The sequence below is a fragment of the Cupressus sempervirens genome, chromosome 5 (genome assembly GCF_028749045.1).
Source record: "Cupressus sempervirens isolate cs-2001-9-10 chromosome 5, ASM2874904v1, whole genome shotgun sequence".
NCBI classification, from domain to species: domain Eukaryota; kingdom Viridiplantae; phylum Streptophyta; class Pinopsida; order Cupressales; family Cupressaceae; genus Cupressus; species Cupressus sempervirens.
Genome location: NC_143122.1, coordinates 170,285,682 through 170,357,770, shown reverse-complemented (window position 1 = coordinate 170,357,770; position 72,089 = coordinate 170,285,682). Strand labels below are relative to the sequence as shown.

The window sequence follows — 72,089 nt, the reverse complement described above, 5'->3', positions numbered from 1 at the left end:
AATTCATTGAGTAACTTGAAGACAATTTTGAGTCAGTCATGACTAGGTATTTTGAGGATTTTAAGAAATCCATGAAATAAAGATTGAGGATTCTTGTATCATTAGTGGAACAACATTACAATGATGTGTGTTTCCTAGTTGATGTAGATTATACATATGTGCAAGCAACAATACCAAGGGTCAGATGGTTAAAAAACTTGTCATATAGATCAATGTGGATGACGCCTCAATAGAGATCACAACTTTATTAGTAGAGGAAATTGACAAGGATACTACATCCTTTAGAAACAATGATGAGGAAAAATCTAGAATAATAAAAAATTTACAGACTGCCCCTATTATAAGAAAGAAGAATAAAATAGTGAAGAAACTAAAAGATAATTTTTTGAAGGTGATGAGGCGGCAACTAAAGAAGAGTAGCAAGATGTACAGGACACACGGGTGCCAAGTGCTAGTCCCCAACATGATGACCAAGATAGTCAACAAGACTCAATGAGCATCAAAGATGTTCCAATTAAAAGATCACATAATGTCAATCCTTTAACTGAAGATGATTTGAATAAAATACTGCAAGACTCTACCAATGCAACACTTTTATGTAATAATCAATTATTGGTGAGAGTGGATGAGATTCAAAAGGTATAAGTTGCAATTACAGGGAAGAAGCAACAAGATACATCAAATGTGCCCCCACCAACTACACAGATAAATAAAAAGGAATCACAAGATCTATAAAGAGATCAAAGTTTGAATCTTGAACAATAATTTGATATAAAAAAGACACCATCTGATGCCAATTGTTGTCATATAGATGAAAGAGACAAAAGCACAACCTATAGGTATTTATCTACCCAACCTAAATAGTTTAGGTTTACCAACCCAAATAGTGATTGTTGATATGGATGGAAAAAAAGCACATAAGGGCCAAGAAGAAATTCTTGTATCTATTCCACCATCACAGGGTGAAGTTCAGAAGGAAGGAGATATGAGTGAAGAGTTGAAGCTGATATTAAACCTAGAGAGCAACTTGCAATACAGACTCTGATTACATTTCTAGTTTCTACATCTCCTCTCAACAATCACACTCTTAAAAAGATGAGTAAATATGCCACACCATTACATATATCAAGGCCAAGTTCAAGCACACCAAAGAGTGCTAAAGTTACATCATTTGAGGATGTAAGCTTAGATGAGGTCATTGAACTACCAACGTTTGATTTGAACACAATCACAATTGAAGAAATGAACATTCTTCAAGATGCTCTACAAAGGAATAAGAGATAATAAATCTTAAGGAGGGAGCATAAGCAAAAGAAAGTTTTGCATGAAGTCAAATACATATTTATTGATCCTTTCAGTCTCCTAGAAATGAATGAAGATAAGTCCATTATAGAGAAACTTGTCACTATTGTGGACAAGATAAAGGATGAAGACCTAGATTCTTATGTCAGATTATTAGAATGGTCAGAAAGAAAGTTTCATATAAAGATTTTAGAGAAGATATCTAGTGTTATTGTACTAAGACAAGTTGACCTTGCAACCAAAATAGAAAGTGTAAAGAAGGTGTTAGAGAAATTTTTCTCTCTCTACACAAAGCTATGCAATGTTGATCTATTCACTAAGGAAAATCAATAGGCTATTGACTAACTGCAAGGAGATTTGCAACTCATAGGTAGTACATTGAAACTATCTCCTGGTAATAGTCAGATACACTTTTAGAGGTTACTGATGACTCTGAGTAGGCTTGCCGAGTTGCAAGTAAAAGATGCCAATATCATATCTACTTTGATCAATATCTAGTCCATGTTAACACCTCACATGGAAGTGTTACACAAGGAACTAGACTTTGTAGATACTTTGATGAAGACATATTGTCAACTTTCTCCTCATGAAGGCTTAGTCGACCTAGCTACTAATCTTGAAATACAAATTCATTTATTAGATGCAACATGTGATAACTGGGATGCATCATTGAAGATTATAATGGAGTTTCACCAACCATTCTTGGACAAACACACTATAAGTGTATAACCCAAATGACATAAGTGTCAGAAAGGGAGGATATGAAGTTTTTTGGATGAAAATTTGAAGGAAATTTATCAAGGAAGAATATTTACTCAACAAGAGTAATGAATGAAGAAATAGAAATGAAGTATTTATTGAGAAGGAGTAATAAGGTATGGAAGGTGGACAACAATTTTTGCAAATTTTGAAAATTTGAAGTTTTGTATTGAAGCCGAGCAAAGAAGAAACATTATCTGACTTATGCATTAGATGAGAATGTATATGCCATGACAAAATGTTTTTTCCACTCATGTGAAAGGGGGAGATTTTTAATTTCATATTTTTTTTGACAAAGTAGTGACAAAACACTTAGTCATTATTTAGCAAAGAACAATGCAATTTGAGTGTAGAGTGCATGCCAAGTGGTCAGAGTGAGCTGAGCAATTAGTGCGAGCCGAGTGATCAAAGCATGGTGAGCATAATTTTTCATATAGTACATGCCATGTAATATGATAGTTAGTGCCAAGCACTAGTAGATGTCGAGCAATTAGTGCATGATGAGCTATTTAGGAGTCGATTATTAGTATTAAGAACATAGTGAAGGCCGAGCATTAGAACCTTTGGATGGCAAGTGACCAATTTATGTCATAGATGTTTTTAATGGCACAAAATTATGTGTAAACCATTTTTGGATGAAGATTATCATAATTTCAATTATAAGAGATAAGTGTGGAGTCATATTATGCATCCCTATGCAATACATGCAACCAATCAGATTGAGGGAGGAAGTAGGCGGCAATAAGGATCAACCACAACCATTGATTCTTACCTAATCCATCCCCACCAATGTTTATTTAAGAAAGGAAACCCTAAAAGGTTTAAGGAATACATGAGGAGATGAATGCTAAGAGTTTAAAGGGCATTCATAGTGGTTTAGATGGCTATGATAGAGTATACATTATAGAATCATTTTGAGAAGAATTGAGTAAAGAAGAAAAAGGACATAGGAGACGTATTTGATCAGGAGGATCAAGGTTTAAATAGTAAGGAGGAGATCTCACATCAAGTAGCAAGGTGCTAACCAAAGGCTCATGGTGTTGAATCATTCTAACAGGTTATACAGAGAAAATCTCTTAACCGAGAAGTCTTAATAGGCTATTGTAAATCTCATAACTGAGTTCTTACTTTATTGTAATTTTAAATACTCTAACAAGGTGAGACCTAATAGTCTTTGTAAGCCTTTAGCAGACTTGAGAACATCCATAGTAAAAATATTAAGTGTGAACCCATTATCAATTAAGGTTCTATGAATGAGTTTACCATTGACAAGAACAACTAGCATAAGAGCATCATAGAAATCTTGAATATCTTTAAAAGGTAAATAATCATGAGTAAATACAATTTGAGGTGGAATAGGTGTACTATCCATGCATTGTAAAAAGGAATTTATGTTATCTTGATTAGGAGATTGAAGTGGAAGAATGGCTAAATATTTTTTCAAGGCTTCATGATATGTAGGAGATGTGTAAAGAAGTTCCCAAAGAGAAATCTTGGTGGGGGCATTACATAATTGATCTACCAAATCATATTCCATTCCAATATTTTGAGAAATATGGGGTGGAGGAGGAAGAAATGGTCGAGAATGTGGGAGAGAAGTATTAGGTTGAGTATTATTCCTTGTACGATAGCTATGAGACAATGCATGATAATCCAAAGAATCACTAGATTCCCCTTTAATAGTTATGGAAGGACAACCTTTAAGGGTGGTGAATGATTTATTTGATGAAGGGTAAAATTTAAGTGTTAGAATAGGTTGAGAAACATTGACTTGGTTAAAATATTGTTTCTCCATATAATGATTACTAGAAGGGATAACATTACAAAACTTACCATTATCCTATTTTCCAAAGGAATCTTTAGAATAAGGATTTGTTAGCATGAATGCTAATGATATTCTTATGAGGGAGTACTCTAGAGTTGTTGAGAGATAGTTAGCATGACTATGTGTTGCATTCATGACTATGTTTGTCATTGATGTCAACATATTGTAAAGAATAGTAGAGTAGCAGATAGAGAAAGAGGTTGTATGGATTGAGTATTGATGATAAGGTCAAGTACAGTTGAGGATATGTTCTATAGTGTTTCCTAATGACATGTACAAGAGCACATGTAGGAAGTCAAAGATATGTGAGGATTATTTGTGATTTAAAGAAGCCAATGTGCAAATAGAGTACCCGAGAAGTGGTTTTTGGTGTTTGGATTGTATCTCCTAATAGGGATAGAATCATGATGAGAAAAGTTAGATAATGATAGTAGACATCCTGATGATGATGTCAGTGAGTGCATGAAGTTTGAAGTTGCATGTGTGAGAAGTTATAAAGACTATGAGATGACAATAATATGTAATTCTAAAAAGTTGTAATGAATTGTATTATCTTAATGAGGTCCTACTGTAATTAATTGGGAAAGCCTCAAGGCCGAATCAATGAAATATTTTGAGGACATGGTGTAAAGGAAAGTTATTTTCATTGTGATGAAGGGTGTAATGTATGAGCTATAAGCAAATTATATTAGACATACAAAGTTGGTAAGTGTGAGTAAGCAATAAAAGGGACCATTGTGATGTGAAGTTGGAGATCTAGTATTGAGATTTGAGAAGTTTTTGGTGTGGTATTGGTATAGTAAGAGGATAGAGCAAGAGTTTGATTTATTTATATAAATTTTATTTCTATTATTATAAAAGGAATAATACAAAGGTTGGTTGGATAGTGACTTTGGTGGTCATTCCCCCAAAGCTATTTGGATAGTGTGTCCATCTACCTTCTACAACTCCTGACAATATTGGCACAACTTCTAATAGGGTTAGAATCTCCTAATAGGGATTCAAAGTCTCCTTACAAGGACTAATATGTACTAAATGTATTTCATTGGATCCTAATAAAGTCCATCCTCTTATAAGTAACTTATATATTAGTAATGATTTTGTGGATACCTTCCCCACTAGGGTTTTCCCTCTTATCAAGGGTGTCCCTAGTTAACATATTTGGTGTTATTGTATATGTGTATCTTCTTATGGTTATTGATTATATTGATCACATGTTTAAGATTTAATAAGGTTGATAAAAGTTGTATTGATCTAATAACAGATTCACCCCCCCAGTTATCTTAGTGGAATTTACATTCTAACAATTGGTATTAGAGCATCAAGTCTTTGAAGAACTAAATAAGGAGATCAATGGCAGATCATTTCAAAAAAGAAAGTCCTAAGTTTGATGGAGTGAACTATAATATATGGAAAGAGGAAGATGAGAAGCGATATGAAGGTATACTTTTTTTTGTTTATTGGACATGTAAGGAATTTGGTCATTTTTCATCCAAATTTCCTAAAGGAGTAAAGAAGAAAAGAAAGCCAGGTCAATAATGCCTAAGGATTGTTCTTTTGATAATGAGATTTTTTTTTTCAAGATTAGTATATTTATTGAATGATAGTGATAATAAAGATGAGCTTGGATTGGTTTAAAAAGGGGAGGTAACAGAAGAGATAGCTCTAGTAACTATTGTTGATGATTACAATTCTAATGAAGATACTAATCATAAGTCTAACCAAGAAAATGTTGAGGATCTGAACATAGAGAAGGAGTAGGAATTGAGTCAGTAACACCAACATCAAATAAGAATTTGACAAGGAATCACCTTGTTGATCATATTATTGGAAGCAAAGATAGAGGATTTGTGACAAGAAATATAGTACATAAAGAATTAAGTTTAATTTCTCAAGTTGAATCGGAGAGTGTAGATGGCATATGCAAGGATGATCATTGGATTCAATCAAAGAAGGAAGAACTATATCATATTGTGAAGAATGAAACATGGGAATCGGTCCCTAGACCTAAAGATATGAATGTTATAGGAACTAAGTGGATTTTCATAAACAAGATGAATGGACAAGGTGAGGTTGTGAGAAATAAATCAAGATTGGTATGTAAAGGATATTTATAGCAAGAAGGTATGGACTATGTAGACACATTTGCACTTGTTTCCATAATTGAAGCAGTAAGGATGTTCTTGGCTTATGCAGACAACAAGAAGTTCAAAGTGTATCAAATGGATGTGAAGTCAACATTTCTAAATGGAGAACTTGAAGAAGAAGTCTACATTGAGTAGCTTGAAGGATTTCCTTTGATAAAAGAATGAGATATGATATGTAAACTGAAGAAAGCATTGTATGGACTAAAGTAAGCACCTAGGACTTGGTATGCGAGGTTGGATAAGTATTTGGAAAAATTGGGATTTGCTAGAGATACTATAGATAGTAACTTACATTTGAAAGAAATTGAGAATGGTTTGTTTATTATTGTGATATATGTGGATGACATGATATTTGGAGGTAATGATGAAGAAAGTGAAAATTTGATGATGGAATGAAGAATGAATTTGAGATGAGCATGATTGGTGAGATGAAATATTTTTTAGGTTTATAGATTATGTAGAGTAATAAAGGTATTTTCCTATCACAAACTAAGTATCTAAAAGACTTGTTGATGAGATTTGGCTTGAAAAGTCTAAGTTTATTGATACACCTATGATAATTGGTCACAAGTTATCTAGCAAAGATTCTACCTATAGTTGAACAAAAGAAGTACAAATCCATGATTGGAGGTTTGTAATATTTGACTCACACAAGACTAGATATAGAAAATGTAGTAGTATAGTAACAAGATTTCAAGTAGACCCTAAGGAATCACACTATGTAGCAATAAAAAGAATATTAAGATATTTGAAGGGTACACCTAATTTTGGGTTGTGATATGATAGGTCAAATGACTTTACTTTGTGTATATAGTGATGTGGACTAGGCATGTAGTATGGATGATAGAAAGAGTAAAAGTGTTGGAGAATTTTTCCTTGGAGGAAGATTTGTTTCTTGGAAAAGTAAGAAAAAAAATTGTATTTTGTAGAGTACAATAGAAGCAGAGTATGTAGTAGCAATAGACAATCACAATAAGATAATGTGGCTGAAACAGATATCCTAGATTTTTCAAAACCTATTATCATACATCATAATAACACAAGTACAATGAGTATGTCTAAAAATCTCATGTTACATTCTAAGACAAAAAATAAATCTATTATCATGTTATGAGAGAGAAAGTTACAGAGAAAGAGATCGGATTAGAGTATGTTAATACAAAGGATCAAATTATATATTTCTATGAAGCCTTTGCCTAAGGATGCATTTCAGTATATTTGAGGTATGCTTGGGGTTATGCCACTACCTAATTCAGAGTAGATGATGTAGAGATTGCATCAGTCCGGTAGTACAAAGCACTATTATTTATCTAGATTGAATGTTGATGCTACTTCTATGGGGGAGTATTTTTGATTTAGTAAAGTCATGAAGGACTCTTGATAGCTAGTATTAAATAGTGTCTTTGGACACTTGTGTTGGTTGAAGAATTTAAGTATCTAATTAAAATAATGTTATCTTTGACATTGATGTCAATGGGGGAGAAGTAGCACATAAAAAATGTCTCCTATGAATGGGGACAATTAATGGGGGAGAAGTGAATGCATATGAGAAAATCTCCTATGAATGAGGGAGAATTATATTGATGTTAATGGGAAAAAAATATCAGCAAGAAAATTGTATTAATGGGGGAGCATTATTTATTCCTGAGTGTTTTAGATTTGATTAATGAAGACAATTTGAAAAGATGAGAGCAACAACAACAGAGTTGAATTTGGTATTCTTAGAACTTAGATGTTTTTCATCTATGTTGCCATCAATGCCAAAGGGGGAGATTGTTAGCATGAGTTCTGATGATATTCCTATGGGGGGGTTACTCTAGCATTATTGAGATACAATTAGCATGACTATGTGTGTCATTGATGTCAACATACTGTGAAGAATAAAATAGTAGAAGATAGAGAATGAGGTCGTATGAATTGAGTATGATGATAAGGTCAACTGCAGTTGAGAATATGTTCTACAGTGTGTCCTAATGACATGGACAAGAGCTCATGTAGGAAGTTGAAGATATGTGAGAATTATTTTTGATTTACTAAAGACAGTGTGCAGATAGAGTACCTGAGAAGTAATCTTTGGTATTCGGATTATATCTCCTAACAAGAATAATATTGTGATGAGAAAAGTTAGACAATGATAGTAGATAGCCTGATGATGTGTTCACATGTGCAAAGTATGAGGTTGCACATGTGAGAAGTTGTGAAGATTATGAGTCAACAATACTTTGTAATCGTAAAAAGTTGTAATGAATTGTATTATCTTAATGAGATCCTATTGTAATTAATTGGGAAAGCCTCAAGGCTGACTCAATGAATTATTTTGAGGACATACTATAAAGGAAATTGATTTTCCTTGTGATGAAGGTGTAATGTATGATTTGTAAGAGAATTCTATTGGATATACAAAGTTGGTAAATGCGAGTAAGTGATCAATGGGATCATTGTGATACAAAGTTACAGATCTGGTATTGAGATCTAAGAAGTATTTCGTGTGGTATTGGCATAGTAAGATGACATAGAAAGAGTTATAGTTGCTAAGATTAGTTTCATTTCTATTATTCTAAAAGGAATAATACAAAGACTAGTTAGACACTAAGTTCGATGATCTTGCCCCTAAATCTATTTGGATAGTGGGTCCATCTTCCTTCTACAACCCCTAATAGGGTTGGTATAACTCCTAATAGGGTTGGAATCTCCTAACAATGATTCAAAGTCTCCTAATATGGAATGATATGTATGAAATGCATTTCAATGGCTCCTAATAGAGTCCATCCTCTTACAAGGAACTTATATATTAGTACATGATTTTGTGGGTACCATCCCCACTTGGGTTTTCCTTCTGATCAAGGGTCTCCCTAGGTAACATATCTGATGTTATTGTGTATGTGTATCTTCTTATGGTTGTTTATTATATTGATTACATGTTTAAGTTTTATAAAAGTTGTATTGTGTAACGCCCCACCAAGGGATCCAAAAGAATTAACCTAGAGTTTCACTAAGTTTGCTAAACAATTTTTTTTTTTTAAAGTAAGAAAGTATAACATACACATCAAACACATAGTAGCGGAAGCAATAACATGTAATCATCAACAAACATACATCACAAGTTACACCTAAAGGATCCCAAGACGTTGAGTCACATTTAAATTTAATTAATTCTAAGTCTAACAACTACCACATACATATGAAAGAATAATCAGAAAGTCCAATGTCCATAATATACATTTGCTCTGAATGCCTCTTGGCAAATTAATTCGGAATGCTCGATCATCCACTGTACATGTCACAGGGTATGAAAGGCTTAAAAGAATATACATATGTAAAGATAAAGATACATCATCCTCAAATCCATGATACGAAGTACAGTAAAATAAATAGAACTAATAACATACCTGATACATCCATACATCCATAATGATAAAACATCTATCATAAAATCTAACCATCCATCATAATAATCCAAGAACATAGTGAAGGTAAATGCCAACCAAGAAAGCTCCAGCCACAGTGACCACGGACGGATCTCAATGGTAAGAGTAAAAAGCACTACCACCCGACCGTGTGGAACCTAAATGGTCCACTCCCACCGCGCTGAGGAGATAGTCTCAAGTCCCAAACAAGGTATCAAACACAAAACACAAGTACTCTCTAAGTCTAGGAAATCCTAAAAGCATACTAACTCAAAGGTTCCAACATAGAAAGACATCTAGACCCAGAGGCACCACAAAGACACGTAGGAAACCTGCTATGCAAGCAGGAAAGTGTCATCACAAAAGTCACATAGAAGTTACCCGAGCAATCCCTTAGGAATTCCGGGTCCCTAGTGATTCCTGCGGCCACTAGTATCCTCTCGTACTGACGAGGCATACTGCAGAATGCAAGGTCGTAACCAAGCGTTCTCTCTACCCCATCCTAGCCTGTACTAGCACTCATGGCATGGGAGAGAACATACAATTATCTTATTAGGTTCATTTAAGTCAGTATTTAGGTGAGATGTTTTCACTTGTTAACACAACTTACAATGGGTTACTCCAGGCAGCCTCTTAGGGCCCCGATCCCCATTGCAAGCCACTTCCCGAAACTACACATAGATAACCTACCCTAGGCTCATGAAGTCACAAATCAAAGAATCATAATAAAATCACCTCAGTCCTATACAAGCAATTGAAAAACATCATAAAAGATAATCCACAAAATTTACATCAGTTCTTCATGAGCAACAGGTAAGCATCAAATAATAATCATATGATCACAACAGTTCTCTATCAGCAACTGAAGGCATCAATGATAAATCACAAAAATCCAATGGTTCTCCAATGAGCAACCAGAAAGTATCCCAATAATAAATCACAATACTGATCAAAGACTCCAAAATGGTCAAGTCAACACATGACATCATCAAGAACATAACAAACACTTCAGTCCTCTCAAGCGACCGAAAAGCAATCCAAGTATAACTGATCGATGACTCAAAAATGGTTATCAAATATAACTGATCGATGACTCAAAAATGGTTAAGTCAGGTATCTCATATACATACACTTCAGCTTCACACCAGGAAACTGGAAGCAATAACAAACAATAAATACAATCATGTCATAGAGCACTCCATCACATTACCATGGTCGAGTTAAGAAAGATCGAGACCAAATCATCATAACATCACATTCACAACCCCGAGCCTCTGGTAACAACCTAAACTGGTCAACGTTTAATTAACCCCAAACCCAAAACACAGATAACATATCAGTCTTACTGTTTGATTTGATTTTTAAAACACAAAGTTATGTTAAATGTAGGGTTTCAGTTTTCATTTCAGAATATGATTGAAGTAAAAGATTTTCAATTTACCCTTCCAATTAACCCGTTCATCTCTTTAAAAAAATTACCCTCCCATAATAATTTAAATCAATTAGTAAAAATAATCAGGTGATAATTGTATATATATTTATCCATTGATTTAAGGTAAAATAATTTCGTCAATAATAATCAATGAAATTATCCATAATTTCATTAATTAAAAATTAACTAATTTCATTTAAATTAAAAAAATAATAATAAAACATATATTATTAAATAATAAAGAAGTAATAATAATTATCAATAATACTACATCTTATTAATATTCTTAATAAGTATTAATTAAATTTCATAATGACCAAATTAATACTTAACTAAAACTTATTATAAAATTGTTAATAATTAATATAAAAATAATTAATAAAACTTTATAATATTAAAATTAACCTATAACATATAACATAGTATTTATAATAATAAAATTTTAAACACACACAATTGTTTTAATAGGCCGCCGGCTTAATAGCTCAGTCGTGTGGCCCACTGGCTCCGCACCCCTATCGCAGGATACTGCGATTACGCAGTACAGGCACGCGTAAGGCTGCCGATAAAAGATAAGTGGGGGGGTGAAGGAAACCCCACCCACATATATAATATTTTATATATATATATATTTTTTTTTATATTATATATATTTTTTAAAACAACCCCATCCCCCACTTTATAATTTAATATATGTTACTTAATTTTTTATTTTTTTTTGTTTTATAAATTTTATTAGATTGCTTCAACCACCCTCCCATATGTAAACTAATTTTTTTTTTTAAAAAAATTGATATTCATTAAATTAAATTTATTAAATCTTATCAATTATAAAATTTAAATAAATAGATCCTCAATTAAATATAATAATTTATATATATACATATTTAAAAAAAAAAAAAAAAACTTAAATCAATTCCGCTCGCAAGCCTAGAAATATATATATATTTTATGTATTTTAAAATTTAATTTATTTAAATTGTGATAAAACAGTACTCCCCATATATATATAATAACAATTGTAAATATATTCTGATAGAGAAAGTAATTCCAACCCTACGAATTTCCTTTTAATTTCAGATTCCACCCAATTGACTACAATAATACTTTAATCTAGAAACGAGGGTTTCCCCATTTTTCTTTTCTAATCCTTATGTATAGAGTAGTTAATTGACAAGCATCTAAAAATTCACAATATTTGAAATGCTTAAACTTCCATCACAAAGAATTCGGATTTACAATCCACAGACACGAAGAAGACAGGATTATCAAATTGCATAATTCAACCCGTGATCAAACACAAGATCCTACCTCAACCTGATGCTATTATGCAATCTCTAAAAACTGTAAGAGGACTCGCTTCTCTTCAATAACTTTCTTCTGAAAATCTTTCCTAGAATTCTCCTTCTGAAATTTGCTTCCAAAAACTCTCTCCAAAATTCCTGTCTCCCCAAATTCCCGGTCCAAATTCGTGACCCCCAAAAATGAAGCCCCCAAAGTGTGATAAAGAGTTTTCTCCTCAAATCGGGGCACTAATTGTGCGTTCACCCGAGAAGACTCTTTGCTCAACTGAGTTAACTCAAAATTATCTTTTTATTAATCTTTGCTTTATCTTTTTTTAATGCATATTAAATGAATCATTAAATAACTTTATTTAATATTCCACTTGACTTCTATTTTTAATCTTTATTACTTTTAATCCCATGCGCACTTTATGAGATTAAAATAATATTATAATTTCCTCTTATTTTATCTTTTTAATTAATTTCTTTATTTTCAACACATGCTCGCATCATGCAATCTTACAACTTTTAATAATTAATATATTTTCACTTTTTACTTTATTTTAGAACTTAATTGATAAAATATTTAATTAACTTAAATAACAATAATATTTAGCATTTATTTAAAAATGAACTCTAAATATATTATTATTAAATTAAATAAATATTAGAATGTTCTAAATTATCCTTAAACTTTTATCTCCAAATTTAATTCTTTTTATTTAATTAATTTCTCAATTAATTAAATATAATCAATTATTAAAATATCATAATAATTTTCTATTAAATTAAATCATTAATTAATCCTTTTAATTAAACTTAATTAATAGAAAATACATCAAGGACTCATAAAGCAACATACGAAAACCCATCATAGAAAAATACATACTAAATCAAACAAAATGGTTATAATCACGAAATAACATCATTTGATGCATTCAGAGGGTACTTAACTCAGATACTTGCCCTAATTATCAATTAGGACAATTGGCTAAAGGGTTTAGGAATTGGACTTAAGAGTTTATCTCCCCTCTCTTACCATTGAGATAATGCGATAGGGTACGCTCATCCTGGCAATTCAGGGAAGTCGATACTCGGTACCTGCAACCTGCATAAAATCCATGCATGTACAGACACAATATTCTAAGCTAAACAGACAATGGCAGGAAGTGGTGCATCGTGTAGATCCCGACTAGCAGGTGACTACGACTCCCTTCCTTAACCACATCAGAAACACCATACGTAAAGAAAACAAACACGCACACCATACACATGCAGTATGGGGTAAGTATCCATAAGAAAGCACATGTGAGAATAAACCATCTAACTAATCATCATCGATAATTGAAAACATTGAATAATCATCATACATGCATGAAATATAGAGTACCAAGTCATCTCATCATATAATAAATTGAGTGTAAAACAACATCTGATAATCTGAAAGTAATGCTACTAAACATCAAGTATAAAACTGGCCTAAAAGAGTTTGGCAATTAAAACAAAATGTGAACTAGGGGTAGGCACTACATATTGATATGATAACTTATTCACCCCGCCCCCCTTAGTTATCTTGGTGGACTTTACTTTCTAACAGGATTGTGAATATCCAAAAATACCTTTTCTCTACTAGGGTCATCAAATGAAGGAAAGGTCATGATAATATAAGTATTCATAATGTCCTATTATTTCTCTAAAATGTCCCTAAGAAGAGGATATGTGTTAGGAGAAGAAGAAACATTAAGCTTCTTATGTTGAAAGTAATAGTTATCAATCACCATGTTATCATTTTTGCAGGGAAGAGTATAGTCAACATTATCATCTAGAGGTTCTTCTCAAATAGTAACATTATCAATGATATGAACATATCTATAAATAAAACACACCATAGAATTGGAATCCTTATGAGTTAAAGTGAAATCCTTAAAGGGGGAAGGGTTGAAAGAAGATATAAGGAAACCCTCAACAACTGCATCCCCATAGTCAAAGCATATATTTGGAGAATGGCCAATGTTAATCCACCACTCATCTCCATAAATAGAAATATCATATGGTAAATCTGATTTGATAGAAGGGTGGTGTTTTATGTCAAAGATAAGCTAATAATATTTGGATAATGCTTTAAATAATTAGTGTAACATGAGAACATGATAAGTGCATATAAAGTAGATCCAATTAATCATTCTATCATTAAAATGTATGCAGGATCCAATGAAAATTTGGAAAATAAATCATGAAAAGTCCATACTGGACATTGGAAAATCCATAAGGAAATAGATCTAGTTAAATACTACTAATACAAATAATACTAGATCTAGATGTACAAACAAGAAATCAAACTCCACAAAGAAGAGATTACCAAAACAAGGTAGCCAAAATCTAAACTCCAAGATGAAATAAAGAGGGGTAATATTTTGGGTTCACCAAAATTATTTCAACCCCTAATGCTAGGAAGGATCTAACACCAAAGTAAAAAACAAGAGATGTGTTGGGTTCACCAAAATGCTTAAATGAAACTGATGCAAGATAAGAGAGAAAAATCTAACTTTAAGGAAAAAGTATGAGATTCCGGGTGCACCAAAATGTTTTGGGGAAATGGATTCAAAGAATTTAACAAAGTCAATTAGATGAGATGAATACATTAACTAACCACTTTCACTCTAATTTATTCAATACTAGAGAAAGAGGGGATTTCAAACATAACTTTCAATATAATTCAAGTTAGATTAGAAAAACCCAAGGAGATAAAGGGATGCTAATGCTAAACTCAAATTACATTAAAGAACTACACAAGAAATTCCTCTTTCAGGCAATGAAAATTTGATTAAAGATGTATAAGTGTAAAAAGGAAATTGAACTAATTGATTAATGAGAAGTGTAAGATAGGTCTAGGTGTTATGTGTAAGCAATATGTTGGAAATGGAAAGGAGTAACTTAGAGGGGAGGGGTGAATCAGTTACTACAAAAACAAATCTAAGTTACTTTTAAGATGTCAATATAATGTAACACCAAATCCTACTATAATTTGATTAATGTTGAATATTCTGTTGTTATTCGATTAACACTAAATATATTACTATCACTTAATTAGTATAAAGATAAATAAGATGTTAATGTGATTAGCCTTTATTAACTTAGTTGTAGAAAAATAAAAGACAAAAAAAACACAAGAGAAACCAAGATTTAATGTGGAAACCCAATTTGGGAAAACCACCAATTACAACTAGTTACTATTTTTCACTCTTCTAAAGTGAGCCCTATTAGGAGCCAACCCTGTTAAAGTTTACAAAACACATTGTTACGTGTGAACCTATTAGAGGATTTAATTCACCCTGTTAGGAATGGCCTTGTTAGAGGTCTTTAGACACTTCAATTTAGAAATGCCACCTTGTTAGAGGATTTGTTGAATAACTGTTAGGCTAACTCTATTAGGATATTTGATTCATTGCTACAATTATTAGAGAGTAAAAATGACTTGACCTGATTGCTAATGTAATTGACTTTTCTGATTTAGATCTTATTTTTGGCTTGATTACTTGATCCTCCTTGATTAGAATGTTCTTTGTAGCTCAATCAACTCAGATGTTCTGCGCTTTATAGAGATCCTTCAAATTTGCTTGCTTGATTCTTCTTCTTCAATTCCACATTTCAATCCTCAACTTGACCTTTCATATGTAATATTCATCTTGTCAAGTCATCTTGAATACTCTTTTAATCAAACAATTTTCATCCCTTAAGTGGTCTTGTATTAACCAATAAATTTATCAAACTTAATATGTTGATAGTTGGCTGATACAAAATTGAGTACTTAGTCAACACAGAGGATCCCTTTGTTAATAGAACCGACTCAATTAGAAAAAGAGTTCCACTATTAACTAACCCAACTCAGTCAATACCGACTTCACTTCATTAATTGACTGAGCTTGGTCAATACTACCTCTGAACTTGGTTATAACTAAATGCTCTACATATATAGGAAACTACCTTTGATGTCCGAGTGAGCTCAGCTATCACTGACTTCTCAGTAAAGGCTTGACATTTTGTGTAACATAAAAGACAATATACAATTGAGTAATTATTTTCAACAATCTCCCTCTTTGGCATTGATGGCAACACAACATGTCATAATATAAAAATTTTTTAGAGAAAACATAAGTAAGTATAATATCCTTAGTTTCATTCTAATTCTTATCCATGAGAACTCCCTCTATCAGTGAGAACTCCATCTAACATCAATCTCTCCCTCTAGAATGATTTTCTCTAACTAAAATCTCTCACTTTGACTTATTGATCTCTTAGAAAATGACACTTCATTGTAGTGTGCTTTGTCTTAGTATGCATCACTAGATTCTTGGATATGTTAATTGCACTGGTGTTATCATAGAAGATAACTATTGGATCCTTGATTTCTTCCTTCATACCTAACAATAGTTGTTTGAACTAAATGATGTTGGAACAATTAACTACTGCTGCAATATATTCTACTTCTGATGTAGACTGAGAAATGAAATTTTATTTCTTGCTTGTCCAAGATATTAGCCTCTTTCCAAGAAAGAATGCTCTACCAGTAGCTCTTTTCCTATCATCAATACTTCCTACCCAAACAACATCAGTAAAGGCTTTCAATTCAAAGTTGCCTCCTTTCTTATACCACAAACCATAATCTTCAATACCTTTTAGATACATCATAATTATTTTTATTGCCATCATTAGATTAGTAGAAAATCTTCTCACCATACCAATTGCTAATACAATATTAGATCTTGTGTGTACTACATACTAAAGTTTTCCAATCATTGATCTATATGTAGTCTGATCTACCTCTTTGGAATCATCATTTTTGAAAAGCTTATGTCTAGTAGACATAGGCATTCCAACTGGTCTAGAAACCTCCATTCCAAATTTCTTCAATATCTCCTTGATGTACTTTTATTGAGTAATGTAGATACCATCTTTCTTCTATTGAATTTGCAAGCCAACAAAGAATTTAATATCTCCAAACATTGAAATTTCAAATTCTTTACTCATTTCATCCAAAAAATATTTGCATAAGTCATCATGTCCAGTGATTAATGTATCATCTACAAAGATTTCTGCTAGCACTATCTTCATTTTTTGGTCCTTCCTAGATATATAAACTATTGTTCTCATTTTTCCTTTGAAAACCAATTCTTACCAGATGAATATGCAATCTTTCATGCTAGGCTCTGGAGGCTTGTTTGAGACCATCAAATCTTTGTGTAATTTTCAAACCATATCCCTTTTGTTAGGATCTATGAAACCTTCAGGTTGCTTAATGTAGACTTCTTCTAGGATTCCATTTAAGAAAGATGACTTTACATCCATTTGATATACTTTGAATCCTTTATGTGCAACATAATAAAGTACTATTCTAACACCTTCTAGTCTTGCAATAGGAGAAAAAGTTTCTCCATAATCAATACCTTCTTCTTGAGCATAAACTTTACATACTAACCTTGCCTTGTTTCTTGAAACTTCACCATTTTCATTCAACTTATTTCTGAATACCCATTTTGTGCCAATTACATTTTTGTCCTTGGGTCTAGGAACAAGAGTCCAAGTTTTGTTCCTTTCAATTTGATCAATCTCTTCATTCATTACCTCAATCCAACTTTCATTTTCTAATGCATCTTTAATAGTTCTAGGTTCAAACTCAGTAAGAAAATATGTACCTTTTAGTTTGCTATTGTCATTGTGCTTTTTGATTGATCTCCAATGATTTTCTCATGTGCATGATGCCTCTTGACATATCTAGTAAGTACAGGTACCTTCCCTTTGGATTTCAAACTCATTTCACTCTGTTCACCATGCTCAAGATGATCTTTTGAATCATGCTTGGGTCCTACTATCTATAACTTGGGTCTTTTAGACTATGACTCAGTTTGCACTGGCTAAAACTCAGGTCCTTCTAACTGAGACTCAGGTCCTTCAAATTGTGACTCAAGTTGTACTAGCTACAACTCAAGTTGAACTAGAGATTTAGGGGACTCGAGTGGTGAAGACTATTGATTTCCAATTGCATTTACTTGAATTTTAGTTAAAGTATTAGATTCAAAATAGACAAGGTTTTTGTAGTTTTTAGGTTCTTTCCTTCTTTTTTCTTCACTCTTTTATGCAAACTCATCAATTTTTACATGTGCACTTTCTATGACCTTGTGAGTAGTAAGATTCATACATTTATATTCTTTTCTTTAGTTGGAGTATCCTAAGAATATGCCTTCATCACTTTTCACATCACATTTTACTTTCCTTTTTTCTTTCAAGATATAAAATTTTCTTCCAAATAATATGAAATAATAGACATTAGGTTTATAGCCATACCATAATTCATAAGGTGTTTCATTTGTATCCTTCTTCAACTAAACTTAGTTTAAGGTATGAACTGTTGTACTAATTGCTTTCTTCCAATATTTGATTGCAACATTTTTCTCTATCATCAGTGTTCTTCCATGATCCATAGTAGATCTATTTCTTATTTCTACCATGCCATTCTACTGAGGTGTACCAGGTACAACTACATGTCTTTTGATTCCTCTTACATTGCAAAATTCATTGAATTCATTTTAGACGAATTCTCCTCCTCTATCTGACCTTAGATATTATAGTTTCTTTCCTATTTCTTTCTCCACTCTTCAGATTTGTCTTTTAGGTACACCACTGTCATCATCCTAGAATAATCACCAACAAATAAAGTGAAATATTTATCTCCATAGTAGCTTTCTATGCCAATAGGTCCACAATGATCTATATGAATCAGCTCTAGAACTTCTTCAAAATGATAATTCTTTCTTTTGAAACTTGTCTTTCCCATCTTCCCAATTTGACATCTTTTGCACATCCTCGTATCAAGTTTCTTTAAACTAGGAATGCCTCTCATTTTTTTATTCTTGCTTATGTTGAATAGGTTATCAAAATTCACATGACACAATCTTTTATGGCATAATCAACTTCCCTCTACTTGATCTAGGAAACATGAACTTTCAGTTAGATCTAGATAGAATATATTACCTTTTGTTTGATTGCTAGTCCCAACTATATTTCCTTTCCCATCCAGTAGCTTGGCCTTTCCATTCATGAATTCTACCTTGAATCCAATGTTCTTCAACTATTCCATACTAAGTAGATTGTGTTTCAGTCCTTCAAACTAGTAAGCATTGTCACATTCGAGTTCATCAGTCAATGTAATGCAACCTTTTCCTTTTACATTACAAGGTTCATCATTTCCAAATCTGATATTCCCACCATTATAGTGTTCCAAGTGCTCAAATTTTGATTTATCACTAGTCATGTGGTGAGAACAACCACTATCAATAATCCATCTGTCATTCTTGCTAATATGAGAAATGATGGTCATCTTATCATTTTCATCATTTGATTCATCTTTAATAGCAATGTAAACCATTTCATCTTCATCATTACTATCAGAGTCTTTAGCCATGTAACCAAATTTCTTACCTTTATTTTTGTAACCTTTGTAGCTCTTGAAATCTTTCTTGCCTTTTTACTTGTCATGCTCCTTTTCTTCTTTGCCTTATTTGTTTGGACACCTTGCAGCAATGTGACTAACTTCTTCACAAGAAAAATAGATTAGAGGTATTTTACCGTTGTACTTTCCTTTTCCTTTAGGGAATCTTCTTGCAAGTAGGGCTTTAATGACTTCAAGGTTATCATCAAAATTATCTTCATCTTCACTGTCAAAATTTTTGCCCTTAGATTTTGCACCTTTCTTCTTGAGTGATAGTTTAGCTTAAAATGCAAACCCAATGCTACCAGAGTTTGGAACATAGTTATCAAAGTTATCTAACTCAAAGTCTGTCAACCTTCCCACTAGTGCATCCAAAGTTATATCATTTTTTGAATAGTTGAAACTCTAATTGCATAAACAAGAAGAAGAGTTCTGAGTACCTTACTGACCACTATTAGATAATCTATTTTCCCTCCTTGCCAACACTATCTTCTTTTATGGTCCTTCCTTGATGTATAGATTGTTGTTGTCATATGTCATTTAAAAACCAATTCTTACCAGATGACTATGCAATCTTTCATACCATGCTCTAGGGGCTTGTTTGAGACCATATAAAGATTTGTGTAATCTAAAAACCATATCCCTTTTGTTAGAATCTATGAAACCTTCAAGTTGCTCAATGTAAACTTCCTCTAGGATTCCATTCAAGAAAGTTGACTTTACATTCATTTGATATACTTTGAATCCTTTATGTGCAGCATACGCAAGTAGTATTCTAACACCTTTTAGTCTTGCAACAAGAGAAAAAGTTTCTCCATAATCAATACCTTCTTCTTGAGCATAACCTTTTCATACTAACCTTGCCTTGTTTCTTGAAACTTCACCATGTTTATCCAACTTATTTGTAAATACCCATTTTGTGCCAATTACATTTTTGTCCTTGGGTCTAGGAACAACAGTCCAAGTTTTGTTCCTTTCAATTTGATCAATCTCTTCATTCATTGCCTCAATCCAACTTTCATTGTCTAATGCATCTTTAGCAGTTCCAAGTTCAAACTCAATAAGAAAACATGTACTTTTTAGTTTGCTCCTTGCCATTGTTCCTTTTGACTAATCTCCAATGATTTTCTTGTTAGAAATACCCATGGAAAAGTAAGTTACATAACTTAACATATAAACTGAAATAAGTCAACATGCATCACATCCATAGTCTAAAGTAAATAACTCATAGTTCACAATAAATTTGGTTACCTAGAAACCCTCCAATGAGAAGGTAAAATTGAGGTGGGGATGACACCCACAAATCTTCACTACTACAATTGTAAAGTGTGGCAAATAATGGCTACAACATGTTTGATCATAAGCTATGATCTACCCTGTAAAAAAAATGATGACAATCTAGCTCTGATACCACTTGTTACGATTAACTATGGATATAAGTAATAGTTGCATGCAAATATAACCAATATCAAAAAATAATAGATCGTACAGAAGAGAACCCAAGACACCAAGATTTAACGTGGTTCACCCAATCCTTGAGCTACATCCACCAACAACAAGTTTAATATTATTACTATCTAGTGATTACAATCCATGATACCTTACAACTCAATACTGCCACAAGAAGCTACAATATCACCATACATATGAAATCCATACCACTTACAAAATTAGGGCTAGAATAATAATCTAATAGAAAAATAGCAGCCAACACTCCTTGACCCCATCTTGGGGGTGTTGCTCCCAAACCCCCATAGAAATAATATGGGGAGAAGCCATGCCGAATAAACCTCTGATTCTGATTGGGATCTATATCACAACACTTCACAACCAGTCTATAAAAATTCTCCCAAATCTTCTCAATGATATCAACAAATTTTGCTAGAATTTCAAATAGGCTCAGAGCATAGATAGTTAAACTCTGAAGGTAAGTCTTAAGAAAGATAACTTTATCAACATGACTAAGAAGGTTTCCTTTTCAACCAACAATTTTAACATTAAATTTTTCCACTAGAGAAATCCTTAACTCCTAAAGGAAGACCAAAAAAAGTGTCCAGGAAGGAAGCAATAACACAATCCAAAATATTAGCATTTTTGGTTGTCTATGTTCCAAAGTGTTAATAAAGAAAATATAACTTTTCTCCTAGCCGACCAACTATCTTGAGGCAACAAAATAGAGATTTAGCCTCCCTTTAAAACTTTTGGCCTCCCTCATAGACAGAATCCCCATAAGAATAGTATCATCTACAAATTGTTCATGAGTACAAGATAATGGATTTGAGGAAGGAGAAGATTTGTGGATAATCCCATGCCTAGATAAAGCATAAATATGCCTCCCCAAACATTTTTCCATAATAGTAAACAATATTGGAGAAATAGGATCTCCATACCTGGGGCCTCTAGAGGGATTAAATAAATTTGATGCAGCCCCATTAACTAAGACAACCAAAGAAGAAGTAGTAACCAACTAAGAAATAAGTTGAATGCACCAGCCTCCAAAACCAAAAGACTTCAGAACTTTGAAAAGGAAGCACCAATCCACATGATCATAAGCCTTAGAAAAATCAACATTCATCACAAAACCTTGATTAAAGGATGACACCAACAAATGGATATTCTCATGAGCCACTATAATAGAATCCAAAATCTATCTCCCAAGAACAAATCTATTATGTTGAGGAGAGATTAGAATAGGAAGTAAATTCATAAGTCTTAGAGTAAGCACTTTAGAGATAATCTAATAAATATAATTATTAAGAGTATCAAAGCTAGCTTTCTTAGGAATTAGGAAAAGAAAATGGGAATTAATTTCCTTTAAAATATTTATATCCCCATATTATTCCTTGACAACATCATAGACATCCTTCCCAACCACCTTCCATAAAGACTGAAAGAAAAACATAGGAAAACCATTAGGGCCTAGTGCCTTGTCTCCTTCAAAAGAAAAAAAAGCTCTTCTAATCTCATCCTTTGAAGGAATTACCATACGATCAACATTTTTCTCTTTAGAAATAAAAAAAGGAATTGATTCCAATATGATATCTTGACTATCTAGAGATATGTTAGAATCAATAGATAAAAGATAAGAAAGCCAACATTTCTTTTGTAATTGTTGGTGTAAATAATTATTCACTATTTACACTTACTTAAGTTTACTTAGGTTAATGCATTATTTTATTATTTTATTTTGTGAGACACTTAGGAGTTTGTGTACTCTTGTGAGTTGTCATGTTGACAGCACAGGAGTTCACACCTCTTTTATGCACATGGTGTCTACAACATAGGAGTTAGCACACTAATTAAGCACATGGTGCCTACAACCTTTTCATTCTTATCCAATCATCTAGAATGATAGATAAGGCATATGCTTAGTTGTCATGATGCTTATCTTATCTCCTAGTTCTTTCTAGAGACATTCTACGTGCTTCTTGAGAGACCTTTATATACAAGCACTCCTAGTGTGTTTGAACATCACATACTAAATAGAGCAATGTATTAGGACATACTCTAATTAATTGATCATATCCATTTTTGGTCTATAGTTGTGCTTGTGTTTGAGTTCTTAGTTCCTGAGTGAATTTTTCCCTAAGGAAAATTCTTACATGGCATCGGAGCTATACCAAATTCTTACATGGTATCTGAGCTTGGAGATTTTCTCATCACATAGCTGTTTTGAGACCATTGTTGCTTTAGTGCCTCGGCCCAAATCTAGAGTACTACAGAAATTGGGAGTGTCTAGAGCCAGATCTGACCTTGTCATTACGTTTGAAACATTGATTTGGTGACAATAAGCTATAAAGTTGCCTACCCTAGGCCAAAGTTGATTGTGAGGCAAATTTTTTTGCAAACTAGCACTCGAAGGACTGATTTGTAGCATTGGTATGATCATTTCAGATCTATACATTTAATTTTTAGATCTACTTTTTTTTCATCTGCACCTTTGCTATTTTTTTGGATCTACATTATTTTCCAAACAAATTTTTGCCATAGGGCCATAGGAGACATTTTTTGTAGGTGAAGATTGCAGCTTGTTGGTGCAAATCAAATATTTGCATCACATTCAGAAGGTCCAAAAACCCCTAGATCAGATTTTGTTTCATCCAAATTGGACATCTGAGGAAAAATCTAAAGCCATTTGTTTTTTGGAGGCAAGGCAGCGATTCAAAAAAAAAAATAGTAGCAATGGTTTTCAAACAACGATATCTCACTCATATGGACTCCTTTTTGCAAGCAAGTTTTTTTGTTTTGGGATAGAATTTTGTGATCTACACATTGGTGTAGGTGGTTTGAGATCTTTGTTTCTGATTTTTTTTGCAACTTCCAAATCTTGACTTTTGCCACTTAAAATGCTTAGTACGGGCTCATCTAGACTCCAAATCAGGTTCCATTTTTTTAAAAAGTGCATAATTTTTTTTGTCTATTTTTTAGATCTACAATCAGATTGTACGTTCTATGGACAAAATTACTATTTTCAGAAATAGGCCCTAAATTGACAAGTGGCTATCAAGTGCCTAAATCATACATTGGGGGGGGGGGGGGGGGGGGGGGGTTCTTTCATTCATTATTCTTGATTTTTGGAGGTTACATTGATTGGTCCATCACGGAAGAGGTAGATTTGATTTATTTGCACCCAGACAACTATTAGGAATGGAGTCAACTTGTTGTCAGATATCTTAGTCAGCACAATGCACTACCCTATGTGCCAGATTTTGAGTATAATTTTGACCAGAGTCAAATCATTTAGCGTACTCTCTTTCTCGTTATGGTTGATGATATTATGGATATAATGTTCGACATTAAGTCATCTGATCCATATGTTACTTGGATGTATCTTTGGGAGCACTATAAAGATCCAACCATTCCTCCATTCCCTGAAGATCTTCTACCTCCAATTGTAGCTGACTCCTCTTTAGATGAGATCACACCTCCAACTCTTGTTGCTCCTGCTGATTCTATTACAACCACCAATGCTTCGGATTCAATGCAGAAGGACCCTTTATGTCTTCCTACTCTACCTTCATGCGACAACTTCCTTCCTGCCCTTGCAGGCCTGTTCGTGGAGTCTCACATTGAAGATGTGGGAGACATTATTGATGGCATTCATCTTCTTTTTGAGTCAAATTCTTCATTCATTGCCGTAGTGATAGATTCATGTACTTCAGCACAACAGGGTACACATGGTCTTCCAGGTGATGACTTCTTGATTGACATTTCAAGTTTGTTTGTGGAGTCACACACAGTAGATTTAGAAGACTTCTTTGATGATTTATCACTTGTCTTTGTTGAGGATGATCCTTTTGCAGTTGTTGCGAGGGCCCACTCTGACCCTCATGTCCATTCTCTACATGATCAATCCTTCCAAGTTGGCATGATTGTGGATCCTTATTTACAACATCTGCAGGAGGTCTCTTTGTCATTTGAGAAGATTGTTGGTTCCTTGAAATAGGTTCTACATCACTCCTTGTTCAATTTGCACTTCTTCTTAGCAGTTTTGGAGGAAGCCATCATCAACATCAACATAGGAACACTTGAATAGGTTTCAAAAACACCTTTCATCATAGAGATTCTTTCTCCATACAGTGAACACATCTTCTTTATACCCTTGCATTTGTTTCTTCCAAAGGGGAGGAACATCATTCAAAGGTCATGGATTAGCTTCTACATCGGAGCATTTCTCACTAATCAACATACTACTTTTAGGAGGGGGGACTACCTCGTCTCCTTCTTATCTTTTTTGGGGGGGACTTTTTCTTCTTAGGGGGGTTTGTCCTTCTCCATTTTTTTCTTGTATATACTGGATGTATGTCATAATGGGGGGGTCTTGATTGCTCCGTCCATCCATGCATCTCTTTTCATCTCTCTTTTTGGGGGAGGGTTTTTCCCATGAGGTTTTCCCTCTTTCCCCACTTTATGAGAGATTTGCATATCATTATGTACATGGGTACCTAACATGGCCTTGTAGCTGGGACCCATCCTGCATTTCATCCTAGTTTTCGTAAGCTTAATGGCATTCCCCTAAGTTGCACTTAAAGGTGGGGGGGAGGGGGATGTGTTGGTGTAAATAATTATTCACTATTTACACTTACTTAAGTTTACTTAGGTTAATGCATTATTTTATTATTTGTTTTTGTGAGACACTTAGGAGTTTGTGTACTCTTTTGAGTTGTCATGTTGACAACAGAGGAGTTCACACCTCTTTTATGCACATGGTGTCTACAACACAGGAGTTAGCACACTAATTAAACACATGGTGTCTACAACCTTGTCATTCTTATCCACTCATCTAGAATGATGGATAAGGCATGTGCTTAGTTGTCATGATGCTTATCTTATCTCTTAGTTCTTTCTAGAGACATTCTAGGTGCTTCCTGAGAGGTCTTTATATACAAGCACACCTAGTGTGTTTGAACATAACATACTAAACAGAGCAATGTATTAGGACATACTCTAATTAATTGATCATATCCATTTTTGGTCTACAGTTGTGCTTGTGTTTGAGTTCTTAGTTCCTGGGTGAATTTTGCCCTAAGGCAAATTCTTACATGGTATCAGAGCTATACCTAATTCTTAGAGTAATTTTGTCCTTATTCTTTATCTCCTGGCCTGAAGTAACTTTGAGGGAAGATATATGATTAGCTACTCTATGTTTCAAAGTAGTCAAATGAAAGAACTTGGATTTTCTATCACCTTCATTAAGCCAAATAGCCCTAGATCTTTGCCTCCAAAAGGTCTCTTATTTAGTATAATATCATGATATTAACCAAATTGAGGTTTTCTGATTCTAACAAAGAAATAAGATAATGTTCTTGTTGAACCCTATCTTGGACATATTTAAGATACCACTTAAAAGAAGATTTACATTGAAAGATATCACTAAAAGAGACCTTATTCCATACATTAACTAAATCTTTCGCAAACCTGAGTTTCTTTGCTAGATTGAAAAAGGCGATACCCTCCACTTTTATATTCCACCAACACCTAAACTCATCTTGGAAGTTTGGAAGATGAAGCCACATCTTCTCAAATCTTGAAGGAAAATTTCTCCTTCCAAACAAGGCATCAACAACAAAGACTAAAGGAAAATTATCAAAAGCAATCTTGGGAATGTAGGATAGTGGACAAGAAATTTTTTTAAACCAATCATGAGATACCGTAACTTTGTCAAAATGGGCTTGGATACATTCTACACCCACCCTCTTATTACTCCAAGTGAAATTAAGACCTTGGAGGTCCATGCCAATCAATGCTTGTTAGTTAATATAGTCCATAATATCAAGATGCCCTTCCATTGAATAAGGATTTTCTATCATTTTTTCGGACTCATACAAAGGAACATTTAAATCCCCCATAAGAAGCTAGCTCATATCCATCATGGTACTTCTCAAATCTAGTAGCTTATTCCAAAATATTTTCCTAACATTCTTAGTATTAAGGGCATATATATTTGCCAAAATCCAGGAGAAAACATATTTAATATGGTAAAGTTTGACTATAATAATATTCTTGTTTGAACTAATGATTTGGCCTTTTAGATAGATATGATTCTAGAGAACTAGAACCCTCGAGGCACCTTCTGAGCTACTAGTAGCAACACCACAATTTTTAAAAGGTTTTATCTTCTCCGCTTTCATCTCATCCATCTTAGTTTCTTGTATTAACCATAATATCAAGTTTATGATCCCGAACTAAATCGCTGACCACATTAACTTTATGGAGAGTATCTAGTTCCCTAATAGTCCAAGAGATTAGTCTCATTTCTTCTTTGGAGTCTATTCTAGAATAGTATCTTGTTTACCTTCAACTATGTTCTACATAATCTCTTGTTCTCTCCTCACTTTAACAGATTTTCTTCCTTTCTTGTTTGGAGATCCAACATCTTCTTTCATTCATCTTGTAGAAAATCCTAATACAAAAGATTAAGAGTTTCCCCCTTCCTTTTCCATCTTTCTCCTATTGAGAATTATCTAGTTTTTGCCCTCTATTTCCCCATGACTCCCTCTTTTAGAGTCTTTTTCACCTTTCTTTGAGCTAGACTAGGTATTCTTCTTGGGAAACGTAGACATAACCATTTCAATATCCTTTTCCTCCAACAAGGAGAATTATTCACCCAAAACCACACAATTTTGATTATCTTCAAAATACTCATCATCAGGGTTTTTTCTATCTTCCACTATATTCTCCACCCTACACTTATGACTACCTTCGGAAGAATCAAGTTTCATTCCTTTGATTTCTCCTTCCTCTAAGCTATAATTTTAATCCATTTTAGGAGATAAACTAGGGGAAGACACCTCTTCAGGCCCATCTAAGCCCCCCTCACCACCTTGATCATTAGCATCATGCAAGTCCATGCCCTCCAAGCAATCCAGGTTATCCGTACTCTCCTTTTCCACCACACCACTAGGGGTTGGAGGAGCGATAGGCTCAACATTGTCATTTTTATGCTCTTTAACCAATATAGCCTTGTCCTAGGCAGGGTGCTTTTTATCCTGAGCCGGGACATCCTTATTTGTAGCTTTAATAATTGGAACTTTTAGAGCCAAAGTCTCATCGGAGGAAGCCAACATATGATATGTACATTGATTCTTTTTGTGCATAGCCTTAGCCTTCTAGACCCTTCTTTGATCTCTCCCATATCAGTTTTCTTTGGAATCTCCTTCACAGACAGTTTTGGTTTCTTTGGACACTTCTTTTCCTAACGAGCCACCTTTTTACAACAAAAGCATGCTGAAGGGAGATCCTCAAACTCAACTACTCAGTCTAGGAACCAAGGTTTGATACAATACCAATTTTCTATGGTAAATTCTTTAACTGGTGGACCTTGACACATATCCTGACATACGCTAACCTTGACGTAGCCGCTGCCATAGAATTAATAGAAAATAGTTCCCCAAATGACTAAGCTAGTCCCTTAAGCTAGTCTCACCCAAACTGGAGTGGTAACAAAAAAGGAGTTTGATGGATCTATTTTGGGCTCGCACCTTTTCATAGTTAGTGTACTTTTCCAAATAACCATTGACCTTGACATAAAACTAGATCCATATCTTCCTTGCAAGTGAACACAAAAGCTAAAAAACCTTTTGACATGGTTGCCACATCCACTTGTCCACAAAGAGACCAATTTCTTTTGATCATAGATATAATATTCTCAATATTGGGCTTGATCCCCAAAAACTTTCCAAACAAAGTCAGATCAAATGAGGAAATCGAGTGATCCACAATGGGATCTGAGAAAAAGTTGAAATTCCCCTTTATCCTAGCAAGTCTTGGAGGTGATAGGAGGGAACAAAGACTTACTTGTAGGTTTCTTTCCAAAGAGAGATGGCATTAGAGATCGGCCTTAGGTCCCACCTTAACCCCAACACGAAAATCACATGGATGCAATACATCTCAACTTTCTCATTTTTCTTCAACTTCATGTGATGGACCAACACCAACATCCACTTTCTCTTGACCTTTTTCTGGTGGGTCCCTGTTGCCTTGTGCAAACTCAGGCGATTCAATAGAGGAATCACCAGTCTTTTTTGCACCAACATCCTATAACACCCCTTGGTTGCAGTTTAAATCTCCATGACCATTGCTCACACCCAAAGTGTCGCCCAAAACTTCCATTTGAACTTTTGTGAGGGGAAAACTTGACATCATTAAGAATTGTACTTCTAGTGTTTTGCTCATTTTGACATTGAATTGATCATATGGATATGAGTTGTCAACCTCTTCACCATATTTGCATCATTAGCGCTATTTCCTCTTTGATTCACATCCACATCTTCCATGTTCTCCACTAAAATAAGTTATTTATCTTGTCTTCCTTTGTATTTTTACGTTCGTCGCTAAAACATAGTTATGTTTCTCATTTCCCTTCATACTATTTGCTAAATCCTCATTACGATTCCCTTTGCTCTAACTGTAGCTATTTTTAGGCACATTGCAACCTCAAAACGACTAGGGTTGAAAACCAACACTGCTTTACGCTGGGGTTTCACTTTTCTACATTTGCTTATGTTCAAGCCTTGATGTTTGGTAATATTATATTAGAGGACAAATATTTGAATCATGTACCAATTCTTTAATATTTGGAGTTTGAATTATAGGTTTATGAATGATCGATCATTTTGGAGTTGGTGTTAAGGAGTAACAAGTATCTACTTTATCACAATTATTTAAAACACAAGTATAACCTTAAATATATGGATGCGTAAGTGCATAAATAATCAATCTCTTTTTACTATTAGTCAAGGATTAATGAGTATCTACCAAAACTATTAAGGAGACAACCCCAACCTCATATCAAATTACAAGTAATAAATAATTTATTTCTTTTAATCCAATTTAAAAGATTGAAACATATCTATTTGACAAAATTATCCACAACACAATCATGACCTTATTCTCTTCTAATATTAGAGAACTTTTTATCATTAAAAACTTATCAACAAAACTATAATTTATTTTTTAATTTTTTAACCAAACCTTTCTAGAATGGTGAGGGACATTATATGTACATGGTAAGCATGCATACATACATAACATAGTTGATACTAACCCATATGAGGTGCTGACCACTTAAAAAGGTTACCTTTTAACTATTCCCCAAAGCTGCATCCTTACATAACCGGGCCCTCCGAGGATACGCGCACTTTGAAGCCCATCTTATTTGAAAAACGTGTCAGCCAATCAATTGTATTATAATGAAAATTGTAGTCTAATCTATGCAGATATTTTATCACGATTGAATATGCTAGATTCGCAGATCACATGCCTTCAATCTCTTTTTTATACATTGTACCAAAGTATCACAAAATATCAACTATGAGATTCTTTGTATCTTTCTTCGATAATTAGAAAAAGGACCACACAACGATTAGAGATGTCTGTTTTGAAATTTACGTAACAATTACTTTCAACCAAAATCTAAATTTTCTTGAGGTTCAATCCTATAATTATAGCCATTTTAATATTTTCTTATTTTGGAAAAATATAAGGACTAGAGTAGGATTACAAGCAATATTAATAAATGAGAGATGTCATATTTTAATGGGAAAATGTATTATTAATTATTAATTAATTGAAAGAATCTTGAAGAACAAATGCTATATAATTGGATTCAATATACTCTTACAAATATTATTAATGAGATAATAGAGTGTGGTTTTGAAAGAATATGTAATAAGTAATATAACACTTTTAACTATGTTTTTGAGTGAGGATAAAGAATTTGTAATAATTATTAAAGTATTAAATATGAATAGATAAATATTAAGCAAGATGTGAATGTGTAAGTAAATTTCATGAAGACGTGACTATGTAAGAATGATATCATACGGTAATAATATCTAAGTTTAATGATTGTAGTGGTGAAGTAATCATCCATAGTCTTTATAAAATCTGCAACACCAAATAAACTCCACACAAGAAGAGAAACGTCAATCAAATATGCCATCCCACCAACTCAAAGAATACAACATGATACAAGAGAGGGATTGTTATTAAAGGCAAGGTGAAATGAAGGATTAGACAAGATGGTGGAAAGTATCTTAATCCTATGCAATGAGAGAACAAAGGTATTGACTTATTTATCTAAAAGTAGTTGCCATGTGATAAGATAAGATTATGTAACAATCAATCTTCTAGGACACTTAGGACCTAAATAAACTTCAGTCATGTGATTAAGTCCCAATCTAGAAACTAGCAAAAAACACTAAGTACAAGAGCTTACTAGGTCCAAAAACTTATTCACATTGACACCCCCCTTAAGCACAACATACAAAGTAACAAAAAATGTAAAATTGTACAAGATGGATCCCAAAAATAACACATGATGAGGCACCCACATACGAATGCAATCTACTTTCTCATAAACAAAGAATGTAGGAGAAAATTCAAAAGAGAGAAAATTATGAAATGCTAAAATGAAGAGTGGATTAGAACTCATATAGACACTCCGAGGACGAGCTTCTTCACTCATAACATCAATCATAGATGAAGATAGTGAGGCAATGCCAGAGGTTTGGTGAAGATATCTACAACTTTCTACTTTGTAGGCAAATAGTCCAAAGTGATAATGTACCACACTGGATGAATTGCCCATTGGAGTGCATGTAGATCTCAAATTGCTTGGTATGTTGATGCTCCATTGTGTTGCATGTAACGTGAATGGTATTCCTATTGTCGCACCAAAGAATAGTGGCCTGATTAGAAGAAAAACCAAACTTAGTCATCAACTATTGAAGCCAAAGAGACTCTTGGCTATCTAAATTTGCCCCTCAGTACTCAACTTTAGATGATGATAATGCAATACCAATTTACATGTTGCAAGACCAGAAAATCAAGCTATATCGAAAGTGTAAGAGGCACCCTGGAAATGCCCAAAAAACTGAACCAACTGCTGAAAGTGATTTTAATGTCTTTACATAGATTTCAATCACATAACATGAACAAGAAGGAATTTACACAAATTGAAGATTGAACCGTTGTTGAAATAATATTGGTTCTCAAAATGATAAAATTAAATACATAGCAATGGATTCCAAAGGCCAAACACCAAGGGAATGACGTCTAGAGTGTCACAAGAGAGGATGAATGTCCTCTAATGCCAAGAACAAACTGTACATCCAAGTTCCTATCAAATGCAATTCACCATCATCCGATGCTAAACAATGAAGCTCCCACCTCTATTTATACTTTCCCTACACCCTTCTAGAAGGAAATCAAATATTAATCTATTGCAAGTACTAGAAGCTTCCCCCTTCCAATAATTAGCACTCTCTAGAAACTCCTCCCTTGCAATACAATAATTAATTTTGCTTCTAGAAAATTAAATTACTAGAGGCTTCCCCCTTTTCAATAATTAATACACACTCTAGGAGCTTCTCCCTTGTAATACAATTTATTAATTAAATTAATTAAATATAAAGTCACCTTTTAATTTTTAATTTATTTAATGACTTTATAGGAAATTAATTTAATTTTCTCTTATGCTCTACTTAGCCTTGGAGAATATGAAGGCTAAGAACTCCACTTAGTTGCTAAAAAGATGGGGACATTACAATCTACCCTCCTTGAAATTGCTTGTCCTCAAGCAATCCAACAACACAATGAACTCCAACCTCCACCCGAATCCAATTGAAGTAGTATGTGACATCCGTATGGACATTAAACCAACTGCAAACCAACATCATTAGGACCAACCACATGTCCTATAGCCTAGCTTCCAAAACTTGTGCTGATGATGTAGAAATCAGAATGTCACCAAAAGGAAACTCCATAGAAGATCTATGAAATCTCTTCTTCCCTATATCCACCCACATAATATATATTGGAAGTTAGAATTCTGATCATCACCAACATGCATTGAAAAAGATGTAGCTACAGGTGAACCATATGCACTCATGCTAACTGTATCAACAATACATGTAGTCACATCGAAACATATGGACATAGGAATAACACTAACTACTGCAATAGAAAACTAAATTGAATTTGTAGTTGATGAAAACTCATAATCAACATGTGTGCCATCATTAGAACATATATCAACCACTGCATGCATACTTCTAAACTCCTCATTGGATGGTTCAACTGACACATAAGTGGCTGCTGATATGACAATATCCTCACATTCTCCTAATCCCACTATTGCTGCATTGCCATCCCCTGACAAAGCTTCATATGTGGACTCCTGACCCTACACACATGACTCAACACCAAATTGTGAATCAATAATACTAGAGTGTAAACCCACATCTATTGACTTTGTTGCAGCACCCACATCACCAACATCATAGTCGGGTGGTTCTATAAGTGTCTCGATCCCACTTGAGGAATCAACTACCTCCTGCATTGGAGCAACCGCATGAGATCTCACATACAAATCTTCAATATTGATGCCCATCTATCTAGCCATAAGCTGCAACATCATATCCATTCACCTATTCTGCTCCTATTGCATCATATCCATTTGCCTATTCTGCTCTTGTTGCATACATTGCCCCTCCTATAATGTACCCAGTAACCTGAACATTATATTTTTCTGATTTGGACCGATATACATTTTGTGAAACACTTTTCCCTCTATCTAGCTATCCCAAATTCCCTGTAAGACCTCCACAGGATGGCAAGATTTATAGCTCTGATACCACTATAATGGGCACCCTGGAAATGCCCAAAAAGCTGAACCAACTGCTAAAAGTGATTTCAATGTCTTTGCATAGATTTCAATCACATAACATGAACAAGAAGGAATTTATACAAATCGAAGATTGAACTGTTGCTGAAATAATATTTTGAACCATTGCTGAAATAATATTAGTTCTCAAAATGATAAAATCAAATACATAGCAATGGATTCCAAAGGCCAAACTCCAAGGGAATGATGTCTAGAATGCCACAAGAGAGGATGAACGTCCTCTAATGCGAAGAACAAATTGTACATCCAAGTTCCTATTAAATGCAATTCACCATCATCCGATGCTAAATAATGAAGCTTCCATCTCTATTTATACTTTCCCTACACCCTTCTAGAAGGAAATCAAATATTAACTAATTGCAAGTACTAGAAGCTTCCCCCTTCCAATAATTAATGCACTCTCTAGAAACTCCTCCCTTGCAATACAATAATTAATTGTGCTTCTAGAAAATTAAATTAGTAGAGGCTTCCCCCTTTCCAATAATTAATACACACTCTAGAAGCTTCTCCCTTGTAATACAATAATTAATTAAATTAATTAAATATAAAGTCACCTTTTAATTTTTAATTTATTTAATGACTTTATAGGAAATTAATTTAATTTCCTATTATGCTCCACTTAGCCTTGGAGAACGTGAAGGCTAAGAACTCCACTTAGTTGGTAAAAAGATGGGGACATTACAAAAAGCAAATAACAAATTTAGAAGTAGACTTTTGATCATTGACATTACGAGCCCAAGAGTTTTAAGGCAATGAATTTTGATTGAGCATCAACTTTAAAAAACTATGGGCTTGTATTTGTTGAGATAATTTAGAGTTGAAATATCTATAATTCCATTAAGTATCATGATAGATTTTAAGTTGTATGATATGTAAAAGAATAGAATTGATTTAGTATAACAAAGATGTCAACTCATTAACATAAACCATTCCTAATTTTTAAAGGAATTGCACAACTAATTAATAAACATTTTGATGGTACACAAAATAATGAAAAAAATTCTCCTTGATTTCATAGTTTAAGTTAAAATAATATAATTAAATTCCTTTCTCAAAAGGTTTATATATTAAATCTTTTGTATAATAGAAGAGGCATATTGTTCATTTAAACAAGACAGTCCATAGGTGGTGGTGCAATACTAACATGATTTAAAGATCCTTCCCAAGCTTTCTAAATGTTACTAAAGAAGGTATCAAAAAATCTCACAACTATAATAAAAACTCTAAAAAATAAGAGCTCCAGAAGAGCTTCAGTCTCTCCCTAGATGTAGTATTGTAAAGAAGTTTGATTAAGATGGCTGACAACATAGACATGCCAAAGTTTTTTTTGTGAAAACCATGTATCTAGAAGATATTGGTTGAGATAATTTGAAAACAATTTATTGCCCTCCATCTATGGCAAGATATATGAAACAATGATCCACTAATGTAATTATTTTATGGCCTAAATGTCCCTGCATAAAAGCATGTAACAAACAAATATTAGTTGCACTGATTTTGATAGCATTACTACCCTCTGTACATAACAACACGGTCCAACTAGAAATTAGTTATGATGGCATAGATTGGCCTTCATAGATGGAAGCTCACAACAAATAGAGAATGGCTTCAGTGATTTTGAAGGAAATAATTTAATTTTGATAATTTACCTTTCTAAATTGAGATTAGCTATAGATATTTTGATAGTATAATATGAATAGAGATGGTATGCCAAATAGAAGTTAAGCATTTATTAATTGAAAGCTATTATGCAGAGAATTTTATTTTACTAGGTACTCAAAATCAAGTCAATTGCAACATATTGAGCTTGGTAACAAATTGACAAAAAGGTGAAATCAATTACTCCATCGTGAATTCATTGATACAAATATGATCCTTTCTTAGTTTTCTATATCAAAAAATTGATATTTTTTTAGCATAAACACTTGGAAAATATTGTATGCTCAATTTTGCAATCTAATTAAGGACTGTGTATTCATGATCAATGATATATAGATCCAGTTAAATACATCTATTCAAAATTCAATCTATAGTTGCTATTGTTAAGAAATTCAAAATCCAGTAGAACCAGTCAAAACTCTAGCAGTCAAAGGTAGTAAAAAATGCATGTAAAACTCTACTATATCTAGCTATTTGAAACACTTGTGTAATTTGTATTTAAAGCTACAAGAACAGAGTACTGTTCCCTAAAATAGTGGATTCAATATAAAGCATAAAAGGCAGTGAAAGACCTCTTGTGAGAGGCATAATGTAATGAGACCTACAATATCAACGAAGCTACAAAATTAATCAATGCACCATATGTTTCTCTTAGAAATTTTTGCATTTTAGCAGATAGTTTTGTGCAATTCACATTTTGAAAAAAGAATTTAAGATTCAAGTCTTGGAATTGAGAAGGGTTAAACTCTTTCTGAGAGTCAGATCAAAAATACTTGCAAGTGAAGACACAAATTGAGATTTGATGCCAAGTTTTCTAGTAATTAGGCATAGATGAAATCATAGACACAAAATTTCCATTTAATGAATAATGTCATGTGCCTAGAGGTTTTGTACAGATCGACGTGTTGTCAATATTGCTAATGAGAAAAATGAGCACACAACTTCTTCTAAAATACCAAGAAACCCTATCAAGATAGAATTTTGTTTAAATGAAATGAACCAAAAAAAAACTCCCTACAACTAGTGATTCAATCTATACATCATAAATGAAAAGTAGAAGTAAAGTTATTAGGGGTTCTGAGCTACTAGATTCTTGACCTACAAAGAAGACAAGCAAATAGAATATATGCCAAACAAGTACATATTGCATCTATTGTGAATTCTATTGTGAATTTAAACCTAGAATTATTTTACCATGCCCAATCCATCGCCTGGTAGTAAATAGAAAATAGTAATATGTGTCATCTAGAGTTTCAAAGCTCTTATAACTAGAAATCTGAGATTATTAAACAAAATATTGACAATAAATTTTTAAATGCTTGTGGAAAAGTAACGCACCTGTTGTATCTGAGATTGAGTTTTCTACAATAATAGTTGATCATATTAATGGTGGTTCCACAACATGAGAAAAAGTGGGTAGAACCCTAATATCTAGTCATTTAGCACGACAAGCCACTCATTGCAACCCCTAGTTCATTTGCATAGGGTTTTCATGTGTGGCCACCTATCAACTTTAATCTTGCCCTTGCCTTTGAGAACTTATATAGTACAAGATGCTTGCTATCATATTCAACACAATAAAGGCTACCCCTGTGACAAACACTTTCTTTCAGAAGAAAATAAATCAACACCAAAATTATCTGATATTTCATATCATAGAATTCTGCACTGCTCCCACCAGCACACACACCTATTTTTCCAAAAACACTCAGGTGTTTAGAGAAATATTAGAAACTCAAGAAATAGTTTTGCCATGCTTGCTTTTCATTGGCTGAGCTAAAGTTTTTTTAATTATTTAATGAAAAAAGAAAATAGCTAGCTAAAACAAATAGGTCCAACTAGGAAACATGAAACATCTTACAAAAATTAAAAATTAAAAACAAAGCACAACAAACCATAAGAAATGAAAAGATTAATCAACTAGTCCAATTCCAAGAAAGCAATTGATTGTGTTTAAGTGATGCGAAAACATTAGTCTCTACCTATATGGCAGGGACTAAAAATTTCAAAAAATCACATCAACCCTAGTCACAACCATTAAAATGTAATTAATTTTTTTCCACTCAACTTTACTTACTTTCTACACATCACATTTTACCCACCTTTGTAGTCAAGATTCCTTAGCACATGAAATGACCCACCTTTATTTGCTTGAGCCAAGATCACTTACCACATCAAATGAATGTAAGAAAAGATTACTTGGCACATTAAATGAATGAAACTAAACATTAATTAATATTTCAGAATACAAAGTTTATGAAATGAACAGGCACGTAGTTGGATTGTGTCGAAAAAATACCATACAAAATGTTGCAATAATAAAAATCTTCAATAATAAAAGGCAAATCTTCCATTAAAAGTTCTATAATAAACCCAAAAAATTAGAATACTTTGAAGTGAAGACAAAAATGGAGATTTGATGCCAAGTTCTCTAGTAATTAGGCATAGATGAAAGAACAAACACAAAATTCCTATTTAATGAATAATGTCACGTGCCTAGAGGTTTTGCACAGAACGTCATGTTGTCAATATTGCTAATGAGAAAAATGAGCACAACCTGCTGTAAAATACCAAGAAACCCTATCAAAATAGGGTTTTCTTTAAATGTAATGAACCAAAACAAACCTCCCTACAACTAGTGATTCAATCTATTAATCATAAATGAAAAGTAGAAGTAAAGGTATTAGTGGTTCTGAGCTACTAGATTCTTGAGCTACAAAGAAGACTTATGCAAATAAAATATATGTCAAACAAGTACATGTTACTTTGTATGCTTATTGTGAATTTAAACCCATAATTATTTTACCATGCCCAATTCATCAATTGGTTGTAAACAGAAAATATTGGTATGTGTCATCTAGGGTTTGAAAGCACTTAGAACTAGAAATAAGAGATTATTAAACAAAATATTGGCAATAAATTTTTAAATGCTTGTGGATAAGGGCTAAAAGCACAAACCTGTGTCACCTTTTATAAAGAAATGTGATATCAGAATGTGACAGTTCAACATTAATGACAAAAAAAATGGTATTTGTGTTTAAAATATGAAGACGATGTAAACTAATGAAATGTGTAGAATTGTATGAATTTTATGCCTATAATTTTAATAATTTTTTTGACTAAGAATTTATTCATTTTATTTTATTTTGAAGTTCCTTTTTTAACTGTAAAAAATATAGGATGTAGTTCCCGTCAAACAAGTATGTGCAAATCACATTTTTTTTGTTCTAATTTGAAAATATTTTATAGATGACATGTATAGCTAGTGCACAAAAAAAGAAATAATTATTTTTGATGTATATTTTCTTTGTTATAAGTACTCAAGTTCGACCTTGTTAGAATCCAACAGTTTTTTCCTCCCGTCAAAACTTCCCTATCAAATCTATACCTTCTTGAAAATAAATTACATATTCGTGTAGAGGATTCTCTCCTCTAGTGATAAATATTTATTTTTTATTTTTTTGATATGATTTACTATTTTTTATCATTTTTTGAGAGAGCATCTTCTAAAATGTTGAAATATCGACTTATAATATTTTGAGATTATAACATATTATAACTAATCAAAACACTCAAAAATTTATATAATGGTGATATTGAATCTAAAATCTATAAAAGAGTATTTTTAGTTTTTTTTTTAAATTGAGTTTTGATAGAGAAATGAGATTTGACCAAAACAGGTTTTTGTATCACAAACGGTGACACAGATCCATGCTTTTACCCTAAGTAATGCACCTGTTGTATCTGAGATTGAGTTTTCTACAATAATAGTTGATCATATTAATGGTGGTTCTATGACCTGAGAATAATTTCTTTCTGAAGATGCTTACTATCATATTCAACACAATAAATACCATAAGAAATGCTGCAATAATTAAAATCTTAATTTACAACTTAAAAAGATATAAACAAATAGAAAGATATATCTTGCTTCCTTGAATGCAAAACAAAATGACATGGTTCAAAATGTCCCTCTAAAATATTGTCTCTTCACAGTTTTATAATAGAAATCTGGAAAATCTCCCCATATGAGGCCTTTTGTCCTTCCATGAACCATTTTTATAATAGAAATCTGGACACTCTCCCAATATGAGGTTGTTTATCCTTCAAAGAACACAAATGTTCAATTCTCAATGAATTGAAACATTATAATAAAATAAGAGACATAACATCATTAGCATTTCCATTTGCAGCTAAAGTTCATGAGGAATCGTCATATTCCAAGAATAGAATTGCACTTAAAGAATGACCAATTGTCACTTTGGAAATCTTAGTTCCTATTATCCTGACATTTTAATAAAACCATAAAAAATACACTCTCCCAAAAACATTTCCACATAACTATCCTAAGCAACATAATCTTGAGTTCCTACAAAAGTCAAGATGTATGTTTGTCTCCAACAAACACATTTTGATCATCATAACTTGAAACAACTTGAGCTCTATGAAGGTTGATTGCCCAATTTTTTTTTTCATTCTTGGCACTAGAATTCAGTAACTGCACTCATGACCTCTATTTCAAAACCTAAGATACCGATGCATCTAGTTTCAAGCCAGATGCAGGTGTTGATGCGTGGTGATACATAGATGCATTAGGATGTTGTTAGGAATCACAATTCTTTCCTGCAGACGCATGCAAGATTCTTGGGAAAGTAGTTAGAGAGAATCGGTAGAGCATCTGGATGATTCCAAAGAGCATCCAACTTCTTTGAGCACCCAGTCACCTAAGTGACTTACTAAAAAATGTGTTTAATTGGTTTTTAATTATATTTTTTCAAAACAACCCTAAAAGAGGCTATTCATTGCTCATTCTTTTCATTTTTTTTGCAACAAGTCTCTCTTCTCATTTTGTTTTCCTACATAAATTGTAGTATATATGTATGTACACACACACACACACACACACACACACACACACACACACACACACACACACACACACACACACACATGGATGCACCCAAACACATCCAAAATCCCCCCCAAAAAATCCACACATCAGCACCTCACACCCACATCAACATCAAAACCAACATCGATAACTTTCAAAACCTTGTGATATTGCTATTAGGATTAAACTATGTGATTTTTTAGTCAAACTCATTGACCCATATTTTATGAGTAGTGATTCAACATGAATCCATCTCTCATGAGAATAAATGGAATACTCAACACTCATTGGATCTAGGTGATGCTCACAGGGGTGAAGCACTGGGACTTCTCGGGAGGTCACCCATCCTAGTACTACTCCAGCTTGAGCACACTTAACTAAGGAGTTTCCTCTATAGTTAAACCCAAAGCTTACAACCCCATTTGAAAAACCTTCACCAAGTGTTGTGCCTTATGAACCATTTATTAGAAAGCCCCTAAAGCTCATCAATTGATAAGTAGGAGATAATTTCCATAGCAAGTCAAATTGTGATATTACTATTAGGATTAAACTATGTGATTTTTGAGTCAAACTCATTGACCCATATTTTATGAGTAGTGATTCAATATGAATCCATCTCTCATGAGAATAAATGGAACACTCAACACTCATTAGATCTAGGTGATGCTCATAGGGGTGAAGCACTGGGACTTCCTGGGAGGTCACCCATCCTAGTACTACTCCAGCCTGAGTGCACTTAACTATGGAGTTTCCTCTATAGTTAAACCAAAGGCTTGCAACCCTATTTGCAAAACCTTCACCAAGTGTTGTGCCTTATGACATAAATCAAATTGATGAAGATATTTGTCAAATGATTAGCAAGTATAATTTGATACAATACTAATATGAATTCTTTTTAAAGATATATGCAAGATATGTTCACATTGAAGGAGGGAACAATGATATATTACCAAACTACAACTGTATAATATATTCACTGAAATAATAAAAGGTAAATCTTTCAATAAAAGTTCTATAATAAACTGACCAAATCATAATACTTGCAAGTGAAGACACAAATGGAGATCTGACGCCAAGTTTTCCAATAATTAGGCATAGATGAAATCAAACACAAAAGTCCCATTTAATGAATAATGTCACATTCCTAGAGGTTTTGCATATTGCTCATGAGAAAAATAAGCACAACTTGCTGTAAAATACCAAGAAACCCTATCAAGATAGAATTTTGTTTAAATAAATGAACCAAAAACCAACTTCCCTACAACTAGTGATTCAATCTATACATCTAAATGAAAAGTAGAAGTAACAGTATCGGGGGTTCTAAGCTAATAGATTCTTGAGCTACAGAGAAGACTTATGCAAATAAAATATATGTCAAACAAGTACATGTTGCTTTGTATACCTATTCTAAATTTAAACCCAGAACTATTTTTCTATGTCCAATCCATCATTTGGTAGTAAACAGAAGATAGTGGTATTTGTCATCTAGGGTTTCAAAGCTCTTATAACTAGAAATATGAGATTATTAAACAAAATATTGACAATAAAATTTTAAATTCTTGTGGAAAATCAACGCACACGTTGAATCTAAGATTGAGTTTTCTACAATAATAGTTGATCATAATAATGGTGGTTCCATGACCTAAGAATAAGTGGGTATAACCACAATCTCCAATCATTTAGTACAACAAGCCACTCATTGTAACTTCTAGTTCATATGCATAGGGTTTTCATGCATGGCCACCTATCAACTTTAATTTTTCCCTTGGCTTTGAGAACCTATGTAGTGAAAGATGCTTACTATCATATTCAACACAATAAAGGCTAACCCTAGGAAAAATAATTTCTTTCTAAAAAAAATAAATCAACACTAAAATTATCTGATATTTTGTATAGTAGAATTCAACATTGCTTATACCAACAGGCATGCCTCTGTTACCATGATTATTAACCTACAAATTAAAAATTACAAAAATACTTAGGAGACAATGAAGTGAAAAGATAAGAAGGGAACATGGAGTATGTAGTGAATGAAGTTTCCAGAAACACATACGAGTGCATATATTGGCACGTGGCTTCCCACTTAAGTTTCTAGAAGGGTTCATAGAAACATTAGAAACTCAAAAAATAGTTTCCCCGTCCTCACTTTGCATTGGCTAACATAAAGTGGAAAAAGTCAAAAATAGCTAGCTAAAATATGTAGCTCTAATTAGAAAAGAGGAAACATTTTACAAAAATAAAAAAATAAAAATAAAGCACTACAAACTACAGGAAATGAAGAGATTAGTTAATTGGCCCAATTCCAAACTGATTGTGTTAGTGACATGAAACATCAGTCTCTGCTTATATGGCAGGGACTAAAAATTTCAAAAAATCACAGTAACCCTAGTCACAACCATTAAAATATAATAAATTTGTTTCCACTCAACTTTACTAACTTTCTACACTTCACAATTGACCCACCTTTATTGTTAGGATTCCTCAGCACATTAAATGACCCACCTTTATTTGCTCAAGCTAAGATCACTTAGCACACTAAATGAATGCAAGGCAAGACTACTTGGCACATTAAATGAATGAAAGGAAAGATTAAGTAATATTTCAAAATATGTACTTTTTGAAATTAATAGGTACATAGCTAGATTGTGCCAAAAATTACCATAAGAAATGTTGCAATAATAAACATCTTAATTTACAACTTAAAAAGATATAAATAAAGACAAAGATATCTCTTCTTTCCCTAAATACAAAACAAAATTACAAACAGTTCAAAATGTCCCCCTAATAAATTGTTCCTTTCCACTTCTACAAAAGAATTTTGGAAAGTCTCCCAATATGAGGCCTTTTACCCTTCCAAGAACAATAATGTTCAATTCTCAATGAATTGACATCATTATCATTTCCATTTGCAACTAAAAGTCATGTGGAGTCATCCTATTCCATGCACAAAATTGCACTTGAAGAATGACCAATTGTCACTATGCAAATGTTAGTTCCTACTATCCTCACATTTCAACAAACCCATAAAAATATGCTCTCTAGAAAGCACTTTCACACAAGTACCCTAAGCACCATAGTCTGTGAGTTCCTCCAAAAGTTGAGAAGTATGTTTGTCAGAGACAAACACATTCTGATGATCATAACTCGAAACAACTCACACTCTATTAAGGTTGATTGCTTAGATTTCTTTTTGTATTCTTGGCATTGGAATTCAATATCTCCACACATGACATCTTTTTCAAAACCTTGACATAAATCAAATTGATGAAGGTATTTGTAAAATGATTGGCGAGTATAATTTAATATAATGCTGATATTAATTTTGAAAAAAGGTATATGCAAGATATGTTCGCATGGAAGGAGAGAAAACCGATATATTACCAAACTGCAACTATATAATATATTCACTAAAATAATAAGAGGAAAATCTTCCAATAAAAGTTCTATAATAAACCCACCAAAAAGTAAAATTCATTTTATGGTTCAGAATACTTGCAAGTGAAGACACAAAAGGAGCTATGACGCCAAGTTTTCTAGTAATGAGGCATAGTGAAATTACAGATACAAAATTCTCATTTAATGGATAATGTCATCTACCTAGAGGTTTCACATAGATTGTCAAGTTTCCAATGTTGCTAATGAGAAAAATGTGCACAACTTGCTATAAAAGACCAAAAAACCCTATCAAAATAGAATTTTATTTAAAATGAAATGAACCAAAAACCAACCTCCATACAACTAGTGATTCAATCTATACATCATAAATGAAAAGTAGAACTAGAGGTATCAGCGATTCATCACCACTAGATTCTTGAGCTAGAGAGAAGACTTATGCAAATAAAATATATGTCAAACAAGCACATATTGCTTTGTATACCTATTGTGAATTTAAACCCAGGATTATTTTACTGCACCCAACCCATCACTTGGTAGTAAACAAAAAATAGTAGTATGTGTCATCTAGGGTTTCAAAGCTCTTGCACATAACTAATAATCATAGATTATTAAACAAAATATTGGCAATAAATTTTCAAATGCTTGTGGAATAGTAACACACTTGTTGCAGATGAGATTAGATGAGATTGCATTTTCTACAATAATAGTTGATCATATTAACAGTGGTTTCATGACCTGAGAAAAAGTGGTTAGAAACATAATATCCAGTCATTCAGCATGACAAGCCACTCATTGAGACCCCTGGTTCATTTACATAGGGTTTTCCTACATGGCTACCTATCAGCTTCGAGTTTTTCCTTTCCTTTGAGAAATTGTGTAGTACAAGATGCTTACTATCTTATTCAACACAATAAAGGCTACCCCTATGAAAAATAATTTCTTTTAGAAGAAAATAAATTGACACCAAAATTATCTGATGTTTCATATAGTAAAATTCTGCACCGCTCATACCAATAGGCATGCCTCTGTTACCATGACTGTTAACCTCCAAATTACAAAGTCCAAAAAAGATGAGGAGACCATGAAGTAAAAAGATAAGAAGAGAAAATGAAGTATGTAGTAAATGAAGTTTCCAGAAACACTTACAAGAGCATATATGGGCATGTGGCTTCCAATAGAAGTGTCCAGAAACACTCAAGTGTTTAGAGAAACATTAGAAACTCAAAATATATTTTTCCCATGCTCGCTTTTCATTAGCTGAGCTAAAGATTTTTTACATTTTTGAATGTAAAAAGAAAAAAATAGCCAACTATACTACATAGGTCCAAGTAGAAAAGAGTAGACATATTACAAAAAATTGAAATTAGAAATAAAGTGCTACAAACCTTACGAAATGAAGAGATCAATTAACTAGTCCAATTGCAAGAAAGCAACTGATTGTGTTTAAGTGGTGCGAAAACATTAGTCTCTGGCTGTATGGAAGGGACTAAAAATTTCAATAAATCACATTAACCCTAGTCACAACCATTAAAATTTAATTGATTTTTCTCCACTCAACTTTACTTACTTTCTACACATCACATTTGACCCACCTTTATTGTCAAGATTCCTTGGCACATTAAATGACCCACCTTTATTTGCTTGAGCCAAGATCACTTGGCACATTAAATGAATGTAAGGAAAGATTACTTGGCACATTAAATGAATTAAAGGAAACATCAAGTAATATTTCAAAATACAAAGTTTCTGAAATGAACAAGTACAGAGCTAGACTGTGCCAAAAAATAACATAAGAAATGCTGCAATAATAAAAAATCTTAATTTACAACTTAAAAAGATATAAACATATACAAAGATATTGCTTCTTCCCTTGAATGCAAAAAAAAAATGACACATGGTTCAAAATGCCCCTTTAAATTATTGGCTCTTTCCATTTTTACAATAGAAATCTGGAAAATCTCCCAATATGAGGCCTTTTATCCTTTCAAGAACAATTTTTACAATAGAAATCTAGAAAATCTACCAACATGAGGCCTTTATGCTTCAAAGAACAATAAAGTTCAATTCTCAATGAATTAAAACACTATAATAAAATAAGAGCCATAATATCATTATCATTTCCATCTATAACTAAAAGTCATGTGGAGTCGGCATATTGCATGCACAGAATTGCACTTAAAAGAATGACCAATTGTCTCTATGCAGGTGTTAGTTCCAATTACCCCCACATTTCAACAAACCTATTAAAACATTATTTTTCTCCCTAGAAAAACTAGTGGGAGCCAATGAAATTAACAATGAATAGTATTATTCTATACTATTAAATATTCCAATGAAATTAACAATGAATAGTATTATTCTATATTGTTAAATATGTAAAAATTATAAAACTACAATGAATTCAAATTGCCTCCAAAAATACTCAAAGCTGATGGGTCTACTTTAAAAAAAATTGCACCCAACGGATGCAATAATATCCTACCAAGGTAGGAACTAGTGGTTCACATGCTATTGGAAACTCTCTAGAAGTATGAAATGCAAACCTAAGCCTCTAGATACACATTAATGTAGGATTGGTGCAAAATGTATTATCAACATAAACAACTAACACCCTTAAATTCCCTCTGCACTACTTCGTTTCTTGATTTTCTTGTAAAAAAAATGTTTACAGTCCTTTCGGGCCTCATGCTTCATTTGCTTCCATAGCTAATTAAAGAGATGATGAAATTTACCTTGGATCCATGCTAATAGTTCAATGTATAAGAACTTTTGATCCACATCCCAAGAAGATCTAAGTTTGATACGATTGTCAACAACTGGCCCCACACTCATCTGTGGAGAAGATCACTGACATGTTTGTGTGTGGCAGCCTCAAGTTTCAATACCATAGAGGGATCAACTACAAGAAATTGCTGAATTTCTTTGAAGCATAGTAGAATTTTTCCTTGACAAAATGCACATGCAAACATTGCTATCCGATGATTTATGTTCTTCACAATGGATCTTTCAAGAGGAAGCTCCCATCAATATTTGCCAAATGTGGGAGAAACCCAACAAAATACCTTATCTAATGAGCAATCATAATATGGTTTAGGATCAACACGTGGTTTATAAAATGTGTAGAGAGTTCTTGCAATCAAGGTAAGCCAAGTTGGCTGAATGCATGTAACACCGTACATAAGGCTTTTTCACATGAATGAGTTCATTATATACAACAAAATCAAGTGCCAATTTACTAATAGATGAATTGTGATGAAGGAATACAATTTCTTCTACAAAGCAGGCTTGATATTTGATTACCCCTGTCTGCTGCCCTTCCAATGATGCTTTTATTGTTTTATGTGGACTTAGACAACGTGCAACTCTGTCTGCCCAACATGCATAGATTGCTTGTCCCAATATATCTTCTTGAGTTGATGTGAGAGATTTGTTGGTTGATTTCCTCCATGCAAGTTCTACATCTGCCAAATTGCCAAAAGTCCAAGTTAAGTCCTCTTTCAGTTTCTTTTCCATTTTATAGTTTAAGAGAAGATGAAGTAGTTGCTTGCGAAGCTTGGACATTTCATCCATTGTTTTTAGATGTAAAGAGTTAATTTGGCAAAACTATTTTGGATTATCTACAATTTCAAATGCACAAAGTGCCCTTGCAACTATTAAAGCTTCACTGCTCATATTCTCAAACAGTTTATGTGCTGCTTTAGCAATGGTACATTGCGTCTTAGTTTCTAGGTATTCTTGCTCTTTGGTTTCTTTCTCAACACAATATCATTTTCCATCTAATTTTGCTTCACACCTTCTCCAGCCACTGAGCGAAAATGTATAAGAAACAGATTATGCACACTTAGTGTAGCAACAACAGCCATTGCAAAAGCCAAAATCAAGCTTACACCAACACATTCATCCCCCTCCTTTAGTATTTGATGTTGGATTATTAAATGCAAAGGGCCGTTTGCCCCTGGAGCTAAACGCCCACCTACCATCCCTGATGACTTGCACAATAGTCATAAACATGAATGCGGTAGGTGAGTTTTGAAATCAAGAAAAGAGGGGGAAGAATATGAAAAAAAGGAATGCTTTCATTTCATTCATTCAGTGTGTGTTCAGTAGAACAAAAAAGAAGAGAGTCAGTTTAGAGTTCAGCAGAGTAGAGCAGAGTAGAGAAGGAAGAAGAAGAAAGTGATCAACAAATCTAATCTCTCCAGTTGCATGTGTTTCCCCTATTCACTCTGTAAGTTCATTGTTGTTGGATTTGTCTTGTTGAAGCAGTGATTGCTCCAAGCACCATTGTATGCAGCCATTAGAGCTGCAAGTTTCAAGTTTATTGGAGTTTGAATTTTTTACTAGTTTAGGGTTATTTTAGGGTTTTCTGGTTGAAGCCAAATGCTCCCAGAGTTTCTAATATTTTTAATCAAAGTTGAATAGAAAGCAAGAAAGAATACTTGAATCCATTATTCTTCTTCTATTGATTGCATTTGAGAAGTTTGTTTAGAAGCTTCAAGCTTTGGCTCTCTAGTTTTAATGGTGGAAACATTCACGTTGAAATTTCTCTAAGTTATAATTTTTTTTTAGCTTGAGCTGAGCTCACTCGACATCCATTGTTACTAAGCATTGCCCTTTGTGTGCCGAGCTTACTCAAATTCCTCTTGTGCCAAGCTAGCTCGATACCTGTTGCCTATCACTCAACACCTTCAAGTGTCGAGCAAATTGCCACTCAACTCCTTAAGGTGCCGAGCAAAACTGGCACTTGACACCTTCACGTGTCGAGCATATTTTTTAGGTTTAGGATTGTGAGTTTTAATTGGATTTTATATTTCTCACATGGTATCATAGCTTTGAGGCCCCACATTGACAGTGAGTTAGGGCATTTGTTTTCTTGGGATATTTGACATGGCAGTAGATATAGGAAAGATATGACAGCAACCACCATCCTTCAATGGACAAAACTATGATACATGGGCAAAGAAAATGAAGACCATAATGGTTGCAAATGATTTATGGAAGTTTATAGTTAATGTGTTCAATGATGTGATAGACCCAACTCAGTATGCTACACTCACAAATGCACAAAAGACTCATTTGAAAAAGTCAAGGAGAAAGGATGCAAAGGCATTAAGTTTTATTGAAGCAACAATGATAGAGACAATATTCTCCAAGATTGCAGCAGAAAATTATGCAAAGGAAGCATGGGATATCCTTGAGACAAACTTCAAGGGGATTGATAAAGTCTGTACAGTAAAGCTACAAAACACAAGGAGGGCGTTTGAGAACCTTCAGATGAAGGAAAATGAATCAGTTGTAGATTTCAATTCAAGGACCTCCAATGTGATTAACCAATTGAAGTCAAATGGAGAAGACTATCAAGAGTAGAGGATAGTGGAAAAGATATTAAGGAGTTTACCTCATAAATATGACAATTTGGTCATGACCATAGAAAAGTCAAAAGACCTCACTGTTTTGACAATGGATGAGTTGATGGGTACTCTTCAAACCCATGAGCATAGAATCAATAGATCTGCATCTTCTTCTTCCCAAGAGCAAGCATTCAAGGCTCAGTCAACTCCAAGAGGAAGGGGGAGAAGAAGAAATTTCTTAGGTAGAAACTCTAGAGGCAGAGGCAGAGGTAATGGAGGATAAAGAAATGTTGCAACAGAAAGCTCAAGAAGAGTAGATGGAGCAAGTAGCTCACAAAATACTTCAAGAGGAGGTAAGAAAAACTACTACTCAAATAAGAGTAATGTAGAATGCTACTACTGTCTTAAATATGGGTATTATGCAAGTGGATGCTGGAAGAAGCAAAATGATCAGTTAGGACAAGCAAATGTGGCTGATGTGAAAATGGGAAGTGGAAACAATGCCACTGCCTTCATCATGCATAATGTTGATGAAGAAGGAAGCCCTGAGGTTTGGTACCTCGATAGTGGATGTAGCAACCACATGAGTGGTAATGAAACCTTGTTTTCATTCATTGACAAGAGTTTCAAATCTGAGATTAAAATGGGTAACAATGGAACCCTACCAGTAGTGGGCAAAGGATCTATTATGGTCCGCACCAAGCAAGGTGAGAAGAAGGAAATACAAAATGTGTATTTTGCCCCTGGTATGAAGCACAATTTGATGAGTATTGGTCAGCTCATTCAAAATGGATACAAAGTGTTGATGGAGAATGACATGTGTGTCATTCATGAAAAAGATGGGAGCAAGAATTTACTTGCAGCAGTTCAAATGACAAAGAACAAAATGTTTCCCTTGAAGATAGAGACATGTTTCTCATCCCAAGTTGGTGTTGCATCTCGCATACAATCAACTCTAAGGAGTGTGATTGAAGACACCTCACGGCTATGGAACCTCAGGTATGGTCATCTTGGCTATGCTGGTTTAATTTTGTTATCAAATAAAAGAATGGTAGAAGGTTTGCCACGAATAGAAAATTCATGTGACAAGTGTGAGGCTTGTATTTTGGGTAAGCAACATAGGCTTCCCTTTAATTCTGAAAATCCTAGGAGGGCTAGATATCCATTAGAATTAGTGCATACTAACCTAGTTGGTCCTATGCAAGTTATTTCCATTGGGGGGAGTACTTATTTCATGACATCCATTGATGATTTCAGTCGTAGGATATGGGATTATTTTTTGAAATCTAAATCTGAAGCATTTGATAAGTTTCTTGAGTTCAAAGCCCAAGCTAAAAGAGAATGTGGACATTATATCAAGGTCCTAAGATCAGATAGAGGAGGGGAGTATACCTCCAATTCTTTTGTAAATTTTTGTAGGAAACATGGTATAAAGAAAGAGCTCACAACCAACTACACACCATAGTAGATTAGAGTGGCTGAAAGAAACAACAAGACCATTGTTGAAATGGCAAGGAGCATGATGAAAGAGAAAGGTCTCCCAATTGAATTTTGGGGAGAGGCTATGGTAACAATAGTTTACCTAATTAATAGGTGCCCTACAAAGGCAGTTCGTGATAAAATTTCAATGGAAGCATGGTCACAAGGAAGATGGACAGTTGAACACCTAAGGGTGTTTGGATGTGTTGCATATGCACATGTGCCTAAATAGCAAAGGCAAAAATTGGATGAAAAAGGTGTGAAGTGCATCTTCACAGGGTACAGCTCAGAATCAAAGGCATATAGATTATATGACCCATTGAACAACAAGATGACTCTCTCAAAGAGATGTGGAATTTTTTGAAAATTAGTCTTGGTATGGTCCAATTGATGAGTCATCGAGCACATCAAGTAAAGTGCCGATTATGAGTGAAGAGGATGCTGATGAAGAACAACAGGAAGGAGCAAATAGAAGAAAAGACAAACAACCTCAGTCATTGCCGAGCTCCTCTAGGCATGATCGAGTGTCAGTGCCGAGTACCAGTGAAGACCAAACTAGTCGGCAAAGCAACAGTAGTGAAGATTTTGATCCCACACTCTCCTCCCTATTACCAAGAAAGACCAAGAGTCTTAGGGAGATATACCAAGATGAAAGGTATGAAGGTTATGATGAGAGTGTTAATTTTGCATTATTTTTTCATAGTGATCCAATTTATTTTGAAGAAGCTATTAAGGAGAAGAAATGGTGTAAGGCCATAGATGAGGAAATAGATGCTATAGAAAGAAATGAGACATGAGAGATAACTGAATTGCCTCCCAAGAAGCAAGTGATTGGAGTGAAATGGATCTACAAGACCAAATGCAATGCTGAAGGCAAGATTGATAAGCATAAGGCAAGGTTGGTAGTCAAGGGCTACAAACAGCAGTATGGTAGAGATTATAATGAGACATATGCCTCGGTTGCAAGAATGGAAACCATGCATGCTGTCATAGCAATTGCAGCTTAGCACAAATGGAAGGTATATCAAATGGATGTGAAGTCCGCCTTCCTAAATGGTGTATTGAAAGAAGAAGTATATGTGGAGCAACCACCTGGTTATGACGTTGCAGGTGAAGAGAATAAAGTATATAGATTGAAGAGAGCTCTTTATGGGCTCAAGCAAGCTCCAAGGGCATGGTACAGTAGGATTGACTCATGTTTGATGAGCAACGGCTTTAGCAAAAGCAATGGTAAGCCTACTCTCTACATCAAGGCAGAAAATGGAATTGTATTGATTGTTGTCTTGTATGTAGATGATTTGATTTTTACTGGTAATGACAAAGCTCTAATTGGTGAGTTCAAAGAGGCCATGAAAAATGAATTTGAGATGACAGACCTAGGTCTCTTGAAATACTTTCTAGGCATAGATGTAAAACAAATACATAATGGCATCTTCATCTCTCAAGAAAAGTATGTAGGGCACATCTTGGAGAGATTTAAAATGTAGAATAGTAAGGTAGCCCCAACGCCAATATCAGTAGGTCTGAAGTTGAGCAAGGAAGACTCTAGCAAGAGAGTGGATCCAACACTATACAAGAGTATGGTTGGAAGCTTAATGTATTTGACTGCAACTCGACCAGACCTAATGCATGCAGTAAGTTTGATTTCCAGATTTATGGAAACACCAAAGGATTCCCATTGGCAAGTGGGAAAGAGGATCCTAAGGTATGTGAAAGGTACCAAGGGATTTGGAATTTTGTATACTGCAAATAATGATTTCAAGTTGGTGGGTTATACTGATAGTGATTGAGCTGGAAGTATAGATGATAGGAAGAGCACTTCTGAATACATGTTCCATATGGGATCAGGTGCAATTTCATGGGCATCCAAGAAGCAACCTATTGTTGCTCAATCTATAGCAGAGGCTGAATATATAGTAGCAAATGCAGCAGCATGTCAAGCTATTTGGTTAAGGAGGATTTTGACAGATTTGAATGAAAGGCAAGAGGATGGTACCACAATTTATTGTGACAACATCTCATCAATTGCATTGTCCAAGAATCCAGTCTTCCATGGGAGAAGCAAACACATAGAGATCAGATATCACTTCATCAGAGAGTTGGTGGAGAATGGGGATATCAAGATGGAATTTTGTAAGTCTGAGCAGCAGCTAGTAGACATTTTCACAAAGTCATTAGGCATTGGAAGTTTTGTACACCTAAAAGAGTGTCTTGGTGTAGTTGATGTGGATTAGTAGTGATCCTTGTTTTTTTGGCTTAGGACAAAGGGGGAGTGTTTTAATATTAAATGCAAAGGGCCGTTTGCCACTGGAGCCAAACACCCACCTATGATCCCTGTCGACCTGCACAATAGTCATAAACATGAATTTGGTAGGTGAGTTTTGAAATCAGGAAAAGAGGGGGAAGAATATGACAAAAAGGAATGCTTTCATTGCATTCATTTAGTGCATTTTCAACAGAACAAAAAAGAAGAGAGTCAGTTTAGAGTTCAACAGAGTAGAGCAGAGCACAGAAGGAAGAAGAAGAAAGTGATTAGCAGATCTAATCTCTCTAGTTGCATGTGTTTCTCCTGTTCACTCTGTAAGTTTGTTGTTGTTTGATTTGTCCTACTGAAGAAGTGATTGCTCGAGGCACCATTGTATGCAGCCATTAGAGCTGCAAGTTTCAAGTTTATTGAAGTTTGAAGTTTTTACCAATTTAGGGTTATTTTAGGGTTTTCTGGTTGAAGCTGAATGCTCCCAGATTTTGTAATATTTTTATTCAAAGTTGAATAGAAAGAAAGTAGGAATACTTGAATCCATTGTTCTTCTTCTATTCATTGCATTTGAGAAGTTTGTTTAGAAGCTTCAAGCTTTGGCTCTCTAGTTTTAATGGTGGAAACATTCACGTTGAAATTTCTCTAAGTTATAATTTTTTTTAGCTTGAGCCGAGCTCACTTGGCATCCATTGTTGCTGAGCATTGCCCTTCGTGTGCCGAGCTTACTCGGCTTCCTCTTGTGCTGAGCTAGCTCAGTAACTGTTGCCTATCACTCGACACCTTCAAGTGCCGAGCAAACTGCCACTTGGTACCTTAAGGTGTCGAGCAAAACTTGCACTCGACACCTTCATGTGCCGAGCATATTTTTTAGGTTTAGGATTGTGAGTTTTAATTGGATTTTATATTTCTCACATCTGAATCACAGTTAGAATCATACAAGAATGACCAAGACTTAGAGGCTATAATGACATTGCTTCTCCACCTGACATCAACCTTGTTGTACTTTGATCTAGTGCTCTAAGGGATTTTAGGCAGTGCTCAGTGTCCATTAGGGCTATCTTATTAGGTGGGGTAGGGAAAGGGAAGTTGGAAACCTGAAAAACAATCAATAAAATTTGTTAGTAAGATCTATCTAAAGAAACACCAAAGGTATACAATGCCTGATATATTGAGTACAAAAGGCTGAATTAGAAAATCTGAACATTATCTATGAATCCTTTCCCAAAAAACATTAAGCAAAAAGCTAGAAACTTATTTTGATCACCTTAGTAATACTTATGTGCTTCAAAATAAGTACAATGCCCTCAATAGTAGCCTTTCTTATTTCACATAGTGGAAAATTTGGTAAATTGTTGTTGAAAATGACAGATGAATAAAGACAATTAGTGTCCTAATCCTGTTCTACTTGCTCTGCCCGCACGTTGAGCAGCTGAAGCCTTACTAATCCATTGAATCTCACACTTTTCTATTCCACTTGAACAAGCATATTCCTTGACCTTTTCTCTACCCATATCAACAACATATTTGATTCCAGGAATTGTTAAGGAAGTTTTAGCAACATTAGTGGCCACCACAACAAACCTTTCACTATTCAGTCCTCCAGCAAATACCTATAACTGTGCCTCTGCAAATAAAATTGCATACAAGGGTAAAACATAGAGAGGGCCTATCTCTTTCAAGTTTCATGCACCAATTTGATTTCCATGTTCTTTGCTATGAGTATCTAAAATATTTTTCCTAGTTTGACTTTGCATTAATTATTTTCATATTGTCACCACCATTTAGTGCTTTAAAAGAAGTTTTAAGTGATTCCATACACCCTGGATCTCTGAGCAAGCTCGCATTTTTCAATATTTTATCAAAGGGGTCATTTTCATTATTAAGAAACTCTTCTTCACTATCTGAATCTGAATCAAATTCAATATCAGAAGATTCTAAAATTTTGTGTAATTTATCATCAAAGCCATCATCATCACATGTATTAGACCCATCATTTTCATCAAAAACATCACAACATCAACAATTTCCTTCATGTTAGGCTGATTTGTAAACTTTTCTACATCTGAAAATGAGCTTGTCACATGAAGAATGCTTGGTGGTTTGGCACTATTTTTAATCCTTTTCTAAATGCTTTTTGCAGCTTCTTACATAGGAATTCTACCTCTCATTACCTTGTCACAAATACAAGCATAACACCTGGTGGACACTTCTTGTTAATAGCTAAAACCTTTTTATACGCCTTTCCCAAATAATCTACAAGTTTCGTCTTAGCAGAGAAATGAATGGTTACATGAAACTATCCTGTAGGAACTTCTATAATAGGTGATAATATAGGAAATAAATTGTCATTTGAAACAAAATCCTCAACCCTTAGTGTTGCACTCATTAAAACAAGTTTCAATGGGTTAACGAAGTTTTTAGGATTCAATATTTCTCTGCTAGATTTTTTTTCAATTGTTCCCCATATAGATTCTACATTAAAGATCAAACAAATTAGAATTTGATTTTGTATTTATTTCCTCTTTTGACTATTTAGGTAATAATCCATATACAATTGTAATTGTAAAATATCAAATCATAAAACCTGCCGAAGAGGTATAATCTGCGAAAGCATTCCAATAAGGATGTCTGTATTCAAACTCCTCTTGTGAGCCTCATCCAACACAATGATTGAGTAGCTCCTCAATAGAAAATCATTCTATGGCCAAAAAAGTGAAGTATTAGGCTTACATAGTATGCATAGAATAGAAAATATGATATTCAATGATTAACATGGCAAAGTATTAAGCTTCACAATTAGTCACATTGTAGATAAACAATTTTTGTTATGAAAAAATCAACCAAGTTTACACAACAAAAAAATGTCATAACTATTACAATGTTGTATTTAGTAAAAATTATACAGAACAAAAGCCACAAGTCTCTCAACTCATGTTCGATAGATATGACAAATACGAACTCTCTACCTGCACTTCACGAAGCAGAATTCCATCAGTCATAAACTTGATGGAACTGTTCCCTCCTATTCTTTGATCATGCCACATGTGAAATCCAACTTTCTCTCCCAACTAAAAGGGAAACTCATAAGCCACTCTCTTGGAAGTAGCAAGAACTGCTACACATCGGGGTTGAGTGACACCTATAATTCTTCTCGTTGCTTGGCACTTGCTTAGAACCAAATCCAGCTTCAAAAAGAAACTTCAAAAAAACAATCTTTGCTAAATTGTAAGGCATCATGCAACATTCAATTCAGCATGGGAAACACATTTAAGGCATTCTTGTAACTCTTAAAAAATGAAAAAGTAGGAAATAACAAGGAGCCATACCTATGGAACTTGAGTAGTTTTACCACATCCAGTCTCCCCACATATAATTACAACAGGATGTTGATTGACAACTTCCATAATTTCTTGCTCCATCATAACAATTGGAAGATTTTTTATTTTTTCTTCAACTTCCTCTGGTCTCATAACATGAATTTCAAATCTTTTACTTATAGCCTATAAAGAAAAGATTAGCTTGTAAATGAGAATTGAAGCCAAATCATGGTTCCAATTGGCACATAATATGAAAATTAGTACTGTAAGAATTTTCCTTAGGGAAAAATTCACCCAAGATCAAAGAACTCAAGCACAAGCACAACAGTAGACTAGAAAGAGTATGATCAAAATATCGATATGTATTTGATTCAATGTGAAAGTACACTAGGAGTGCTTTTATATAAAGGCCTCTAGAATGCTTCTAGAATGCATAGGAATCAACAACATGATAAGTCATACAACTAGGCACATGTCCACCAAGTGTGGGTTATCCTCCATTAAGCATAGGAGTAAGTGCGATGATGAGAGGATAAGCCTACAAAGGTGTAGCAGACAAAATTATGTTGTAGACACCATGTGCTAAATTAGGAGTGTGAATAACTATGTTGTCTACATGACAACTCAGTTAATTATGCAAACTCCAGTGTTGTAGACACCATGTGCTAAAATAGAGTTGCTTACTTTTGTGTTCTCAAAATGACAACTCACAAAAGTACATAAACTCCTAAGTGTCTCACCTAAGGAAATAATGAAATAATACATAATAATAAATTAATGCATTAACCTAAGTAAACTTAAGTAAAGTATAAATAGTATATACATATTTACACCAACACCCCCCCCTTAAGTGCAACTTAGGAGAATGCACTTAAGATCATAAAAACTAGGATGAAATGCATAATGGTTCCTAGCTACTAGGCCATGTTAGGTACCCATGTATATAATGAAATGCAATCTCTCATAAAGCGGAGAAAGAGGGAAAACCTCATGGGAAAAACCCTCCCCCATAAAGAGAGATGAAAAAACAAGATGCATAGATGGATGGAGTAATCAAAACCCCCCCATTACGACATACATCAAGTATATACAATAAAGAAGTATGAGAAGAAGAAGAGAGACTAGGTAGTCTCCTCCCCCCCAAACAAAGAGTGTTGATCAGTGATAGCTACTCCAAGGAAGAAGCTAGTCCATGAGTGCTAAATAATGTTCCTCCCCATTGGAAGAAAAAATGGCAAAGATACAAGTGAGATGCTTCCTTATGTATAGAAAGAATCCCAAAAATCAATGATGCCTCTAAAACTTGCTCAACTGTTCCCGTGTCAATACTGATGGTTGCCCCTTCCAAGACTGTTGAAAAGAACGAGCGCAAATCTAGCAAGGATGGATGTAGAACCTATCCCAAAGAACTAATTGTCTCCTTGAATTATAAAGAGACCTCCTACAACTATTGTACATAAGGATCCACAATCACATCAACCTATAAAGATTCATCATGTAGAGAATGGACATGAGGGTCAGAGTGAGCCCTCACAACAACTGAAGATGGATCTTCTTCATCAAAGAGAAGATGTATATCATTGATGATGTCCCCCAAGTTTTCTATGTATGAATCCACAAAAAAACTTGAAATATCTGCTATGTAATCATCCCCTGTTGCTGGAGCTAGAAAAAAAGGTGTACCTTGCTATGCTGGGCCTATCATTGTGGCAATCTATGCATGTGGAATATGTTGATGATGTGACCTCTCTCTACATCTATCAATAGGATCCCACAAATCTGTTGAATCACTATCGCTAGTGTCACTATCAATTTCCACAATTTATGAAGTGCGAAGAGGATTATAGGATAAGCTGGGTGGATTTTCCCCAAAGTGAACATCCTTCTCCACAAAGATCTCATGTGTCTAAGGATCCATAAGTCTATATGCCTTAACACCATCTTCATATCCGATGAAGGTACAAGGCCTAGGTGGTGGTGCCTTGCATACCTTGGAAGATATGTTTGCCCATGCTGGACAACCGAAGACTCTAAAGGGTTTCACAACTGGTTTTTTGCCACACCATGCCTCAAAAGGAGTCTTTCCATCTAAGGCATTATGAGGAGACCTATTGAGTATGTGAGTGGCACTACTTATAGCTTCGACTTCAAGTGTAGGATCAAGAGACTTAGCTTGTATCATGCAACTTTGCATGGACTTAAGAGTTTGTATCCTCAGTTTTGCAACATCTATCTTGTGTGGACTAAATGCTAGTGGATTCTGAAGATCAATACCCTCAAGTGTGCAAAAGTCTTTAAGTCTTGTGTTCACATATCTACTTTCATTGTCTCTCCAAAGAACCTTGATGGATTTCCTTGATTGCTGTTCAACATGACTCTTGAAGGCTTGAAGCTTATCAATCACTTCATTCTTGTGATGAAGAAAGTAGAACCATGTGTAGCGTGAAAATTCATCAATGAAAGTAAGGATGTAGTGACCTTGGCTAATTGATGTCACTGCAAAAGGACCTGCTAAAACCATGTGAACCAACTAAAGAACAACTGATGCTCTTGAAGACTTCCCTTTATCAAACTTCTCCTCTAGATAAATATCCATTGAACATGTTGAACATTCACCCTTAGAAAAGTTGATTATAGGTAGAGCTTTGACCATGTTTTTTGAGCAAAGTTGTTGAAGATAGCAAAAGGAAAGATGACCATACTGCTCATGCCATAATTTGGCTTTTGAATTAGATTGAGTTAACAAGGCATGTGAAGGAGATGTAGGCACAAAGTGGGAGAAGGAATAAAGCCTCTTTTCATGATTGTGTTTCCCCACTGCAACTAATGAATCATCTTTAAGACTTTGTACCATTATAGAATCTAGAAGGAACTCAACTTTGTTTCCATTTCCAAGGTGAGTGTTTGGTAAATTGAGAGGAGATTAGAGCTTAGGTGTGGAACATAGAGAACATCTTTGAATTCCCCATTTTCCATCTCCACATGTTCTTTCCCTTCAAATTCAATTTTTTTATCATCTCCTACAAAGATGTGTGGTACTTGTGACTGCTCCAATGAAGTAAAGTCTCCTTTTGAAGAACCCATATGATATGAGGCACCTGAGTCAAGAATCCATTCCAATGAAGAACTTGTATTTGCCATAAGTGCTTGTCCTTTTCCCTTTGAAGTGGTTGGAGTTGAATCCTTAGAAGCATTTGGTACTTGAATTTTGTTCTTCTTGAGTAGGTTTTCCAACTCATTGATTCTCTTAGTCTTGCAATGATGCTCATCATGATTCAGCTTCTTGCAATATGCACAAAAATTTTGTCCTTTTCATTACTTCCCTTCTTGTTGGAAGAATAATTGCCTTACTGTGAGGAGGATTGTTTTGTCTTAGATTCTGATTTTTGCTTCTACTTCTTTTTCTTGTTGTTCTTAGAACTTCTTCCTCTTTGACTTTATTGGTTCTCATCACTAGCCACCAATGCTTTGGTCTTTGATGATGTGGGAAGTCCCATACCTATCAAGTGGAATTGTTCAAAAATCAATATTTATGCAAATGCATCAAATGTAGGCTTTTGGAAAGCACTTCCCATGGTTAACCTGTGAGTATTATAAGTTGAAACAAAGGAAGCATATTCTAAAGGTAGCCTCTTCACGATATGATGAATCAACCTATCATCCTTCATGGGATTACCACAATTTTTAAGTAGTGCTCTAAACTCATTGGCTTTGTTGATATGATGTTGAATTGTGTCAACGTTCTTAGGATCCAAGAGAAGTAGGTCATCCTCAATATGGTATCCCTTTTCCTCATCCACCTTACCATACAATGATTCAAGTTTGTCCCAAGTAGGTTTGGCTTCCTTGAAACTAGAAATGTGGAAGAAGCGATCTTTATGTACACAAGTCCTAATAATTCCTAAAGCCTACTGGTCTTTAATTCACCAATCAAAGAGTGCTATAACATTAGTGGGTTTGGAAATTGTACCATCAACATTAAGATTTAAACCTTTTTCCATTAATCCACTCCATACAATATATTTCCATGTAGAATTATTGTGTGAAGTTAGAAGTGGATCTTTAGGTGAACCCATGATGCAAAAAAGTAAAAGAGTACAAAAGAGAGACACAAGAACACAATACACACCCCCCCTTTTTACTCAATCAAAAGACCCCCCCAAAAAAGATGCTTTTGACACTTTATATGTAGTGTGTGTACAATAGGCCACTTGTCAAAATGTACAAAATGGACTTCTGATTTTTGCTATTTACAATTTCCTTTTGAGGCTCAAATCTATCACTAAGCACTATAGCTTAGATGTACAACATTTTTCAAAAGTAATCAAAGCAATACAATGCAAAAAATGCCCTAAGTCTGAAAGTGATATTTCTATCCACACAACCCTATAATATGAATGTAGATCTAGAAAGTAGACAAAAAATAATGCACTTTCAAAAAAACAAAACCTAAAAATGTGTCTAGATGAGCCTGTATAGAGCGTTTCAAGTTGCAAAATGTAGGATTAGATAGGTACAGTCACCAAAAAATGCAATTGCTGACAAATCTGTACACCAAAACTAGAAAAGAGTTGCACCACTAAAAAGTTCAAGAAATTCTACCCAAAATAAAAAAATAGTTGCACCTGATCTGGAGTCTGGATGACTGAGTTATGGCCTCCCAATGTCAGATGTCAAATCGAAATTGCATCTGGAGAGGGGTCTAGGTAGAAAATTGTGAGCTTAAATTTGATGGTCAAACAACTATTGCAACAGTTCAAAAATGCCTGGGAGTGACAGTCAGACGATCATCAATTTTAACACTATGAAATGCTAATGTCAACAAAAAGTTAGGCCCCCTGGGTGACATGGCAGGGTCATACACTGATATGGATCATATAGTTGTACATAACATGTGGCTTCCTGAGTTGGATGTTGATGTGGCTTGTTGACTGTATAAGGGTTGAGTTGGCATCGTAAGTTGAGTTGGCAAGTTGTGGATTGGTCCATGTGTGCGCATTTGGTGCAGTGGATGTTGCAGACATGGTGATTAAGCAATGTGACCAATTCAGGCTAGGTCTGCATGGTGAATGTAGCAAAGGCCACATGGCATAGAAGTAGCAGGCACCAAAAACCTAAAGCAAAAGCCAGAATAGTACCGAGACTCCACTACCAGAAAATCACGTCGAAGTTGAGTTTAGGACACTAACAGCTTGTTACATCATCAATATGGAGATTTTAATCCACATTCGTGCGATGGTATAACTTTTGAGAGTTTAAAAAATGGAATCCCTAGTATGCAAAATAAAAGGGCCACCAGTATGAGGCTGCTGGTGTTGGGCAATCCAGTCACTGGCTTTGTGGACTCCGTTCATCAAATTTAGAATAAATGCAGTTGAAAAAATGTTAAACAGGCGATTGAATATTCTACACAGGGCCAGGGTGTCACTGCTCGTTGCTTGTGCGCAATTTTTTTTCTCTACAGGCCGACCTAGCCTATTTTTTTTTGAAAATATTTTGAAAATAGCAGGAAAATATAGACAAAATTAAATAATAGATTTGAATTAAATTAAATTGTAGATCTAATAGATCATACATTGAATTGCAAATTGGGCCTTCAGGTTCTAGCTTGCAAAAAATATTGCCTCAAAATCAGCTTTGGCCTAGAATAGGTGAATTTATAGTCGATTTTCACTGAATCGATGTCCCATATGCAATGGCGAGGTCCGTTCTAGCTCTAGACACTCTGAATGACTTTGATACTCTAGATCTAGGTCGAGGTGCTGAAGTAACAATGGTCTCAAATGGCTATGCGAAGAGAAATTCTCCAAGCTCTTATACCATGTAAAAATTTTCCTTAAGGAAAAATTCACCCAAGATCAAAGAACTCAAGCACAAGCACAACAGTAGACTAGAAAGAGTATGATCAAAATATTGATATGTATTCAATTCAATGTGAAAGTACACTAGGAGTGCTTGTATATAAAGGCCTCTGGTATGCTTCTAGAATGCATAGGAATCAACAACATGATAAGTCATACAACTAGGTACATGTCCACTAGGTGTGGGTTATCCTCCATTAAGCATAGGAGTAAGTGCAATGATGAGAGGATAAGCCTACAAAGGTGTAGCACACAAAATTATGTTGTAGACACCATGTGCTAAATTAGGAGTGCGAATAACTGTGTTGTCTACATGACAACTCAGTTAATTATGCAAACTCTAGTGTTGTAGACACCATGTGCTGAAATAGAGTTACTTATTTCTGTGTTGTCAACATGACAACTCACAAAAGTACACAAACTCTTATGTATCTTGTTGTGGTTCCACAACACATGCCCCATTCGAAAAAATAAAAAAAAGACAAAATAAAAAATCTAAAAAAATATAAAAATTATAAAATTTTCACAAAAAGAAAAAAGAAAAAAATGAATAATTTTTTTAATAAAACGTACCTGCGCATTGCGCAATGGTGCAAGGTGTGCACCTACGCACCCCATGGGTGGGCTTGGCTATAAAGCCCCCCCCCCTTTTTGTTTTCAATTCAACTTTGCAAATACAGCGCTCTGCACAAAGGTGAGACCAAACCCTACTCCTTAGTGCATGCGATTCACATTGGCGCATGCCCGTTCACACTGCACCAAACCACCCCACATGCATGCCCATTCGCATCGAGCCAAACCAAGCACCACACCCGCACTGCACACACGCCCATTCATGCTACGCTAAACCAAGTGTTGTGCGCCATGCCTACATTGCACGCACACCCATTCATGCCATGCTAAACCAAGTGCCACACACTGTGCTTGTGCCCATTTGCACCGTGCCAAACCATGTGTCGCACATTGCGCCATTGCACGTGTGCCCATTCATGCTGTGCAAAAAATAAAATGATTGTGTGGTGCACCGAACTCTTCGTGCTACGCCAAACACAAAAGTCCCCTACTTGCACTCGTGTGGGGTGCTCTATGCTTACTGTGCGCGCTCCACACACCCACGCGCGCACTGCGCCACTTGTTGCGTGCGCTTCATGCATTCGTACCCACTTCATGTGAACACACACTTTCACCTCCAAGAGCTAAAAAACCCTAAAAATATATATATAATAATTTTAAATAATAATAATAATAATAAATATATATAATAAAAAAATACTTATTTTTGTGTGTTATTTTCGAAATAGTGTGGAAATTCTTCGTCTTATCTGAAGTCAAAACAAACCAACAAAGGCCTCCTTGTGAACATTCACATTTATCTTCAATAAAGTGGATTCTAGTAGGTCACAAGATTGCTTGGAATCTTGGAGTCGATTCATAAAATTAGCTTTTCAAGAGAGGAGTTCGCAAGAATTCCTGCCATTTAGCATCATGTAAAATGACAACTCAACAAAAATGGTGCTAGAAGGATGACAACACTTTTGATTCTCAAAAAAGGAAGGAAAATTTGCAAAGTTTTTAAATTCTGCACTTTTTTGCAAAAATCTACACTTCACATAAGTTCAAAATTTTTTCTGAGTTTTAAGAAATTTAGGTGCATAGGTGCACAGATCCGCAGCTACGCAAGTTCACAGGTGTGCAAAACTCTATAGTGCACAAAATTTAGTGGTGTGAGAAAGTGTACTTCTACAGAGGTGTGCTTTTTCCAGAATTGATGCAAATTAGAGGGTTTTGATCTAGAATCCCCATTTCAATGAGTGTTGAGGTCTTTGCCAAGTGCACACAATTTTCTTGAGCTTACCCACTTCCACAAACCATGTAGTGACAAGAGAATACCCCGAATTCAACCACTTTCATTTCAACTTTCATCATCTTCTTCAACTCCATCTCCACTCCAACCACCTAGTGGGCACCACATATTCCAATAGCTACACCTCAACAACCACTGTTAGGTCCACCAAACCCTCTGATGGCCTTTTTCACAAACGCTATAGACTCACTAATAGACTTGAGAGGTGCACTTTATGACCTCCCTAAGAATCCTGAGAAGTTTTGCCCAAGGTTCATCTACGGTGAGACATGAACTGCCAAAGATCACATCAAAGTATTCAAAAAAATTTGCAACCGCAAGTAGGTTGCTAACGAGGGTGCGGTTCTTTGTTTATTTCCCTACTCTTTGGAGGAAATTGCTTTCAATTGGGACATTAATTTGCCGCTTGGATGTATTTTGGGATACTTTTGAATTTTTTTTCCTAGAACAATTCAAAATGTTCATCAACCCAACTATGATACATCAACAATTCATATCAATTAAAAGAGACCCAACTAAGACAATTTCTTGCTTCAACCATCGCTTTCATATGGCATATCGCAAACTAGAGATGCCATACACTATACTAGTTAAAGTCGCTATTCATATTTATCTAAATGCTATGGATCATCTTACTGCTATTTTCCTAAGAAGAATTCTTGTAGAAAATATCGACACATTGGATAAAGTCTTTGCAGAGTTAATTACCTTCACTAAACAAGCTAATCCTAATGGAGGAGGATTAATGCTTCCATCTCTAGCTGTCACAACGATGCCAACATACCTTGCCAGAGTACCCATAATACCTTGTCAATTCATACCTATGAATCTGGTTCCATTACAATAGGCACCTACTCCACAAAATCTTGCTCTAACGTATCCAAGGTTCAAACCTCCAAAAGCTGCCTTCTTTGAGCAAAAGGTAGCAACACCCACTGAAGAAGACAATGGTTTTGTTTCCAAATTTGGTCAGATGAAAATGACTATGTCCCAAATGAACAACAAATTGACTCATCTAAGCTTATCACAAGGAAAAAACAACAACTTCCAAAGGAACAATGTTGGTCCTTACAATAACAATTATGGCTAGAATTATAACAAGAACTTCGGTGGAAACAACAACAATAATGTAGGAAACAACAATGGGGGAAACAACTTCAATCCTCCTAATCATTATAATGACTTCCAAAGACAAAATTGATAGTGGAACACTTAGCCAAATAATGGAAGCATTCCTGCTGACAACAACAATAACAATGTTCAATATGTAGATGTTAATTTGTATGATGATAGTCAGAATGCACCCAACAATGATGGTTCGTATTATAATGGGAATCAAGAGATGACTCAAAGCTCACAAGTGAATGAGAATGCTCCTCTTGTAAAGTGAATGAGAATGCTCCTCCTGTACAATTCAATGCTATGCTACTAGAATCCTATGATTCTACATAGAATGTGCAGGTAGAACAACTAGCTAGCGAAGAGTTCTCTTTTCCATTCAGTCAAGAACTCGATCTTCAGCATGATGAGGTGTTTTCTTTTTGTAATGAAAATTGAAACACGTATAATTTGAGAAATAGAAAAGAACCTTTGATAGATGGAATTCCTTTAGCTTTACAACCAACGCCTCTTGATCTGAGAGTGAGTAACAATCTGACACCAATTAGGCCACCATAAGGAGGACAACAGAATTAGAATCAAGTGAACGTGCGAATGATATTGAAAAATCCTACTTGGTCTAATGAGAAGTATACTGTCATCAAAGACTTGAAATGAACCAAAGCCAATATGTCCATGTTTGACATGTTGTAAAATTTTCCACAACAGCGAGAAATGTTCATGAAGACTTTGGATCATACAAAGGTACCCCATAATACGAATACTGTTCTTCAAAAGACAATATCTCAACAAATCAATGCAACAAAAGTGATGCCCACTATGTTTAAAGATAAAGTTGAAGTACCCCTGTTCTTGCTTAGCATTAGGATATATGGAAAGAACCTCCACAATTGCTTGATTGATTTAGGAGCCTCGTGTAATGTCATGCCACTATCAATACCTCAAAGGTTAGGGGTAAGTCCTCAACCTTCCAATCAAATAGTCATACAGTTGGACAAAATAGAGGTGAAAGTCATCGGCATATTGAAAGATGTTTGAATAAAGTTGATAGTCGATCCCTGAATTCAAGATGTTATTGATATACATGTGGTTGACATTCTAGAGACGTATGGGTTGCTCGTAAGTAGAGAATGGATGAAATGCCTAAGAGGATAGTTTTCTATGGATTTCACTCAGCTATGGTTACCATGGAAGGAATTGAACAATCAAATCAAGATAGATGTTGAACCCAAATTGAAAACAATGGTCACAGAATACAATGCTCTGAATGAGGTGGCATTCCTCCAATTAGATTTGGGCTCATACAAAGTAATGGCATTTGATACGATCCACACTGAAACATCAAGCAATTAGGATAAAGAATTCAATATATCAAACCCAAAGGATGAGATTTTGACACAATTCATAGATAACATGGTGACTAATTTGCAGTGCTTGGGAGAAGAAGTCGATCCTAGTATCTTATTTCTCCCCAGATTTTGCCAATTACACAAAATTAGCCCCTCTAAATTTGAATGCTCATCATGCCAAGAAGCAGTCACAAAGGCGTTAACACATATGATGCAAGGCAAGGATAACCAAATTCCAAAAAAGGGACTCGTAGAAGATCAAAGTCATATAAAATCAACTGAGTCAACAAAGAAGATCGAAGAAGAAATTGAAGATCTAAATTTATCATATAGTGATACCTCTTCAGATGGTGGAGGTTTGTCTTCTCCTCCCTCTGGGATGATCAAGATTCAAAGAAGAAGACGGTATGCGAAAGGCCAAGGGTGGACTTCGATCGTCGTTCATCCTAAACCCAAAATAGATGAAATTAAGGAATTGATAGAAGAAATTCAAGACAAACAAGAAAAACATACATTTACTCTATCAACATGTTACAAAGGGGAATCATCAAGTCAACCCCATGACAAGTTGCAGTGGGTCACCAAGAAACAATCTTTTAACTCCTGGGTAAAAGAGAAGTTAAGAATGAACAAACACAAGGTTGAAATGCCCAAGGAAGATCCAATTTGGACACTTCGCTTCGACAGTTCCAAATGCAAATTAGGGGCTGGTGTAGGTATAAAATTAGTTAACCCAAAAGGTAAGTCTTTATATGTAGCATATCGATTACAATTTAGATGTACTAACAATGTTGTAGAATACAAAGTGTTGATCCAAGGACTTCTCTTTGCACTCGAGAAAGGAGTCATGACTCTCATAATTGAAGGAGATTCTCAGTTGGTTATTCGACAAGTAAAATCATTATACTCTTGTAACGAAAAAAGGTTACTTTCTTACAGGAAAAGAGTATAGAATTTACTGGATAATTTTAAAGCTCTAAACATAAGGTCCATTCTAAGAAGGAAGAACATGGTGGTAGATGCTCTTGCTATTTCAGCAAGTGCACTACAACTAGTTGAAAGAACGAAGTTGAAAAGATTTTCAGTAGAGTTGGTTGCTGTCCCATCTATTCTAGACAATATTACAAACTTTCAAGTCTTTCAGGATGATCAACACATACTTGAATTCATCATGTGCAATGGTCACCTTAAAGGGCAAGAAATTGATGACAATCCAGATGACAAGCCTAAAGATGATGAACTTGAAGATGAAAATGGGATCCATAATTTAAAGACTAACAATATTCCCAAGGGGATGGTTGAGTTAGAATGCATTTTTGATCATGATGAATCAACACTTAATAAAAGAACAATCCAAGAAAAGGGGATCGAGGAGTGTGATGAATACAACTTAGGAATTGAAGAAGATCCGAGGATGGTCCAAATAGGGAAAGCATGCAATACACAAGAAAGGGAAGAAATGCTCAAGTTTCTTACTGAGTATAAATATGTTATCGCTTGGAGCTACGAAGAATTAAAGACATACGACGCCAAGATTATAACTCGTGACATCCCATTGAAACTAGATGCCAAGCCTTTTCGACAAAGATAAAGGCCTATTAATCCTATCATCAAACCACTGATATTGAAAGAAGTTAAGAAGTTACTGGATGCCAAGATCACATTTCCAATTTTCCATTCTACATGGGTGACTACTTTGGTTCCCGTGCGGAAGAAGATTGGAGAGATTTGCCTTTGTGTTGATTTTCATAACTTGAACATGGCATCTCAAAAGGACAATTATCCTTTACCCTCACTTGACGAGGTTCTACAAATTGTAAATGGTTCAAAAATGATGTCTTTCCTAGATGGATATTCAAGATATGATGGTTGAGGAAGGAGATTGACTAAAGATAGCTTTCACAACTAAATGGGGTACTATTGCGTACAGGAGAATGCCTTTCAAACTGATTAATGCAATTAGAAGACTTTGAATCCTTGTTAGAAGATTCCAACCCAGTTAGGAGTTGTGCCAACCTTGTTAGGAGTTGCAGAAGATAGAAGGACCCACTATCCAAATAGCTTTCGAGGCAAGACCACTGAACTCACTATCCAACTAATCTCTCAATTATTATTTGTAGAATAATTGTCTGTATTGTTCTTTAGCTTCTTTCCTCTATCCTATCAACCGAACCAATCACTGACAGACCTTGTAGACTAGGTCATGAACCTCAGATCCAAGTATCAAACTTTGGATCACACAATAAAACCTCAGCAACAAAGTTTCCTTCACCTTCACTCTTCTCTTCTTATCTTCGCATTTTGCTCTTTGTGCTACTTACAATCATTCACTTCCATCTATACATGATAAAGGAAAATGTCCTTCCTTTATAGTGAATCCATACAATAATTCCATGAGTCGACTATTACGCATTCTCAATTAATTATTATAGGTCCACATTAAGAACACGTTACACTTAGTGATAACATTAATCTTTCACCTTGTAATTTGACTAACTTTTTGTACATGTAACATTATGATGAGTGAGCTTAGCTACATCATCTTTAGAATGTCTTCTTCACCTCTTTAACTCCGGCTTCTCAAAATAACAACTCTGCTAAGAGATATAATAAGTTTACTTGAACATGCCTCTATAAACTCTATCTTAGAACAATCTTCACTGAAACTTGCATAACTTCTTCCAGACTTAATATCTTATGCTTCTGAGGTTAGCTGCATATACTAGACACTTAGCAATATCTCCCTTTAACCTTGATTAGTGAAAATGCTCAACTATCTATCTGTACAAACTTGATCTTTTTGCTGTTCTTTTGTCAGATACCACATAAAACTACTATATTGACATCGATGACAAACACAGTCATGAATGTAACATATCATCATGATAATGATCTAATCATGTTTCTACAATACTCCCCCATAGGAATATCATTAGAATTCATGCTTCCAACATGAGAATGTGGGTATCACTGCGGTAAGCCAGTGCATTGATAGAAATTTTTGTTTCTGGGTCTATCTCAACAATGGGAGGAGGCATTGAAGAAAAAGTTTGTGTAAAGGTGTGGACTGATGAATCACCACTAGAAGAGTAGTGGATCCTCTTTGAGATGAGAGGTGGTATATACAAATCTTTAAATACTGGCCTCTTTCCACACGCTAACGCATACATGGTTGTTCTTTCTCCTTTCTGTCATTCTCCTTGCTTATCTCAATTTTGATTAGAAAACCCCTAAGTCTCTCACTCCATCAAAATATTACCACCATTGAACACCCTTTTGTCCCTGATCATACCTCAATCGCAAGCTCTTGAATTTTTTTCCATGTCTCTAAAAAAACATTAATACTCAATGTAAGCGTATCTCCTTCTATATGAATATATGGGATCTCTGCCATCCCCAAATTGTGGCCTTGTGGGGAAAAGATCTAGAAGAGATAAGAGTCCTTGTCTAGATGGAGTGGTATTATAAAGAAGTTTAATTGAGATCACTGAAAAAATAGACATGATAGTTAGAAACTAGCTACAAATTTTTTGTTGTAGAAACATGCATCTAGAAGATATTAGCTGAGATAATTTAAAAAACATTTATTGCCCTCCATCTATGGAAAGATATCTGAAACAATGATGCACTGATGTAGTTATTTTATGGCCTAAATTTCCTTGCATAAAAGAAGGTAACAAACAAAAATTAGTTGCAATGATTTTGATAACATTACTACTCTCTATACATAACAACACAGTCCAAATAGAAATTAGTTATGATGGCATAAATTGGTCTCCATAGATGGAAGCTCACAACAAATAGAGATTAGCTTTCGTAATTTTGAAAGAAAATAATTAATTTTGACAATTTAACTTTCTAAACGAAGATTTACCTTTCTAAACTGAGATTAGCTATAGATATTTTGACAGTATAATATGAATAGAAATGGTATGCCAAATAAATGTTAACTTAAAGCAATTATCAATAGAAAGCTATTATGTAGAAAAATTTATTTTACTAGGTACTCAAACTCAAGTCAACTGCAACATATTGAGCTTGGTAACAAATTGACAAAGGTAAAATCAATTATGTGCTCACAAATTTCTGGATTTGATTGTGTACAATTTTTTTACATCAATGTTTCGGATCATACTACATGATCCATCATCAGGATGCTAGAGAGAAAAGAGAACATGAAAAGGTAGAATGCAGATCCAACTAGTTGAAAAAATAGAAGGGAGGGGGGAAGGGGAGGAGAGAGAGTTGATGAGACATAACACCAAACCCAAATGAAAAATAATGAAATAAAAATAAAAATAAACCAAGAGGGGAATAGAAGTGGGAAATGAAAGACACATTAACAAAGGAAGCCACAACACCAAAAATTTAATAGAAGAGAAAGCCAAAGGAAAAAGGAAATCTATGAGATAACACAATCACAAAGACGAAATAAAAGAGTATCAAAATGAATAAAACCAAATGAACAAAAACAAAGAAGCTAAAGAAATGTAAAAATAAAAAAGCAAAAACCAAATATACAAAAGAGACTAAGCAATAAAAGAAGAAAGAAATATATAGAATTCACGAAATAAGAAAATGTATAAAAGTGTGAAAAGTATATATATATATATATATCAATTATTTATATATTATATATATGTAAATATTGTATAAAGATAATTTATATAATATATATATATTCTTTATATCATACGATATACATATATCAATATCATTATTTATATATTGTATATATGATATTATACGATATAAAGAATATATATAATGATATTGATATATGTATATTGTATGATATTATATATATATATATAATATGATATTGATATATATATATATATATATATATATATATATATATATATATATATATATGTATATATATATATATATATATATATATATATATATATGCAAAGAAAAAAGAAATTACCATCTAATAAGGCCTAAAAATGTACCGATGCAAATAAGAGCAAAAAGAAGAGGAGACACGACCAAAGCGAAATGATTAACAAAAAAAACCTAAAATCAATTAGTGAATCGTGAATTTATTGATACTAATATGATCCTTTTTTTATCTTTCTATATCAAAAAAAATTGAAAAAACAATTGCGGTAACACTTGCAAAATTATGTATACTCTTTTTTCCAATCTAACTAAGAACTGCGTATTCATGATGAATGAAGTTACATCTATTTAAAATTCAATCTGCATTTGATATCGTTAAGAAATTTAAAATCCAGTTGAACCAGGCAAAACTCCAGCAGTTAAAGGTAGTAAAGAATGCATGTAAAACTCTACTATATCTAGCTATTTGAAAGCCTTGTGTAATTTGTATTTAAAGCTGCAAGAATACAGTTCTCTGCCCTGAAATAATGAAAAACCTCTTATGAGAGGCATAATGTAATGGGAGCTACAGCATTAACAAAGCTACAAAAATTAATCAATGCACCATATGTTTCTCTTACAAATTTCTACATTTTAGCAGACAGTTGTGCTATTCACAATTTGAAAAAAGAATTCAAGATTCAAGTCTTGGAATTGAGAAGGGTGAAACTCTTTCTGAGATTCGTGGTGAAAATTCTGAAATTTGAATTAGAATAAAAGAAAGTCTGAATCATGCATCAATTATTAATCATTTCGAGTGAAAGATTCAGTTCTCCAAGATCAACAAGGTCAAGAAGAGGCGTGAATTAAAAATTTCAACCTCTGATACA

General features: G+C 34.2%; 2 pseudogenes; both read right to left on the bottom strand.

The window, feature by feature from the left end:
• Positions 1-46,388: 46,388 nt before the first annotated feature.
• Positions 46,389-47,755, bottom strand: LOC149554959 (ATP-dependent RNA helicase DEAH13-like; annotated as a pseudogene).
• A 6,015-nt stretch (positions 47,756-53,770) lies between these two features.
• Positions 53,771-62,877, bottom strand: LOC149554958 (ATP-dependent RNA helicase DEAH13-like; annotated as a pseudogene).
• Positions 62,878-72,089: the final 9,212 nt, after the last annotated feature.